Source organism: Balaenoptera physalus (genome assembly GCF_965194825.1).
Source record: "Balaenoptera physalus genome assembly, chromosome: 16".
Lineage (NCBI taxonomy): Eukaryota > Metazoa > Chordata > Mammalia > Artiodactyla > Balaenopteridae > Balaenoptera > Balaenoptera physalus.
Window position 1 is genome coordinate 65,529,427 of NC_138898.1, and position 72,089 is coordinate 65,601,515.

A 72,089-nucleotide genomic window follows, 5' to 3' on the forward strand; every position below is an offset into this window, starting at 1 on the left:
AGTGGCTGAGGAGTGTGATCTCATGGCTGTGTTCCAGAATATACCAGAGAGTGCTTTAGATGGGAAGTGTGGAATCATGCTTGTGTCTAAAGAAATAAAGGCTGTGTTGTGTTGAGATATTTTGAGCAGAATACAGAGGAAACCCTGGCCCCAAAAAAGAAGGTGGTGGCTAATAATTAGTGATCAGGGCCTAACAGAAATGATTTAGGAATATTTCTTGAGTGAACAAAATAAATTAATAAAAATTATGCAAGAATCTTTCCTGAGTGGCTATAGATAACTTACCATCCAGACTAGGACACTCTTGAAAATAGAGGGATACTGTGCATAACTAACAGGGATTAACTGATTTACGACAGGCATAAACTGAGACTGCTCCAGGCAAATTGGAACTTATGATAATCCTATGTAAATATTCAGTTTTATTTATTTTACAGTACATGTGTAGTGCCATTTCTTCTTCCTATACCTGTAGCAGACATTACTAATCAATTACAGCACTCCATCCCTCAGAATCAGTGCACGGTCTTGAAACCATCCTCAATCGAGCTCCCCCACCCTTCTCTATAAACTGACAGGTATTGCATAAAGATCAGATCCCTGCTGTGGGAGAGCACACTACCTTTTTTACTCCACTCACTTCCACTCTGTCTTTCCTCTCCCACCACTTCTCTCCTCACTGGAGTTCTCATTCTCAGGAACCTATAATTCTCTCTTTCTTAATTCTCGTAGGGAGGCAACATCCTAGATACAGTGGTCCTTTTAGACATTACTTGCAGTTATTTGAATATCTTCTTGTACTTTAAAAAAAAAAAGCTATACGATGCTTGATAAATTTGGTATCTAGGGTCAATTAGGCATGAATATTAAATACGTTTTTCAATTAATGGTTAATAAAATGAAACCCTCAGATGGATTTCTGCTTGTTGGAAGTTGTAGGGTTTGATTACGTGGTCATTTTTCCAAGGAGAGATTCCGGTTTCTACCTTGGCAAATACATAAGAGAATTTTGACATGCTTGACTAGTAGTTACTAAACTGAGTGGCATAAACCAAGAACAATAATTGATGAGCTGAAAGCTAGAAGCAGTTAAGAGACCCATCTCCCTCTATGAATATTAATGTTTAACCATTGAGAACATGGTGGGGCAAGGTCAGGGGGTGTGACAGGGAGCTTTTCAAGGGTGACAGACCTTCCATTATTTCAACCATAATGGAGATCAATTATCTGGAGACAACTGACTCAAGGTATCTATTTTATTTAGTAAAATACTAGTGCAAATTGCTGAAAACTGATCTTTAATTCCATAATCTTTTCTGTAAAGTGTTATCTGGGAAACCCTTTGTGATGTAGGCACACTAAAATCTAAACTCAGGCCTCAAAATTGGGCCTAAACTGAATCTCTATCAATTTTATAGGATTTGTACTATTCAACAGTAAACACAGTATTTGTTATTACCCAAGGTTGTTCATTGTAAATTAAATATTCATTGCAAACTAAGATACAATTACGGGTGTAGAACATTTAACTCCCTTTCTCAGACTGATGGCTTGTGAGTTGGCTCAAGGCTGCAGATATATTTTATTTGGCCCACATAATATTTTAGAAATTATGTTTTAGCACGTCTGAATTCTAAAAAAATTTTAAATCAGGAGTTTTTGCATTTATTAAAAGCACATTTTAAAACTAAAATCCTACTCTGAAAAAAGAGAATATCTAGCAATGCTGGGTATCCATTGCCATGAAGATACTGGATACTTTTCAGTTGTACCTAACCATCCTGGTTTATTATGTTTCCTTTCTGGCCCCTCAAGGTATTTTAGCTTCCAACTCCTGGTTTAGCTTAATAATTCAGTCACAAAGGAATCAACCATGAAATTGAAGATGTAGTCACCCAAGAGTACATTTTAATTTAAATTTAACATTATCCAGTGCTTCAGGCAAATGATGAACATCATCCAGCTGTTCCAACACAAACACACACAGATACATGCACAAACACACACATACACACAAAACTTCAGGACAACTTCTATTTATTCAACCAAGCAAATACTTACTGAGTGCCCACTATGTGCCAGAAACAATGTCAGGTATTTTGATAACAAGATCAACTTGATTCTTTCTCTCAAAAAGCCCAGGGATAAGCAGGACAAATTCACAAGCTAATGGAAAATTACAACACAGTGAACTGCTGGATCTGGAGATGTATTACAGAAACTCTGATATGAAGTATATTCCCCAGATTTTTAAAATCCTTGTACATAAACAGTCTAGGGGGACAAAGATAGGTTTGAATAAATTGATACGTTTATATCTGCCTTGGTCTTTTGAACTTTAAGAGGTCTTTACAAATGCTATCTGAGTTATGGTAACAGAGAGTCAGAGGAAAGCTATCAGTGACTCACTCAAGGTCAACTGCTTTACATCATGGGCAGGACTAGAACTCAAGAGCTGGGCAATTTTATTTTTTTCAGGAGATTTACAGATTCCAACCCACTGGCTTGAAAAGTGGGTCACTCCATTGCGGTAGACTTGGAAAATTAATATCTGGGAAGATAGTGCTTCAGGCAGCTGCTACATAATATCTCCTGATTTCAACTTCTCTCAGATCATTAAGGTGGCAAAAAAAAAAAAAAAAGGCTGAAAGATATTTCTGTCCTATGGGCTTCATCTAGAATACCTGGCCTAAATGATGATCATTTGTGTGGTTTGGGGTCAATCTTGAGGTTGGTCTTTAGTGCAACACTGCAAGATCATTACAGAGAAATCAAGGGCTTGGAGGAGGTTCTCGTGGCCCCGCTGATCCAATTTGTGTTTGACAAAATGCTGAATGAGACAGCTAAGCCCCAGAGTGAAAGAATCAAACTGAGAAAGATCTCACTAGACTGAAACATTGGGCACAAGCCAAAAGATAAGCATTAACAGGGATAGATATTGCTTTTAAAAAATCAATTGCTCAGGGGCTTCCCTGGTGGCGCAGTGGTTAAGAATCTGCCTGCCAATGCAGGGGACATGGGTTCGAGCCCTGGTCTGGGAAGATCCCACATGCCACAGAGCGGCTAGGCACGTGAGCCACAACTACTGAGCCTGCATGTCTGAAGCCTGGGCTCTGCAATGGGAGAGGCCGCGACAGTGAGAGGCCCGCGCACTGCGATGAACAGTGGCCCCCGCTCGCCAGAACTGGAGAAAGCCCTCGCACAGAACCGAAGACCCAACACAGCCATAAATAAATAAATAAACAAATTTATTTTTTTAAAAAATCGATTGCTCAAGAAGAGAATGGAGAGGATCAGGCTTGGCTGTGATTTCTCTGAGAAAGACCCGGGGTGTCACAGAGGCTCCTGTGAGCCAAAAAGTGATACAAGGTCATAAAAACACACTAATGGAGAAAACACTTCTAGTTAATAAATAACAAAACTCCAACTCCAATTGATTCGAGCAATATGGAGAATCTATTGGATCATATACCTAAAAGTCCAAGGGTAAACTCTGAATGTCAGTCATTTTTTAATGTGTAACAAACAACTTCCATATCTCAGTAGCTTTCAACAACAAATCTTTGTTTTTCTTTCTCATAGGTTCATGGGGCAGCTTTCTGGTAGATACAGGTTGGACATGGTTGAACCAGATTGGATTCAGGACGTCTGGTTGGTTCTGACTACTCCATGGGTCTTCAGTCTGGGGCCCTGCAGAAACCACAGTGGCAACTTGGGGAGGATCATCTCATGGCTGATGACCGGAGCTTAAAATGGGTAGTAGAAATACGAATGCTCTAGGGTCTCTGCTTGGAACTGGCAGCCATCACTCCTGCTCACACTCTGTTGGCCAAGACCAGTCATGTGACTAGCCCTACATCAGTGGGGCTGAGAAATAGAATCCACATTTTTTATTAGGAGGTGTTGTGGTTGCATGGTAAAGGATGCACACGTGTAATTCTTCTTTTAAAGATTTTTTTTTAATTAATTAACTTACTTATTTTGGGCTGTGTTGGGTCTTCGTTTCTGTGTGAGGGCTTTCTCTAGTTGCGGCGAGCGGGGGCCTCTTTTCATCACGGTGCGCGGGCCTCTCACTATCGCGGCCTCTCTTGTTGCAGAGCACAGGCTCCAGACGCGCAGGCTCAGCAATTGTGGCTCACGGGCCTAGTTGCTCCGCGGCATGTGGGATCCTCCCAGACCAGGGCTTGAACCCGTGTCCCCTGCATTGGCAGGCAGATTCTCAACCACTGCGCCACCAGGGAAGCCCCACATGTGTAATTCTAATGCAAAGAGAAAGTGATTCAATCACCCATATTTTGGCTTCAGTATTTCTGGATTCAGAAATTTATTTTATTTATTTTTATTGAAATATCATTGATTTATCATGTTGTGGTAATTTCAGGTGTACAGCAAAGTGATTCAGTTATACATAAATATATCTTTTTTTTCAGGTTCTTTTCCCTTTATAGGTTATTACAAAATATTGAGTATAGTTCCTTGTGCTATACAGTTGGTTCTTGTTGGTTATCTATTTTATATATAGTTGTATGTCTATGTTAATCCCAAAGCTCTAATTTATCCCCCGCCCAGAAGTTTAAATGCCAACAGGAATCATTTCTTTCATCCTTCTGCCTTCCACCACCTATAGCCACAGCTTACTGTCTACATTATCATGACTTGACTATTTTCCTGTCTTCATCGACCTAATTTTACTGTTCCAGAAAACTCTTACCCAGCAAGATAAAAGTTGCAAAGAACTTTATTATTCATTCAAGGAACTTCATGAAGGACCCATCAATTCTTCAATAGAAAGCATTAAACAGTTTATGCCCAAGACTCTTTGAACCCCATTATCTCGAATTTCTCATCCTGCTGTGTCTACTTATCCTAAATTATTATATCACAATCCTTACTAATTCTAACAAAGTCCCCACATTAGAGATTCACCTTAAATCGACTTCAAAATCTCAATAAATATCTCCATTTTGTCCTCGCTCCTCTGAGATGCTACTAAGATTCTATCAAGGTAGTGCTCTCTCCTCTAGTGGTAAAAATCAACTTTGTCTTATCAGCAAGTTGTGTTGGTGGTATTGGGGGAAGCCAGCATTCAATAGCTTCATTCTCAGATATCATCACAAGGCTGCACAAATGGCCACTAGCTCCTTCAGGTTTATGTTATAAAAGCTGAGCATCCCTGAAAGAAAAGACAAAGACTGTTTCTTGGTAGCTACAGAAAAAGTCCTAGTTAAGACTTGGATTGTCCCAGGTCAAATCACATGTCTAGCCATAAACCAATCAGGTTTGGGGGTTGTATACTCTGACTGGCTATGCCTGAATCTCTTGGCTACTGCTGGAAGTAAGAACAGAGTAAACTCCTTCTGAATCACATGGATTGAGAGCAGGGAAGTTGTGGTGCTTCAGACAATAAAGGAACATTTGATAACAGAGGGAGGGAGGATGAATAAGTGGACAGAAATGACAGATATTTGCTACACTGTTTTAGCCAGTAGATATTACTGGGTCCCACATAAGAAGAGAAAAGCTTTATTGCACTGCTTAATACTGACCTCTACAAACTTGTGTATATCCAGAAGAAAGAGTGATAACAGTCATGGGATAGGCACCAGCTGAATGATGACGCCTGCATAGTTTATGCAGAACAAGGAAAAGACTTGAAGGTCTGTCGTGTAGAAAAGTGAATAAACCTGACTCACACCTGATTCCATTCAAAATTGGGCTTTGTTATGGACCGAATGTATGTATCCTCCCAAAATACATATGTTGAAGCCCTAACTCCCAGTGTGGCTGTTCTCGGAATAAGGAGGTAATTAAGATTAAATGAGGTCATAAAGGTGGAGCCCTGATACAATAGGACTAGTGTCCTTATAGGAAGAGGCACCAGCGAGCTCTCTCTGTGTGTATGTACACAGAGGAAAGTCCAAGTGAGGACAAAGCACTAAGGCAGCTCTCTGCAAGCCAGGAAGAGACCTCTCACCAAAACCAAATCACAGGAACCTTGATCTTGGATTTCTCGCCTCTAGAACTGTGAGAAAATAAATTTCTGTTGTTTAAACCTTCCAGTCTAGCGGCCTGAGCTGACTAGTACAGGCTTCAAGTTAATTTGCTACATAGTATTCTTTTGTGTCAGTAAGCAATTCACAAGTCTCCACTGGATCCTGATCACAGTAAAAATCCAATGCTGAGTCCTGGGTTAGATGATACACCACCACCACAAAAGGGGCTGTTAAGAAAAATTATCTAAAATTTAGAAATAAGGTCAAAAAACATAGCCTGTGTTCTCAATATCATTACGGAGCACTGTTTAACAGTTCTGCTCACTCAAGATTTATTTAATTCTCTTAGAGAATGCATCTGTGTTGGTTTTGCTATTTTTTTCTTTGATTAGAGACCAAATACTATGAAGTTACATGTCACCTTGTAGATTTCTGTGCAGTTGAAAAGGCAGCCCTAGAGGTTACAGTTTTCTTATCCTACAGGACATTACTCAGTTTTGCATCTAACCTAGCAATCTTATTCTAACGTTTTTTTTTTCAAAATGCCTATAAATACCCAGTTCTTCAAAATGCTCTTTGAATACGTTTTTACCTTTTTACCAATTCCTTTGTTAAAGAGAAATAAAATCTTGACATGTGTTCAATTGATATTTGCATGAAAGTCATGTTTTTAACTTTTTGAAAATTATTCTTGGATAGAGCTTTCTAGACTAGGAGAGAGACATTAAGCAAATTATAGCTGTGAAGGGTATTAAGGGAAGGTAGCTACAGTGTGTGCCATGGGGCCAGGAAACAGAAGAGTTTAACCTAGTTGAAAGGATTGGGAATGGTTTCCTTGGAAAAGCGGCATTTCTTGAAGCGCGAGTGGAACTTAGGCAAGTGAAGGAAAGAAAGTTGGGGGCTGGGGGATGTGTCTGCTGCAGAGGCCCAAGGTTTTGGGTACAAAAGAGGAGGTGGGTAGAATCAAAGTGTTGAAGCCACTTGGAGCATATTTTTCACCAGAGGGGTCTGATAGACTCCCTGGACTTCCAGTGATGTCAGAATCCCCAAAAGGAGCATGAAAGGGGCGTTCAGGCCCCTGTTATCTCTGACTGGTCTTGCACATGACTTTGACTTCTATGTAAATTGTCAAATGACTTGCACAAAAGAAAAAGCTCAGAGGCCCATCCTTGGGACTCACAGCTCAGCTTCAGAGAATAAGAAAAACAGTTTCCTTCTCCCCACCCACTGTGGAACCCAGGAGGAGAGGAAGGAAGTAAACTTCCATCAGCTCAACAGAAGGGACAGCTCTCCCAAGCCTGTGTGACACAGAAGCCTAATTAAATCCACATCCATGAAAGAGAGCAGCTGCCACGTGGGCTAACTCTGATCCTATCTCTGCTTTGCAGATGAGGGGGTTTAGATAATCAGAAGCCCAAACCGCTTCTCATTTGGTTGCAAATTTCAGAAAACAGGGGAAATAAAATGCCAGGGCTTGTGATGCCAGGATATTAAGCCACTCGGCATAAAACAAGCTAACTAGAACGCTGTGGAAGGAGGTGGCTTTTCATCCAGGCTTGCTGGGTGCTGACTTCTGAGGCACAGGGTAGCCTTTGCTGGGGAGTTTTGACCTGGAGGACTGTGGGGTAGGTGCTTTGTCCAGCATGCGACCAAGCCAGACAATGGCAGCCGCCTAAAGAAGTCTCTGTTCGGATTTTTGACACTGATCAAAATCGTGCAGACTTCAGAGACACACAGACCTGGGTTTGTATCCTGGCTCTGTCACTTACTAGCCCTGTGACCTTACACTGACAGACTCAACTTCTCCACCTGCACTGGGGGAGAACAGTCCTTACCTCATGGGGCTTCTCCTATCGTGAAGTGAGTGAATGCATGCAAAATGCTTAGTCCAGGGTCTGGCATGTAGTGTCATCTATCATTATTATAACTGTAGTAATCATAATCATGATCATCATCATCATCAAGGCTTGTCTGTAATTTCTCACTACTATAAAAATTTGATTTCAAATGCTAGTCTTTTTTTCTCTCTCAAGTTTCACCTTTAGCAGTTTTAAAGAGCATGTCAGTATCTTAGGGAAAAACATGAGGATTTTTGATGTCTACCATTCAACTTTGAGGGCCAGGTGGGTTTAGACTGATGGGGGACCAACTTGTCCTGGTTTGCCTGGGTCCTTCCCGGTGTTAGCACAGAAAGTCCCATATCCTGGGAAACCCCACAGTTCTGGGTCAACCCGGACAGTCAGTCACCTTAATTATAGGACTGACTCAGAAGGCACAGTGAGTCACAGAATCAGGATGTATCCCCAGCCTGGAGGTGCTCCCAACGGAAGCCACCACATCTGGTCCTGGGGTGGGGTGAGGAGGAGCCCAGACTGAAAGAAGTTCCAGTTTATAAGCTGAAGGACATAGCTTTTTGCACCTGGAACTCAAATGAATGAGGCAGGCTAGCAGGCTCCTGCAGCAAACCACATAATGCTTTCTAAGTGGGCAGCAGCCACTTAGCAATGGCCAGTTCTTGCCTCTGGGGGAATGTGAGCCAATGTTGTGAAATACACATTATTCAAGAGATGATAGGTTTCCGAATTTGTTTGAAATGTGAAATTTCCCTATTTTCAAATGCTGGCAACTAATTCCACTAAAACAAACAAACAAAAAACTGGATGAGCCAACCAAAAGATATCAGTGGGCCAAATGAGGTCTGCCAACCCTCAGTTTACAATCTTGATCTAGACAATGCTTTTCCTCACTCCTGGCCTTTGCACACGCTGGTCCCTCTGCCTGTTACACAATTTCCTATGCTTGCCTCTTATTCACCTTAGGTATCAGAGCCTATTGGCCATGACACCACATACTCCTGGTTTTCTTGCCACTTTTCTATTTTCTATCTAGGTTCATTTTCTAGTGCTTTCATCCCATGACTTTAAAGAGTATCTCTAAGCTAAAGACTCCCAAATTTTATTACCAGCCTAGAACTCTCTCCTGAACTTCAGAACCATATATTCAACTGCTTATTCAACCTCTGCTCTTGATGACCTAATGGGCATTTAAAACGTAACATGTCCAAAACTGGACTTTTGATCATGTGCCTCTAAATCTCTCCCTTCCCGGTCTCAGTAAATGCAGACACCATCTTCCATTTCTCAGACCAAAACTGAAGCCACCCTTAGCTCTCCCTCTCTGTCATATCCCACATACATCCTTCACTAGAGCCCATCTGCTCCTCCTCCACGATACATCCAGAATCCCACCTCTTCTCAACCCTCCCCTGCTACCACCTTGGTCCAAGCAAGCATCATTTATTACCTGGATTAGAACCGTGGCCTCCACACTGGTCTCCCACCTCCTACACTCACAGTGACAATGACCAACGATCTGCCCTCCTCCCCAGTACATCTCTGACCTCAGTTCCTACTGACTACTTTGCTGTTCCTACCATGCTCCCTTTGCACTTGCTGTTTTCCTAGCCGAATGCTTTTCTCCCAGATAGTCATGTGGCTCATTTCCTTGTCCCATTCACATCTTTAATCAAATGGCACCTTCAAAACAAGGTTTTGAAAATTCAAAATTTGTAACTGTCACCCTACCTACCCCCCCAACCCCATGAGATCTTGATTCCTTTCACTTGCTTTATTTTCTCCTTAGCATTTATCATCATTGAACATTCAATTTATTTTACTTTTCTTCCTTTTTGACTATCTCACTTTCCTCACTAGCCCCTAGAGGACAAAGGTTTGTGATTATTTTATTTGTCTTTCCAGAACCTAAAACGATGCCTGACACATACTAAGAACTCAATAAATATTTGTTGAATGAATGAATCAAAGAACTAAGAAGACATTAGGTGCAAGATCCAAAGGACCAGCTGTCCTTTAGGAACAATTATGGAAATTTGAATAAATCAGGACAAATAGATTCTGCCCAACCATAATAAATAAAGTCAAAAGAAAAATAATAAGCTGAAAGAAGAATACTTCTGTACCACCAGTGATAGAAGGATCAATTTCTTTCATCGAATCAGTGCTCTTTCAAAGAAATACAAAATGGCCTAGGTCCCAGTAGAAAAATCAGCAAAGGACACAAGCAAGCAGTTCACAGGAAGAAAAAAAAAAAAAAAAAAAAATCAAATGGCTCATTAACATATGAAAAGATCCCTAACCTCTCTCATAATTAAAGAAATGCAGATTAAAATAACAATGAGACCCTAATTTTCGCCTCACAGGCTGGAAAATATAAAGATATTTATAATAGACGGTGTTATTGAGGAGAGCTTGACCAAAGTGTGCAAAGCAGGGCAGCCTCTGGGAAGGCAAGTTAGCCCCAACAATACAAACTGTAAGATACAAATCCTATGATCTACTAGGAATTTACCTTCCCCTACATTTATCCTTGCAGAAATGCATTAAGATAGCGGTCCCCAACCTTTTTGGAACTAGGGACGGGTTTCGTGGAAGACAATTTTTCCACGGATGGGGTGGGGGGGTGACGGTTCAGACGGTAAGGCCAGCGGTGGTTCAGGCGGCAATGTGAGCGATGAAGCTTCGCTCACTAGCCGCCGCTCACCACCCACTCCTGGTTCCTAACAGGCCGAGATCCGATACTGGGCCACCGCCGACTGGGTGGGGGATCCCCGCATTAAGATATATGCACAAAGAGGTTTATAGCAACATTGTTCATAAAAGAGAAAGACTGGAAACAACCTAAATATTCATCAACAGAAGTGCTGTTAAATTTTTAAAGCCGGTCAAGACTGTCCCATTTTATAGATGACAGTATACACCTATTTGAGGAAAAAAAGAGATTAAGGTAGATCTGCATTATTTATTTGGAAATAGTGAGTAAGTGAAAAATGCAATATACAGAACAGTGTGCTTAGTTTTATCCCTTTTATGTTAAAAAAAAGATATACTGACATACATATGCTTGTAATGCATAGAAAATTTATTAAAAAATACATAAGAAACCATGAACACTGGTTGTCCGTGGGAAGAGTAATGGGAGACCAAGGTGGGAGGGAGACTTTGATTTCATTGATATGGTTGTGTTCTAATGTTTTATATTTCTATTTTTAATAAAAATTAAATTAAAAAAAAAAACATTTCCCCAAAATATACACAGAGTATTTTAAGTCCTACATCCTAGGACCAGTAGTAGACTGTCTGTTAGATCACAGGCTCCGCACTCCCTCACCCCAAATGGGAATTTTGCTGCTTCTTAATATCCTAACCATATGTACGAATCAACGTGAGAGTGTTCCTCCTACATCACTCAATCTGGGCAGTGGCGCCTTCTGACCGGCCAACTGCAAAAATAATTACATTATGGTAGCATTTTCCCTCTCCCCAGGCTCTGTCCTCTGCATAGCCTTTTGGAGAAAGAAAAATTATGGAGCGCTTTTATCCTTGACTTTGAAATGAGGCTTAAAAACCTTGTAACCACCTGGATAAATGAAGTGTAAGGCAGGTAGAAACTTCAGGTCCAAGAACACCATGCGCTTTAGACTTGGGGATAAGGTGCTTTGCACAATAACAGCTTCTAATTAAGATGTGTTGAGAATAAGGGCAAGATCACGTAAAACAAAACCAAAAAAATCATCCTTCTCACTTCAGTATTGAAAATGCAAGATTACATGTTAAGATAATGCCCTTTATCTTGCTTACTTATGTTTATACTAATGCATATCGATTTGAGAATGCTTTATGTCTCATCTAGAGTTTTCCTGCAAAAGTCAGGTTTATATCCATCATCAGTGACTACAATTTCAACTCCTGGAAGCACTGGGGGGAAAATGATGATGATGATAAATAGACTTATACATAGAAGTGGTAGAAATAGTAGAATTGAAAGTAGCGGAAATAGAGAAATAGTAGTAGATGTAGCAGAAATAATAAAATAGTAGATTCGAAAGAAGTTAATGTATCAGTGACAAAGATTCTCTCATTGACTCAACTCTACTCAGGCTCCATTTAACTCCTTTTCAGTTAGGCCTGACTTTGGGCCTTCCATGTTTGTCTCTGAATTGTCAGATTTTAGCAAGAATCCTGCTAAGTTGGTTTAGTGAGAATTCTCCATCTTTCATATCTGATCACGCTCAATATCTAATTGGATTCCTCATCCTCCACCATCCCCCAGGTAATGTCTGAAATCCTGGCCTGTCTTCAGCAAGAAGCCTGTTAGGCTGGTTTAACCAGAATCCTCCTTACCCTAGATATTTCCTTTTAGTAATGTTCCATCCACTGATCTCCACTCTGCTGCTCGGTAGTAAATTTCTACTCGCCCTGCTGTATTCAGTGTTGAGTCCAAACTCTCCCCACATGGCAAGACCCCATGACAGGTGTTCCTACACCTAATCCAATGGCCCTTCTTAAATAGAGTCTGCCTTACTGTCTTCAACAAGTGTCATGAATAATTTTTTCTTTAACATTACATATAGTCAAAGTAAGAGTAAAAGTAAAATTAGTAGTAGAAGTGGTAGTTCTAGTAGTAATAGTAGTGAAGTGGTAGGAGGGGGTAGAGGAGGAAGAAGAGAAGTAGAAGGAGCAGTAATAGAAATAGGAGTAGTAAGAGTAGGGACTCTTCCTTACATGGGAAGCAGTATAAATACAATTGTCCTTGGTATCTGCAGGGGATTGGTTCCAGGAGCACCTGTGGTTACCAAAATCCACAGATGCTCAAGTCCCTTATATACAATGGCTCAATACAATGACTACTGTCGGCCCTCTCTATCTGCTGTTGGTTGAATCTGCAGACGCAAAACCTGCGGATGCAGAGGGCAGACTGTAGTGGTAAAAAGCTTAAGATTCGAAGCCACACAGACCTGAGTTCAAGTGCCTGCTCCCAAACTGATCAATAGCGTGACCTTGAAGTTTCTAAATCTGCAAAAGCTAAATATTCCTCATCTATACAATTAGCATAATAGAATTGCCCATCTCACTAGGTGTCTTGAGGATAAATACATAAGATTTTATATGTAAAGCTCTTAGAAGCCTATTACATAGCCTTGGTAAAAGCCGTTACTGTTGTTGCCATTGATATCATTGCCACTGCAATTTGAATAAAAACAAAACCGTAAAGCCAGCCTGAGATTCTGTATCAATCCACCCTCACCCACTGTTGGAGCTGGGTTCTGGGCGGCCCTTCCCTGCCCCGACTCCCACCCAGCTTCACTGATCCAGCCACACTGGCCACCACACCAAGCTCCTCCTGGACATTCAAGTCTGATGCTTCTTCTGTGTGGGAGCCACTTCATGAACCTTGCCCCTTGGCCAACTCTTCCTCATTTTCTGGATCACAGAATAATTGTCACCTCTTCAAATGCCCTGACTATGTGCTCTCATAATTCACCATACTTTTCCTCTGTTGCATTTATCATGAGTGCAGTTAATTACTTGCATGATTATTTGATTACTATCTGATTTTTCTTTTAGACCACATCTCTGGGTGGGTGGGGACCATGTGTGCCTTGCTCCCTGCTCAACTGCCACCATCTAGTGCAGTGCCAGCCACATACTCAGCACTCACGATTGGAAAATATTTGTTCAACAGATGGATATGTTTGAAGATAGATACCATTACCTTCATTCCATAGTTAAGAAAATTTACAAGGTTCGGTAACTTGCATTAGTTACTTAGGAGGTAGTAAGTAAATGGTAGAGCTGGAATTTGAACCCAGTTCTATTTGACTCCAAAGCCATGCTCCTCATCATACTTCCTATCTTTTCCTAACAGTGGCAGAGTATCACAGGGGGAGAGTATTTTAAGATACAGAGGGCCAACAGGGTTTTGTTGAAGTGGTGGGTTATTTATTTTCTTTCCCCATTGCAAAAGAGACAATGTATAATCACTCCTGCCCCTGGTGTGAGGCATTTGTGAACGAAATTGAGTAAGTATGAAGGAACATAAACTCCTGGCCTCTTTGAGATAAAGCATCAAATACTTTGAGAGGCAAAGCGGCATGGATTCAAGACTTTGATTTTGACTATTTTACTTAACATGTCTGAGCTAGTTGGGAAGATTAACCTAGAAATAAGGACCTAGCTCAAGCTGGGAGGTCAAAAACAGTAACCATCATTATTAATGTCAATTTTAAGTTAGTAATAACATTGTGTTGAATATAAGAAAATAACATGATCCTCCAGTAGCATTTGAAATTTATGACGTGATAAAAAGAAATCATAATTACTAGATGGATGGATGGATGGATGGTTGAATGGACGAATGTGTGGATGGATGGATGGACGGATGGATGGGTGGTTGAATGAATGGATGTATGGATGGAAGCATGGATGGATGGAAGGACGGATGGGTGGTTGGATGGATGGGTGGAAGGATGGAGAGAGAACTGAATTAGTCTGCTCAGAATGCCATAATAAAGTACCACAGACTGGGTGGTTTAAACAACAGAAATTTATTTTCTCACAATTCTGAAAACTAGAAATCTGAGCTCAAGGTATAAGAAAGGTTTGTTTCTTCTAAGGCCTCTCTCCTTGGCTTGTGGATGGTTGTCTTCTCCTCATGTATTTACATGATCTCCTTTCCCTCTGTGCATGTCTGTGTTCTAATCTCCTCCCCTTATAAGAACAGCAGTCATATTGGATTAGGGCCTACCCTCATGACCTCGTTTTAAGTTAGTTATCTCTTTAAAGACTCTATCTCCTACTAAGGTCACATTCAGAGGTATCAAGGGTTAGGACTTCAACACGTAAATTTTAGGGGTACAAAATCCAGTCCATCACAGAGAAGAAGAGGGATAAGGAGATAAATAGGAGTGACAGATGATGGAGAAAGAGATGTAGCAACAGAATAGACCTGTACCTGTACCAACAGAATAGACAGCTACCAGCCCTCTTAGATTAGGGGAAATACTCCTACTATGTGCTCTCACAGCATGCTGAACTTTTACTTGTTGCATTTATCATGATTGTAGTTAATTATTTGCACGGTAATTTGATTAATATCTGCCATTTCCCTTAGACCAAGAGTTTCATGAGGTCAGGAAGCTGAGTGTCTGCTCCTTGTTATCTCCCCACTATCTAGCACTATTCTTTTTTTTTAACCTTCTACTCACTTTCCAGGTATTCTTTCTTATGCCTTTGTTTTCCTTGAGGCAACTGCACATGTGGCTATTTCGATTAATTAAAATTAAATAAAATTTAAAATTCAGTTCTTTGTTTGCCCTGATCACATTTCAAGGGATCCAGAGCCACATGTGGCTAGTGGAAAATGGATCAGACAGCATACATATACAACATCTCCATCATCACAGAAGTTTCTATTGGACAGCCCAGAATAGACTATTTCAGTACATAGTGGGTTTTCTGATATTCAGGTTCTCGTTTGAGACCTTGTCAACACTAATCCCAAGAGGTACTTGGATGTAGTGCTTCTCCCAATGTTCAGAATCACCCAGCAAGTTCCATTTGAACTGAAGGAAGGCATTAATGGCATCCCACGAGGACCATCATGTCTCACTTTGTCGCACATTGCTTTGGGTGGCTTTGGATGGTCACCCAGTGTAACCTCTATGTGGTTCCTGGAATCCCCAAAGCCCAGCCCCTGCCTCCATAGTCATCCTCCTCACCATGGACCGTGGGTGGGATGTTGCATCCATGTGGGCGTAGGGGGGCCGACAGTGGGAAGAGAGAGGAAAGGGGGCCGCGTAGTGGTGCTATTGCTGAAGCCTCTCGATGTCCACCTGACCCCCCATATGTAGTAGGTGCTGAATCAGCAGTGACAAACAGCTTCTCTGAAGCCGCCATCCCTGGTTTAATTATTTGATCCAGCAGAGTGCAGTGATTTCACTGGCTTAAGTTCAGGATCTTTCTAGGCAGCCACAACTCAATTAGTGGATGTTAACTGCTCCTAAGTTACAAGACAGACTTTGAAATTCCACTGAAACTCCAATTACCATTGGGTGGAAATCTCCAATTATCAGGCTTGAGGATTCAAAAGCAAAAACAAAAGGAAGAGGAAGAATTGGGAGGAAAAGTAGAAGTGGAAATGGAGAATCCAAGACAGAATCCTTTTACTCAGAAGAAATGGCTCACAAAAGTAGTCCTTGGGGATTAAAACATAGGATTTACTGCTTCAACGAGCAGTTATTAAGGAGTATAAGATGCTCTGTGTTAAGTGCTCTAGAGAATACAGAGGAGGGAGCTCCTCTGTTTTGATCAGACAGATTTGACTTAAAATCCTAGCGCTTCTGTGTTCCAGCTGTGTGACACTTGCGAAGTCATGCAGGCACGTTATGCTTCCAAGTTTGATGGTGCCTGCCTCAGAGCACCATGTGAAGAATCAATGAGAGAGAGTAATGGATGTGGAGCACCTAGCATGCGTCTGGAAGGTCCTAATTGAAGATAAGGATGTAGATGGGCTTGCCCAGGAAGTGTGAAGAGAGAGCAGGGACAAGGACCCAACTCAAGCCCTGGGAAACGTCAGCATCCCTTGGAGAGGAAGGTGGAAGATGAGAAGGCAAAGGATACTGGAGTAGCCAGCGAGATCACAGGAAAACCAGGAAAGGGCAGAATTCCTGAGGCCAATGAAAGAGAATGTTTCAAGATGCTCCCAAGAGGTAATAAAAAAAAAGAACTGAAAATGTCCGTGGATAACCATGCTGAGGCATTAAAAATGAGGTGTTGCTAAAGTAGTGGATGTCAGGGACGTTTGTGATAGATTGCTTCAAGGGGAGAATCAGATTATTAAATGTTTACATATTTATAGATAAAAGCTGCTGATTGAGCTAGTATTTATTTAGCTTGTTTATTCAACAAATAATCACTGAGTGTCTGCTTCACTCTAAGCACTGTTCTAAATGTTAGGGATATGGTGGGGGTGGGGGGATGAGGGAATAAGACCACCATCTCATGGTGTTTATATCCTATTCTGTGTGTGTGTATATATATACATATATATGTGTGCATGTATATACATATATATATATATATACACACATACACACACATACATACATACATACATACACATACATATCCGTACCTTTGGTTGGAAATGAGATATTTGTGATGGATGATAAAATTGGACAAAATCATATTTATGCACATGCATATTGCTTATATACTAAATCATGGCAGGCTATGTACCAAACACCTATGATGTTTCATCCAAGTGGTGGAACACTGGCTGAATGGTTAAGAGCTCAAGTTTTGGGGTCAGGTAACCTGAGTTCAACTTATTTTTGCCACCTACTAGCTGCCTAGCTGAGCAAGCTACTTGACCCCACTCAAACTGTTTTCTCTTCTCTAAAACTGAGATAATAATAGTCCCTACCTCCTGGAGTTACGGTGAGAATAAAATGATATAATGCAAGTATATGCCAACCTTCATGTCTGGTACATAGTAAGTGCTCAATAAATCTCAGCCATTATTTTTAATAATAGTTGAGCTTGCCTGGATTTTATAATTTTTTCTATAATAGGTTGTCGTCCTTCTGTAACTAGAAAACATAATAGAATTTGTTTAAAATAAAAAATTTTAGTGGAGAGCAAAGAGGGGCCAGTTGCCTGGAGACTAAATACTCAAAGAAAAGGAAAGTCATATTGCATCACAATCTGACGGGGTCAAGTATTGGCACTTTGCAAAATGTATCTCATCCTTCCATATTTAAAAGTCAGTAAAAGAGAAAAAAATCAATAAAAGAATCTGGAAACTATGTACTTGAAACTATGTCTTTTCAGTTTTTCCAGTAAATGAAACACAATCAAACAAAAAGTCTTAGTGAGTCATGTGGCCCCAGGTATCCTAGCATAAGAGGTCATAGAATTATAGTTTGTTTCAAATAGCCCTTGGAGGGTAGTCATGCCAATTTCCCTCCTAATGCAGAAATCTTCTCTAAGACGTCTGATGGATGGGAATTAAGCTGCTGGTGGAGCTACTATTTATTCAGCAGCTATTATTGCCAGGCACTGAGTTATCATCTGTTCCTCAGACAGCATCCTGAGTGATCTTGTTGAAACCTGAATCAAGTCTCACCCCCTCCAATGTCTTCCCATCATATTTGGAACACAACCCAACTCCTTTCCCTGACTTACGCAAAAGGGCACCGTGGTTGCTTCTCTGACAGTATCTCCTTCCAGTCTCCTTTCATCTGCTACACTCCACCCTCGGGCTGTCTTCCAGGCTTCAGTTCATTTCCTCCTGAGGTCCGTTTGCCAGTTATTCCCTGAAACGCTTTTCCCCTGGGTCAGTGCACAGACACTCTCCCTTACCAGCCAGGTCACAGTTCAAAATGCCCCCGCCTCCAAAAAGCCCTCCATGACACCTGATCTAAAATAAGACCCTTGGGATTTCCCTGGTGGCACAGTGGTTAAGTATCTGCCTGCCAATGCAGGGGACACAGGTTCGAGCCCTGGTCCGGGAAGATCCCACGTGCCATGGAGCAACTAAGCCCGCGAGCCACAACTACTGAGCCTGTGTACCACAACTACTGAAGCCTGGGCGCCTAGAGCCCGTGCTCCACATCAAGAGAAGCCACTGCAATGAGAAGCCCGCGCACCGCAACGAAGAGTAGCCCCCGCTCTCTGCAACTAGAGGAAGCCTACACACAGCAACGAAGACCCAATGCAGGCAAAAAATAATAATAATAATAAAATAAAATTAATTTTAAAAAAACAGTGTTTAAAATAAAACCCTCCTCCCTGATCCCCCTCTACAACACTTCTCCTGTACTACGTCTTCATAGCCCTCATAGCTTCTAGGAATTACCTTGTATTTCAGGTCAGTTTCCCTAGAAGCAAACCTGGGGATTCTTGTGCAATTGACTGGCTTCCTAAGGGAAGGCTCCTGGGAGAAACTTATAAGGGAGTTTGGATTGTAGGACAGGAAGTAGAAAAGCTGAGCAAAGATGTAGTGCAGGTGACATGAAGCCTTGACCCTCTGGGAGCTCTGGAGCAGGAACTGAACCACTGAGTCTGTCTTGCCTTGAGACAAAGGGAGCTGGTCTTTCGTAGCCCCGCATCAGTCAATCAGAGACTGGGGGCTCCCCGGGGGGAGGGGGACATAGACTTTGAGGCAATCCCAATTCCACAATGGCAAGACTTTGCATGAGATTGTAAGTGTGAGCTGTCAGGCAGGCAACAGAAGCTCTGAGCAGCATAGAAGCTGCATCTGCAACATGGTACTCATTTACTATTTTAATTGATTTGTGTCTGTCTACCCTGCTAGACTCTAAGCTCCATGAGGGCAAGGCCAGCATCTGCTTTACTCACTGTGTGTTACTCCTTCAGACATAATAGGTGCTCAGTAAATACTGGCTAAATGTGCAAAGACTTAATAAGTTAAGACACTTTACTTTCTCTACCTAGCAGATCCTTACAATCACCCTGGGAGGCAAGAACTTGAAGTCTGAGTTCTTTCCAGGCTCAGATCCAAGCCTGTCCACCTGAGAGCCAATTAACCAGACAGCCTGGATAGAGATAAATCACGAAGACAAACTTCACTCTAGCTTTGACCTTGAGCCTTTTTCCCTATTCCCCACTACTTCACACACGCCCCCCACACACATGGGCTTTCTTTTGTTTTTCAAAATATTGAAAAAATCCCTAAACATGAGACCAAAGGATCACAAAGAATCAGTGTACAATCCCTGCACTGTTTTCCTTGATGCCCCATTTTGTTTCCATGCATGTGAAGAATATTTTAAAAGGAAACACTAGTTATCATTAGTACACCTGATGAGGGCTTCTGTGTAGATGCTAACAGTATGAGTTAGCATGCATTAGGGTTACAGAGTGTTTTCATATTGAAAGCTAAACGGAATAAATTATCTGGCCAATGGGAATGTTTGAGAACGCAATCTCCCTTCATTGCTAGGGACCTATCCGATATGTTAGGGCAGATGCTTTAAGACCTCACTCCTCTAAAGGTGACGTGTGCACCTGCTGCAGCAGCATCGCCTGGGAGCTTGTTAGATGTGCAAGCTCCCAGTCCTCACCCCAGACCTGCTGGATAAGAAGCTGCAAGACTATCTCCTCCATCCTCTGCTTGCGTGGGTTCCTTCACCCTCAGACCCTCCTATATTTTGCAGAGCAATTTAGCCTTGGACCTATCTTCATATCCATAAACACAAAAAATCTCTCTGTTGAAATCCATTGTCAACTATACCAGGATGTGGCCTCCACACAGCACAAAAGATTGTGTAGAAGCTTTAAAGTTTCAGACTCTCCCTCTTCTCTTCCACACCAGTCTATCTAATGAAAGAGGTTTCTTCTACCCTTCCTAGAACAGATATAGCCACCCCATCCTCGTCCTTCAGAAGGCTGACTGGCGACAGGCCATTTGGGTTCATAGGGTTCCATATATTGTTTTCTTCTGCTACACCTAATTATTTCACTGAATCTTCATTACACCCCCCCCACAGGGTAGGTGTTATTATCCCATTTCTCTGAAGAGGAAACTGAAGCCCAAGGTCACCTGGCACATAATGGCAGAGCTCAGGTCCATCCGAGTCCAAGGACAAAAGAGTTCTTACCCAACGTCAAAGAGAAATGGAAGAGGACAATGTCCACCTCATAATCAAGAGATTAAAGCCAGATATGTCAAGGAAACTGAAGATTCAAAGACACAGCAGAGGAAGGATCTTTCCCTTCTCTCTTCACCATGCCCATATTAAATATTGATTCCCGGTGTCTTTGCAAATACAGAAGTTGACTAAGACACACATCGTAAAAAATGCACAGTAAAGTTTCATTCTAATTTCAGCTTTTGTATTGGAAATGCATTTGGAGGACATTCCTCCCTGCTGCTGGGGTTGAACATCTGTTCTTCCTTGCCCTTGGTCAGTGTTGTCCCGAAGAACAGGGGTGTCCATGGAGTAGCAAGAGATCAAGGACACAGTTCCATCAGGAGCCTGACAACCCCAGCCCCAGGCATCAACAAACACAGTCCTTTCAATATTTTTAGGAAGCAAGAGGACCTGAGAAGGAGTCCTTCCTGGCTGATGATTATCTAGATCTCAGGAGAGGGGCCAGGAGGGACAGCTGGGGCAGGAGGGTTCAAAGGACCCAGCAGGAGGAGGGAAAGCCATTGACTGCAGGATCCTGAAGGGACTGTTTTTTTCAGGCCTGATTTCCATCATCTCCATCTGGGTTTAAAAAAATAATTTTTACTGGGTTTTCTTTTTTCCTTCAAAGGTTATGTGTTCGCTGCAGGAAATCTCAAAGATGTGAGCGTGCAAAAAGGAGATAAAAATTAACTGTAATCCAAGAAATGCCTGAGAATAATAAACACCCAAGTCACAGCAGTGTTAACCCCTAATGCGAAGGGATGGAGTGTAATGGGAATGGAATAATATACAGGGACCTTCAACTGTATCAGTAATGTTTTATTTCTTTGGCTAAGTATTGGATACAGGGTTATTAGTTACACTTTTTTTTGACAGTTTTTCATTATGTCTGAAATAATGCAGAATACATTTTTAAAGTCATCTGTCCTATTCATCACTGAAAATTCAGTGCCTAGCCCAGCCCCTGATACTAAATACCTAATAAATATTTCTTGAATGAATGAATGAATGAATGACTTAACAGTGTGTTGGCTCTGACCTTTAGTTTTCCTCATCTAGAAATTAGGGCTGGCAGCGTCTACTCTCAAAATTATGATGGGAGTAAAATGTACTTGGGATCCCACCGCTCAGAGGTGCCACCATTTTGATAAATATTCATCCAGGATTTTCATTTTTCCAAAACATGGGTTTTTTAACAGCATTTAAAAAAAATAAGATCATGCAATATATACTACTTTGTAATCAGATACAATCATGGCATCTTCGCTCATCCTTTAAATTCCTTGGGTTTTTTTTTTTTTTTGGCCGCACCGTGCAGCATGTGGGATCTTAATTCCCCGACCAGGGATTGAACCCGTGGCCCCTGCAGTGGAAGTGCAGAGCCCTAACCACTGGACTGCCATGGAATTCCTTTCTTTATTATTTTAATGGCTGCATATTATTCCGTCATACGAGTGAATCTCCTTTGAGTTCTATCAGAGTCAAAATCCTTAGCTGTTGAGAAGGACTGTCTGGTGGTAGCACCGTCAGAATTATTCTGGGTGGACTCCAGTAGTTAGAAGTCACTGTCTTCTACAAACAGGATTAATTATATTCCTCCAAGGTAACCCCAGTATAAACTCACTTGTGTTAGGGAACACTCAGAGGTTTGGGGACCTATTCTTTTTTAGCTTTCTAGGGAAGCACAGTGTCAGACATCCCCTCTCTTGGCTTCCAGTTATCTGTAGAATAAAATCCAAATTTCCACGTAACCCCCCATGGTCCGGCCTCCCACCAGCCACTGCTTTTTTGCCCCCGGACTCATCATCATCCAGCCACGTGGCCCTGTACAGCTCTGGATCATACCGAGCTCCTTCCTGGCCCAGGCTAATCACCACCCCCTACTCCTGGAGCCCTTCTTCCCCAGCTTCTCCTCATTCTTTGGTCTAAGCTGAATGTCACTTCCTCAGAAAGGCTTTCCTGACCCCCTAATTTGAAGAAGCTTCCCTCTTATCTCCCCTCATAACATCCTGTCCTTTCTCTTCACAACCTTTGCTCTGTTGTAATAACTAAATATTTATCTGCACGTTTATTTGTCGAATGCCTGTCCTCCTTACAGAGGACTCCAAGCCCCATGAGGACAGGGAGGAGATGCATCTGCTTTGCTCACTGAATACATGCCTCTAGCACAGCCCCTGCTGCACGTGGATGCCTAATCAATCTTGAATGAATGAATGAATGAAAAAATAAATCACTTAACTGTGTATTACTGCCCTCTAGGGTTCAGTTTCCCCTCATCTACAAAATAGGTCTGGCAATATCTCCCCCTCAAACTATGATGAGAGTAAATGCACCAGTTTCTGTAGAATGTCTCATTGGGCACAGTTAACAGTGAGAAATGGTTTTCACTAGCGTGGTCATTTTGCTCCTCAAACATCCCTGGCCTGAGTAATTAAAGAGGGGTACCTGCAGCCCTACTTTACTTAAAAGCTTTTTCTTTGCTCTTTTGAAGGCAGGTACATATGAGAACGCTGGGATATTCATTTTAATATAATCCCTTTGAACCTTAAAATGCACGTGATATAAAATGGGATGACGCATCCAATGTTACCTTTCCTTCTAGCTAACTACTGCTTACAAAGCTCGGCTGCTCTGGGTTAGTTCCGAAAACCTTTTCAAGGCTCAGGCAGTTAATTACAACTGCTTCTGGGCCCATGGAACCTGAACCACACTCAGAGATCAATAGCTTTGACCACACTGGGAGGGAATAAGTGTCACTCAGGCATGACAGGCTGAATGCCAGTCACCCCAGGAACCAATGCTTCTATAAATCAGTGCTCCCAGCCTCACGTCTCATTTGCAATAGTTTATACAAACAATAGTCAATGCAAAAACATCCTTTACTTCCCAAAGAAAATCTGGCCTCCAATCTGGAAATGGAGGGGATGCTATATAATTCATCCATTCAACCCACAAATATCTATTGACCACCCACTACATGCCAAGTTTTGTACTAGATGCTAAGCAAGGATACAGCCATGAACAAGACAGGTAAGATCTCTGGTCTCAAGCAGCTTACATGTTCTGGGCAGCAGGGCAGGCAGGAGGGGGACAGAAGACAGAAAAACAAAAGAAGAAAATGAAGAAAAAGATCATACAGAGATGAGTGTTTTTTCAGATAAATTAAGACTAAGTGAAGTAAGAGAGAATGAGAGAGTGGCTATTTGATTTTGGATGAGGAGGTGAAATTTAATCTGAGATCTCAACAGCAAGAAGAAATTAGCTACAAGAAAGTCTTAAAAAAAGAGCATTCTCAGGACTTCCCTGGTGGCGCAGTGGTTAAGAATCTGCCTGCCAATGCAGGGGACACGGGCTCGTGCCCTGTTCTGGGAAGATCCCACATGCCACGGAGCAACTAAGCCCGTGTGCCACAACTACTGAAGCCCTCGTGCCTGGAGCCCATGTTCCACAACCAGAGAAGCCACTGCAATGAGAAGCCTGTGCACCGCAACAAAGAGTAGCCCCTGCTCAACACAACTAGAGAAAGCCCACACGCAGCAACACAACCAAAAATAAATAAATAAATAAATAAATTTTTTTTTTTTTTTAAAAAAGAGCATGCTAGGAAGACAGAACAGGTAGTGCAGAGGCCCCGGGTGGGAACTTCAGATTTTTGAAACCTTGGTAAGTGAACGGAAGAGGAAATAGAAACAGGGATGTAGAGATTGAACTTGTAAGTCATGGTAAAGTCTCCATTTTATTCTAAGGGGCAAGGGAAGCCACTGGCTGGTTTTAGCAAGGGAGTAATATGATATGAATTATGTTTTTAAAAAATCATCTGGCTGCTATGTGAAGAATATATTATAGGGGCAGGTGTACAAGCAGTGAGACCATTCAGGAGGCTGTTGCAGTAATCTAAATGAGAAGTAATGGTGGCTTAGGCAAAGACGTCACAGATGATTCCTGCCCACAGTGGGCTTACTTACAGTCAGTTAAGGTAAACTTTTAAACCCGCAGAGGAGGAGCATTAATCCTATAAGAACTTTAACAATAAAGTAAAATTATCAGTTAATTTGGAAAGAAAAGTTCAAACCTCCCGCCTTTCCTGTTGGAAGAGGTGGTGTACAAATAATCTTCCTTATCTTCTTTCCATGAATCAACAGTTAAGACTCACTTGTTTATAATCTAACTGCAGATCTTACATACTGTCATAGCCTTCAAAGAACAAGGTGGGGAAGGTGAAAGACAGGTATTTTTCCTTTCAGGTGTATAAAATCCAAGAGGTTTGGGATGGGGACATTAAGGTCAGAGTTTATTTGAATGCATCCAGCCACAGAACAAGTCTGAATTAGTAACCTCTCCTTCTTCCCCACGTAACAACATAGGAACTTCTTGGGTCATGGACTGAAGCTGTGAATGAATTTACCTAGGGTCTCCTGATGATGTTTGCTTGGATGGTTAAGGAAATGTCTTGGGAAGAGAATTGGTAGCAGGAGAGTATCTGTGAAAATCACCCACAGTCATGCCTGGTCCAATAACACCGCCTAAAATTTTGCCAGGCAATTAGTCCCTTTTTTAACTTGTATTACTCCAGGGCCCTGGGGCCACAGCAACTGAGGGACTGGTCGGGGGGTAGGGGTGGGATGGGGATCTTAGCAGCCTGAATCCAATAAACCAATATGTTGGGTAAAGAGTCTAAAACATATCAAAGATCAGTAATCAACACTTGGATAAGTGAAACCGAGACTCACCCATAAAAGTATCAGAAAAGAAATATTAAATACACATGTATATTAAATAATGTTATAGACAGACAAGGGTTCCTTTTTCTCCATATCCTTGCCAACACTTGTTATTTCTTGTCTTTTTGATAATATCCATTCTGACAAGTGTGAGGTGATGTCTCATTGTGGTTCTGATTTGCATTTCCCTGATGATTAGTGATGCTGAGCTTTTTTTCACGTGCCTGTTGGCCATCTGTATATCTTCTTTGGAAAATTATCTGTTCAGGTCCTCTGCCCATTTTTTAATCAAATTGTTTGGTTTCTGATATTAGGTTGTATGAGTTTTTTATATATTTTGGATTTAACCCTTTATCGCAGTGGTCCCCAACATTTTTGGCACCAGGGACTGGTTTCATGGAAGACAATTTTTCCATGGACCCAGGGCAGGGGGGTGGTGATGGTTTCAGGATGATTCAAGCGCATTACATTTATTATGTACTTTATTTCTATTATTATTACATTGTAATATATAATAAAATAATTATACAACTCACCATAATGCGGAATCAGTGGGAGGCCTGAGATTTTTTTCCTGCAACTAGATGGTCCCATCTGGGGGTGATGGGAGACAGCGACACCCAAAGTGCATTGCTTATGTCCAGTCTACTCCATAATCTTGGTTATTGTCACTGCAGAAAACCCTTGCTTCACAAATATAGGATGTTGGAAATGCAAGCAGGCTTTTCAGTGCTTTTGTGGCAATCTCAGGATATTCCACCTTGACTTTAATCCAGAACGTATGGAGATCTGAAGTTGTCTCAAACATACTTTTAAGGCCACTGTCATTTGCGATCGCAAGCAGGTGCCTCTTCTAGCAGGGACAAAGTCGATTCACCTGGCTTATTCACAAATGGGTTCCAATCCATTCCTTCCCAGTTCGGGGGTCTTTTGCGGTTGGGAAGTAATGCTCAAACTCTTTCGAAAGCTGAGATTGGTGATCATGCACCAGCTGGGAGAAAGAAGGCCCTGGCTCAGTCTCTTTCAAAATCTCTGTTAATGTTGGAAACATGTCAAAAATCCCGATGTTCACTCCTCGCCCCCATAATTCCAGTTTGGCTTTGAATGTAGCCACTTTATTTGCTGACTTGAACACAGCTGTCGTTCTCCCCTGAAGTGACAGATTGAGTTCATTGAGCAGGCTGAATATGTCACACAGGTAAGCAAGTTTTGCAACCCATTCTGTGTCACTGAAATGTGCTGCTAGTGGTGACTGTTTTTATAAAAGAAATCTCTGGAGGGGCTCTCATAACTCAAAAACTCTGGCCAGTGATCTACTTTTAGAAAGCCGTATCACTTCTGTGTATAAGAGAAGACGTGTGTGCTCTGCGTCCATCTCCTCACAGAGCTGTGCAATCAGACGTGAGTTAAGGGCATGTACTTTAATGTGGTTGATGATTTTAATCACAACCTGCAAAACGTTGTTAAGTTCAGGTGACATTTTTCGGCTAGCCAGCATTTCTCTATGGGTGACACAGTGCATAAACTCACATTCAGAAGCGACCTCTTTGACCCGAGTGGTGAAACCACAAAGCCGTCCAGTCATGGCAGCTGCTCCGTCCGTGCATATATCGACACAAAATGACCAATTCAGTTTTCCTGATATGTAATCATTCAAAGACTTGAATAGTTCTGCAGCTGTGGTGTTGACGGGCAACAAAAGTGCATGTAACATATCCTCATGTACATCCTCCTGAAAAACATATCACATTTTTATACCGCAAGCATTGTTGCCTTGTCAACATCAGTAGACTCGTCAACCTGGATTGCATACCACGGTGACTCATTAATCCTCTCTAACAACTGTGCCTCAATATCCTCTGCTATTTCATCAATTCGTCCAGTTACGGTGCTAGCCGAAAGAGGAACACGTGCCACCTTTTGAACTGCAGCCTCTCCTAAAAGTTCACGACACATGTCCTTAGCAGCAGGCAGGATCAACTCTTCACCAATAGCAAAGGGCTTCTTAGCTTTAGCAATGCGGTTAGCCACTAAGAATGATGCTCTCAGTGCAGACACATTTGGTGAAGTGGTGGCCTTAAATAATTGCTCTGTTCTTTGTGTTCACATTTTTTTCTTTTGAAAAACTCCAAAAGCTTGTCTTTTAATGCAGGGTGCTTGGTCTCCATGTGACCAAGCAGTTTTGAAGGTTTCATGGCTTCATTGGATAGCAGGTCGCCACGTATTATACAAAGCAGGCTTGGAGAATGTGAATCACCGGTTGCAATGAACCCGTAATTTAAGCAGGACTCTTGGTGTTTTCTTTTAAATGCAGCTTTCCTTTTGTTGGCAGTCTTAGAGTATTCTGCTGTCTCATCATTCGGTCTTTCCCCCTTTTCAAAGTAGCTCTCCAGTGACATTTGTTTTTTACTCCTTTTAGCTAGGGTTAGCTTGTGGGCTTAACCAAAACTGTGACTGAGACAAGTGCACAGTGCAGGAAAGAGGCGCGGATGGAAGTGGTAAATAAAATAATGGGTGAGCCACACTCAGACTAAAAATACGTGTCAGATTCTGACTTACAGCCTGCACCAGATGCAGCTTAATTGTCACTTGCCACTCACTGGTAAGGTTTTGATATGAGTCTGCAAGCAAATGATTTATTATGGTTGCCGTCAAACCTCTCTGATAATCTGTATTTGCAGCCGCTCCCCAGCACTAGCATCGCCACCTCAGCTCCACCTCAGATCATCAGGCATTAGATTCTCATAAGGAGCGCGCAACCTAGATCCCTCGCATGCGCAGTTCACAGTAAGGTTCGCGCTCCTATGAGAATCTAATGCCGCCGCTGATCCGACAGGAGGCGGAGTTCAGGCGGTAATGGGAGCGCTGGGGAGCAGCTGTAAATATAGATGAAGCTTCGCTCGCTCACCCGTCACTCACCTCCTGCTGTGCAGCCCGGTTCCCAACAGGGTTGGGGACCCTTGCCTTATCGGATATATGGTTTTCAAACATCTTCTCCCTCATTCACTGTTGGTGGGAATGTAATATGGAAAACAGTATGAAGGTTCTCCAAAAAATTAAAAATAGAACTACCATATAATCCAGCAATTCCACTTCCAGGTATTTATCTGAAGAAAACAAAAACACTAATTCAAAAAATGATGTGCACCCTTATGTTCACTGCAGCATTATTTACAATAGGCAAGACATGAAAGCAAGTGACGTGTTCATCAACAGATGAATGGATAAAGAAGATGTGGTACATATATATCATCTTGCCATTTGTGACAGCACGAGTGGACCTAGAGGGTATTATGCCAAGTGAAATAAGTCAGGCAGAGAAAGACAAATACCACATGATTTCACTCACATGTGGAATCTAAAAAAAAAACAAATGAACAAACATAAAAGAGAAACAGACTGAAAGATACAGAGAACAAACTGGTGGTCTCCAGAGGGGAAGGGCCTGGGGGAATGGGTGAGATAGGTGAAATGGATTAGGAGGTACAAATTTCCAGTTATAAAATAAGTTATGGGGATATAATGTACAGCATTAGGAATATAGTAAGTAATACTGTAATAACTTTAAATGATGACAGTGGTAACTAGACTTAGAGTAATGATCATCTCATAATGTATATAAATATTGAATTGCTATGTTGTACACCTGAAACTAATATAACATTGTATGTCAATTATAGTGCAATTAAATATATACATAGTAGAGTGAGTGAAGACATGCTCTAAAATGAATGTAGTATCTCTGCAATGCCTGTGTTTGGTAAGCCCTTTCACATCTTTTTCAGATGTCTGAATTGAGATTCTGTTCCATTGGCACTAGGACAAAATATTCTGAGCCATCAGAATCAGAGAGAGGGACAGAGAAAGAGGCAGAGAGAGAGCTAGAGCCTTAAGAGATGACACTACTCTTGTCTCTAACCATATGAAAAGGCCATTATCATATATCACAAAACCAAGGATCTCATGTCCCAGGTCACAGAAATAAGCAACTCATGAATTTGCCTCACAGGAAATTTGTTATAAATCAATACTCAGCTATGACTGGGAACCAATTTAGATGTAAGCCCTTCAAACAGTCTTACTTTCTTCCCAATCTTAGAGCACAGCTCCTGTGTGGGAGCTAGTCTAAAACTGAAACACACACACACACACACACACACACGTGTGCGCGCGTGCGCCTTCATCTCCAAGATATGTACTCTCAGGTTAGGTTCTCAAATTTAATAAAAGGTTTCAAGTTTGAGGAACCTTTCATTTTAAATGAAACATCCTGACAAGAAAAGAAAGCTACCGTGTCTGGATGCTGGTAAACTGTGATTTCTCCCCAAATATGTGTGGTTTGCCAATGGGAGCATCACCTTTTCATGGGAAAAATACCAAACTTAGCTGCCTCTTGTTCCCACCTCCTCCTCTGCCACCATCACTCTCTCTCTCCATGTGACAGTCCCCTCCCGCCAACCAGGGACAGATCAAGGGGAAATTCAAGTTCCCCACACGTTGGGGATGCTTTTCTTGTTTGAAACCCTACAGGAAAAAAAAAAAGACTCTTACTCTGTGTTCCCTCAGGAAGATGTTTCAGTTAAAAGCCTGACTCTGAGTCTCAGAGGCAAGGAGGGGAAGCAGAGCCATTGACCTTTGGGGGATGACCAACTGTAATTTCATACACCTCGTTATAGAATGTTGTGGAGATAGAAGAGAGCAGGGCCATAGAGGAGAGCTGGATGCTGATTCAATAACCAGTTCTGCAGGGAACTATATTCACTATCCTGTGATAAACCAAAATGGAAAAGAATATGAAAAAGAATATATATATATGTATGTATAACTGAGTCACTTTGCTGTACAGCAGAAATTAACACAACATTGTAAATCAATTACACTTCAATAAAATTTAAAAAAAAATTCTGTACCGATGCATTTGAGCTTAGGCTGTTAATAACGGATACATGACTTAAAACTAATTTTACTAACTCACACAAACTCAACGTACAGAAAATATTCAATGAGAAGCATACACGTGCTCTTTACTGACTAGGATATTCTTATTCATTTCTGTGTCTATTTTTTCTCCCCTCCCACTTAGACTGTCAGCTACGAAAGGGTAGGGGCCTTGCCTGTTTTCTTCAGTGCTATAGCCACAGTACCTGGCACACAGTAAGTACTTAGTAAATTCTTGTTGAATGAAGAGATGCAGGGAAAAAACGAGAAGGAAATACACCAAGAATTAATAGTGATTACTTGGCACTTGAAGATTATGTGTAGGCAGAATAATGACACTCAAAGTTGTCCATATCCTAATCTTCGGAATCTGTGATATGTACACGGCAAAAGAGACTTTGCAATGTGATTAAAGAATCTTAAGAAGGGAAGATTATCCTGGATTATCTAGTGGGCCCAATGCAATCACAAGGATCCTTATAAGAGGGAGGCCAACTGGTCAAAGTTGGGATAAGTGATGATGGAAGAAGAGGTCAGAGAGAAAGAGAGATTTGAAGATGTTACGATGTTGACTTAAAGATGGAGGAATGGGCCGAAAGCCAAAAAAAGCAAGTAGCATCTAGAAGCTGGAAAAGGCAAGGAAATAGATTCTCCCTTAGAGAATTCAGAAGGAATGCAGCCCTGCCAACACCTTGATTTTAGAACATCTGACCTCTAGAACTGTAAGAAAAATCTGTGCTGTTTTAAGCCACGACTATTCTGGTAAGAAAGGAAGACTGACTTTTTATTTAAAATTTTTTTGTATGCTTTGTACTTTTGCCATGTATGTGTATTATCTATCTTAAATTAGTTAAATTGTAATTTAAAAAATAGTGATTACTCAGGGGAGAGAGATTATGGGATGGTTACGATTTATTCTTTATCCTTTCTATCTTTTCTGATTTTTCTAAAAAATAATATTTTTCTAATTCGAATAAAATCGAATGAAGATGGCTTGGGTAAAACCTAAGTTATCGCCAATTTTAACATAAGCTAGCAAGCTGTGGGAAAGCTCAAACTTATTAATGATGCACTCACTTGAACTCATGTTATATTAATAGAAATGAGGTTAGACATTCCTGTTTTCTCATTTATTCATTCATTCAACAAACATTTATTGTGGGGACCATACATCAGTCCTTGACCGAGGCAATAAACAAATTGTTAACGGATTATTTTCAAAATTTCAGTAAAGGGAAAATCATGACCCTCATACAGAAGTAAAGTGAAAACGTGTTAGAGAATTTAATTAAGTCATTAACGAGGGAAACAGTAGTAGGTTATGATCAGGTCAAAGGAGAATGCAAAGATTACACACATGCATAGGTCAGAAATATTAAACTGAATATGCAAATAGGGGCAAAACTGGCTTCTTCCACAGTTTGGGAACCTCCACTGTCCAGATTTGAACCTTCGTTATACAGAATTTTTGGATGTCTACTGGCAGGGATGATTTTGCATTGCTGTTGGTTATCCACAGCTTACAGAGCCATCAAAGAACTCAACGACAGTGAAAGCCTAGCACCCAATAACCAGGAAGAATACGCTCTAGGCAGTGGGTAATTTCCCACTGAAGCACCACTTTTCCTTACACTACAAAGATGATTAAGATGCAGCCTCTGACTTCTCACATGGTATCTGGGAAAACTGACATAAACAAAGGACTTGCTTTTCTCTGAACAGGAGGAGAATAAATCTTTCTGTTGCTCCTGTTCTGTTTACAAGGCCCCTGTGAAAGAAACACCTGTACAAGAATTGAATACTATCCCAAGAATTAGAAAAAGGTTACAATTTGTTTTCGAAGTGCATTTTAAACTTTTTTGCATTAACGAATTCATTAGAAATACACCAATAAACTAATTGTAAAAATAAAGTGCAAACCATAAAGAAATACATATTAAAAAAAAGAAAAGAGTTCTTGACTGTCTCCCTTCTACCAATTCCATTTTCTCACCCATTGGAAATGCTACTAATAAAAACAATAATGTTCACAAATCAGATGCATTGTGCTCTAAAGGGAGAGACCAGGATTAAAAGTTCCTTATTCAGTGGGGCCACCTTAATGAAATTTTTGGATATGTAAAGTAGGCCAGAGATTAGTTTAGAATAAGGGACAGAAGAGCACTAGAATGTTCTGCATTTAAGTCACAAGAATGTTCAGGGTTCAAGGCTGGCAAAAGTAGAGGGGAGGGGACATCTGGGGAAGCAGGGCAAGAAAGGTATAGAAAATGAAATCCTCAGCTACGACCTAGCCAGTGAGAAATTCCCAATGCCAGGAAATGTTTAATGAGTTCTTGGGTTCGTGACATCTAATATTTCATATCAAGTTATTGTCTCTTCTGTTCCGTGATGTAATCTCCTGCTGTGAGCAAAAAATCTTCTGTTAAATAAATATCTGCTAGACAGTACAGCCTGTGTCAGCAGTACTTTGAAGACCAGTATGGGTCAGAGGGGATGGAGAGAAGAGAAAAGTTGCAGGAGGTGGTAAGAAGCAGAAGGTCAGAAATTCAATAGAAACAGAACCTCAGGGCAAGAGACAACCAAGAGAGGGTAAGTCCCCTCAGTCCGGGTCCTGCCAGGAATCCTTGGAGATACGGGGCACAGATAGCAGATTTCCTGCCTTCTCTTAGATTGGAGCGCTAGACATTTGAGATGAATATCAAAAGAAAGTGTCAATGTGGCACATATATACAATGGAATATTACTCAGCCATAAAAAGAAATGAAATTGAGTTATTCGTAGTGAGGTGGATGGACCTAGAGTCTGTCATACAGAATAAAGTAAGTCAGAAAAAGAAAAACAAATACCTTATGCTAACACATATATATGGAATCTAAAAAAAAAAAAAAATGGTTCTCATGAACCTAGGGGCAGGACAGGAATAAAGAAACAGACATAGAGAAGACTTGAGGACATGGGGGAGGTGGGGAGGGGAAGCTGGGATGAAGTGAGACAGTAACATTGACATATATACACTACCAAGTGTAAAATAGATAGATAGTGGGAAGCAGCCACATAGCACAGGGAGATCAACTCCGTGCTTTGTGACCACCTAGGGGGGTGGGATAGGGAGGGTGGGAGGGAGGTGCAAGAGGCAGGGAATATGGGGATGTATGTATACGTATAGCTGATTCACTTTGTTATACAGCAGAAACTAACACAACATTGTAAAGCAATTATACTCCAATAAAAATGTTAAAAAAAAAAAAGAAAGAAAGGGTCATCTCAAAAAGCTGGAGCAAAAATGAGACCATGGAGGGCTTCCCAGAGGAAGTGACATTTGAACTGAGTCTGGAAGGAAGTGGAGGCTCTCACCACACAAAAGGGGAAGGGGGAAGAGAATCAGGTATGCAAAAGCAGAGAGGCATAAAAGGCCAAGGGATGTTTGGGGGAACTAGGGAGCTGGTTGGTATTACTAGCGCTCAGCCTATGTAGAACTGGCGGGATATGATTTTGAATAGTACCCGACCTCTCAGGCTAATGTTGATGTTCACCTTAAAAAGATATCCCCAGTACAGAAAAGAAAAGCACTGTGGTGGAAAACTGGTGGTTGGATAAGGATTTGAAGTCTGTATTCTAATACTCACTCTACCACTAACTTCAGCAATCAGCTTTCCTTCGTCTGTGAAATAGAGACAGTGAAACCTGCAAGGCTATGTTTATCCCCTCAAAACACTGTATGAATACAAAGTATTGGGATCAGGGACGACTTCCTCCTCCTCTGAGCAAGGATGTAGGACAAGCCTATGAATGGAAAAGTATTTTGCCAAAAATGCTCAGAACAGGTAAAGGACTGAGTTTAATTCCCAGTGTTGGAACTGAATCAAGGCAAAATGAACAACAACAAAAAGATACATTCTAAAAAAGCTCCAAAGGTATTGTCTAAACAATACCGGTATATAAACAAGCAAGGACTAATTTTAACAAATTTGGTCCAGTGAGTTTTTTTCCTGCCCTTTGCTGGCATAATGATGTGGAACATACACCTCTGAACCACTAGCTCTATTGTTTCCACTTCTTAATTGCTGTTGTTTCTACCTGCTTCTCTCTGATCCTCTTCTCAATCTCTGTTATCATGTATAGGAGAAAAAGCACAACACCTGGTATTTTTCACCTGGTATGTTACACAGTAGGATAATCCCCTTCTAAGCCATGCAACCTAAAGATGCTTCCAAATGTTTTTACTTCCACTAGGTCAGGTGAGGGGGTAAAATATTAAGTGTGGGCACCAGAGGCATGAGTTTAACAGAAACAGTCTTACAGAAGGTAAAATGGACAGACATGAGGCCACTACGGTGAACAGGCACTCTTTTACCCTTTGTCTCCCTTATTGTGTGATGCTCAGGGCCCAAGAGCCAGGATTGGCCCCCACACACTTCTCTAAGCCCACATGCTCCCTGAAGCCATATCGGTTCAGCCCCCAGGATTCATTCATCTGCTTTGAAAGAACCCGAGGCCTCAGATGAGGTCCTTCAGATGCAGATAATCTTTAGATACTGAAGTCCCACTTCTTTTTTTTTTGGCCACGCCCCACATCTTGCAGGATCTTAGTTCCCTAACCAGGCATTAAACCCGGCCCCGGCAGTGAAAGCACCGAGTCCTAACCACTGGACCGCCAGGGAATTCCCTGAAGTCCTACTTCTTCAGTGGGAACATCAGAGTCCTCAACAAGTGGGTTTCAGCAGTATGTCAAGTGGTTCTCTGGACACTGAGGTGGGAGTTAGACTTACTAGAAAATCTTATGATTTACCTGGCACCATATCACAAATGCTTTTGTAGGTAAGACTTAAACAATCTATATGGAACACTGTCTACTATAGCATCATCATCTTTAAATGTTAATTAAGCAACCATGATTATTAGCTAAGTGTTAAGAGAGATGCCCAACAGCAAAAACACAACTAATTCCCTAAAGGAGATATAGGATGCAAAACACATATATAAAAAGATAAATGGTAGCATGCACCACGTACCATGGAGTGGTGTGGATAACAGTGCATCTGAAGGTCGAGTTTATTAGCTTTGACGTGTTCAGGATATGCACTGCATCGTTTTGTTCACCAGTATCTCCCCGGAAACTATCACAGAACATGCACATAGTAGGGGGCTCAAACATGTTTGTTGAACAGGAGAATAAAAGTAAAGGTCTAGAGTGATGGTCAAGGAAGACTTAAAGGAGGCAGTGGTGTACGATTTGTAAAAGACAGAATGTACAGATGAGGGATTAGGAGCATTGCCTCTGGAGCTGGGCTGCCTGAACTTGAATCCTGGCCACACCATGTACATACTAGGTGGCTCTGGGCAAATTATTTGGCCTCATGGTGTCTCAGTTTCTGTATCTGTAAAATGAGGAAAATTATGGTACCTATGTCATAGGGTGGTGGGAAAGATCAGATCCATGTAAAGTACTTAGAAAATGGGAAAAGATGAGATAAGTGTAAAGTACTTAGAAAACGACTAGAATATAGTAAGTACTATACATGGGTAAGGGGTGATGTGATGATGATGATGAGGAGGAGGAGGAGGAGGAGGAGGAGGAGGAGGATGGTGATGGCGGCAATGATCATGAACATGATAAAAAAAAAACAATCAAGGCTCATGGTGAATGAGCCACAGCACAAGAGTGTTTAAGGAATGTAAACACCAGCTTGGTGATGGGCATGTGGTAAGGGAGCAGCGAGAAGTAAAATATAAGGAGAAGATGAAGATCAGCGTAGGGACCTCCCCAGAAGCCTTTATGGTACAGGCACCTGAAAGTGTTCTGCGGGAGTGCTCATTGAGGGGTGTTTTATTGATAGAAGATGCAGAAATAAATTGCATTGCTTTTGATAATGAAAACGTGAAAATGTCAACAGGAAATGGCTGAATAAGCTTTGGTATATTTATATCATGGAATCCTATGCAGTAGTTAAAAAGAATGAAGTCAATTTCTATGTAAGAATTTGGAAAGATCTCCAAGTCATACTGTTGACTGCAAAAAAGCATGTTGCCAAATAATAATAAATTGAGATACTTCTAATACACACACATATTTCGACATACATTCTATCGGCACATAAGTCGGCAAATACACAGGATGATGTCTGGAAGTTCACGTACCAAACTGTATGCATATGAAGAGTCTGGAGAGAGGAACACAATTTGGGGGATAAGGTTGTCAAAGGGATTTCACACACATCCTTCAGTCTTCTGATGAGGGAAATGTATTCATGTATTATTTATGTCAATAAAAAGTAATAGGGACTTCCCTGATGGCGCAGTTGTTGGGAATCTGCCTGCCAATACAGGCGACACGGGTTCGAGCCCTGGTCCGGGAAGATCCCACATGCTGTGGAGCAACTAAGCCTGTGCACCACAACTACTGAGCCTGCGCTCTAGAGCCCATGAGCCACAACTACTGAGCCCGCGTGCCACAACTACTGAAGCCCACGTGCCTAGAGCCCCTGCTCCGCAACAAGAGAAGCCACCGCAATGAGAAGCCCGCACACTGCAACGAAAAGTAGCCCCGGCTCTCCAACTAGAGAAAGCCCACGTGCAGCAACAAAGACCCAATGCAGCCAAAAAAATAATAAATAAATAAATTCATTAAAAAAAAGTAATAATTTTTTTAAAGAAACTTGTTGGCATGGAGGAGAGAACAGAAGCTGGAAGCATGATTGGAGGGCATTGCAGTGGTCTGGGTTTGAGGGATTGGTAGCAATGTCAGTGAAAGGAATGACAAGGGAAATTAATCAACAGAAATTAGTGGAGAGCCAGAGAAAGGGTGAAGGAGCTCTCCGAGAGAGAAGCCACAGACTTGGAGCAGAAAGAGAGCAAGAGAGTTAGTTCAGTTTTACATTCACACATAGTGACAATGAAGCTCTTAAGAACAGCTATCATCCAAAACTCTATTGCTTTCGTGTGGATTGCTTTCTCTAGCATAATAATGACCAAATTAAATCAATTAATTTGACCCATTAATTAATTACTTGGCCCACAGCTGTTTTAACAGCTTTGTAGAACAACCACAGAAAACGCCCCCAAACAGTTGATTTGATATAAAGTAGCTAGAGCTTCAGTCTTGCTTAATAAGAAATGGCCCCGTTGCGAGCAGAGGGTATTATTATTTTATCAGAGGATGGAATCTGATGCACTAAATGGTCGCTACTGATCTGGGAAAGTTATTTTTATGCCACAAAGAGGGTAGTTCGAGCCCTTGGCAACTTGGATTTAAGCATTTCTGATCAGTACAGAGCCAAAATGTATATTTCACTTACATCCAAGCAAATAGCACTTATAATGTCCTGACCTTATCAAGGCCTACATATAGTCCCTTTTCTTTTCCTTCTGACAGTTGACCTTAAAAATACAGTTATTGAATCAAGTTAATATTAATCTGGTTGGAAGCTGTCTATTGGCAATACCAAATATAGTTGTTCCCCCCTACTTCAGCTAATACACGATGCAAGAGAATTAACCTATTGAAGTTCTTAACCTTGGGCAAATGAGGGCATGGTGTTCCATGGATCAACTTCCAGCACTCTGAGGACATTCTGAAATGTTACGAAAAATTCTCTGGAATTTTGCCTTGTTAACCTGTTGGGGAACAAGAGTCCATGGTTTAAATTGGTTCTAAAAAAAACACTAGGGAACAGTATTTCCTTATATGTTCCTTATATGTTTCCTTATATAAAGGAACAGTATGTTCCTTTATATGTCATCCTAGCTAATTGAATCATTCAAAGTGGTCAGGAGATTGCTCATTTGGACAATATTAAATTGAAGTTCTTCGTAGTAAGTCAATCCTATAAGGGAATTATCACATGAACTAATAACTTTAAAAAAAACATAGTCGGTAATGAGCCCATCATTTCTCAGAAAAAATATCTAAGAAGGAAAGTTTACAGAAACTCTAAGAAGAAAAGTTTCAAGGAGAAAAAGGCTTCATCTGGTTGAGAAAATGCTGCGATGTTTTTGGAAGCAGAAAGCACTTGAACTGTCCATTGTAGAAGAGATAGGAATTTGTAGGAAAAGGATGGGAGAGCAAGTTCTAACTTAAAATAAGTGTTGACCAAAGTCATGGATATAGGAAAACAAGATGTCTTCAGTAGCTGAAACTTTCAGGGAAAAAGTAGGAGATAAGACAAGAAATGTAGCCTTGGGCCTGACCAAGAAGGCTGGACTATATTCACAGGAAACATACAAAATGAGAGCTATTTGATGCTTCTGATCAACGGTATAATATGAAAAGCAGATCTATCTAGAGTGAAGGTAGAAGAAGGACGGAGGGAGGAGGGCCATTATCCATAGATAGTCAAGATGGAGAGCATCAGCCACAAAGGTCAGCTGGAACAAATGAACAACCACCTAGGGTCATAAAGTAGCTTATAACTGCCAACGGCAACTACTCTGAGGTCAAAATTTCTGTCCAAAATGATTACTTTTTTCAAATGCTTAGTTGGCATGTACATACAAAGACACAAACCCTTAGCACCTGTTATACTAAGTCCTAGGATGATGTGTCTGAAATAATCCTTTCCCTAATAAATTGGCTTCTGAAGGAGGAAAACAATCTCAGTCCATAAAGATACTATCTCAGCAAATACCAGGGGGCAGGAAAGAATTCCCTCCTGAACTCTCTGGTCCTTGGTTGTAATCTTAACTCCCTGGCTCCCACATCAACATGGGACACCAACGAATGCTGCCATGGGCGGTATCAACACCACCAGCCCTGTCTGACTTTCCCACCCACTCCCTTCTGGCTATCAGAAGTCCCAACTGAATGCCAATCAATCAATTGGCTATCAATTGAAGGATTAATTACATCACCCACTCAGGCTGATTAATGAATACACGGCCTGAGGACCAGAGGCCATTTTGACTAGAAAACTTTATTTTCTCTAGAAACCACAACACTGAAGCATTGGAAGAAGCTCAGGTCTCTCCATCATACAATCAACAGAACACAGGCTTCTGAGATCATTATCTTGCATATAATTGTTGTAACAACTTCAACAGGGAAAAAAGGAACCACAAGATGGGAATCTGATAGTGTACAGAGATTTACACAAACTGCAGTGGACATGCATGGTCCTCCAACTGTTCTTTGGTAGAAAATAATCACTCTCCTTTCATGGTGGTTGGAATTCTGACTTTTTGCTTTGGGCAAACCCAAGAGAGAAAAATGCCAACCCACAAGGACTAGAAGAGAAGAAATGGGCCAAACATTAAGATCTCATCTTAATTGTATCAATTAACAGCTAAGCAGGCGTTACCTAATCTTTGAGCAGAAATCTCATTTTGGACCCAGTGTGGTAGGCAATGATTTTGTGAAATCCTGTTACAACCTGAGACTTTCACATAATATTTCCTCCTGGAAAGAATATTACTTTTGAACAAGGTGTTCCAGAGTCCAAGTGTCATCTCTAAAATTAATTTGTTCCTATGTAGTGAGGAAACATTTTTCATTGTCTGAAGGCTCTTTGCTTAAATTTCATTTTGTTTGATAATTATGCCAGGTAGGAGAGTCCCTCGTTACTTAAGAATCATGGTCGATGAGATTCATAAAGATGATGGTAAGTAGACAGATAGATTATATATGATTAAAAGATGATAGATAGGTAGATAGACAAAGAGCTTTTCATCAATGTCATAAATAAGATAAAAGAAAGCTTGCGTTCAGCTAAATAATGACCCCCTCCAAAGATTCCCATGCCCTAATCCCCAGAACCTGTGAATATGTTAAAGCTAACACATGGCAAGAGGGACTTTGCAGATATGATTAAATTAAGGACATTGAGATGGGGAGATTATCCTGGATTACCTGGCTAAGCCCAATGTAACTACACTGGGTCTTACAAGAGGGAGGCAGGCGGTCAGAGACCGAGGAGGAGATGTGATGATGGAATTAGAGGTTGGAGCAATGCACTTAGAAGATGGAGGAAGGGGCCATGAGCCAAGGAATGCAGGGGAACTCTTGAAGCTGGAAAAGGGAAGAAAATGGGTTCTCCTCTAAAACCTCCAAAAGGAATGTAGCCCTGCCAACACCCTGGTTTTAGGACTTCTGATCTCCAGAAGTATAAGATGATAAATTTATGTTGTTTTGAGCCAATAGTTTATGATAATTTGTTACAGCACTAATAGGAAACTAACACAACATGACAACTGGAGTCCCTAAGGACTCTCAATTTCTGCCCAAGGGAAACAGTACAGAGTTGGAAATGGTCCCCCACTTTTCTGCTGCAGGCTCCCAGACACATCTGAAGGATCTGAGCTGCAGACAGTGAAGACCTAATACTGCTGTCCAGAGCGACCCCTGGAATTTAACAACTGTAGCATCAATGTCTTATGGAATCCTTCATCCAGCTTCAGTCTCCTCATATTTCATATTTTATTCCATTATGATCAGAAGAATGAAAACATGGCCTGGGCCAGAGGGTAAGTGGTCCCAAAGCAGAGAGGGGAATGATTTGCACAAGATGAGTCAAGCCTGAGGTTGTATGGAAAGCAGATCTGACAGAGGAAGGCACCACAGGGAGAGAGGAATGCTGCCTTCATCAGGGTCTCCTGAGAGCACTAAACATGACAAGGGCCTCCCTGCAGGTCATTTCTTTGGGAAGTGATTGTAGGGAGCTGGAGTTAGACCAGGGAAGAGGAACAATGGGAAAGGGAAAAGAATGTGAAGATGCACGATGGGGTGGCCCCTGCTGAGGGGGCTCAGTCTGTGGATGCGGATCAAATGCATCTGGACCTCTCTGCCTGGGGGCGCTCATCTGCTCAGCCCCATTGTTCAAGGTGGTCCCTTAAACATACACACACACACACACACACACACACACACACAACTCCAGCGTCCCAACTGAACGCCAATCAGTTCCTACAGGCCACCATGGCGTCAGAGAAGCCAGAGATATGCCCTGCGGATCCAGGTGGGGACTGACCAGTTAAAAATTGTTGAAATCTGCTCTCATCTAATTGCTACAGCAGCATTTGTAGTAAGAGGTTGGGCTGACAGGGTTTGCGGTGGTCCACGAGAGGGACCCAATACAGTGACAAAATCCAGATGATGTATTGAAAAGGAAGATCCATTTGGAGGTAAAAAGAAGAAGAAGGATAAGGAGGAGGAGGAGGAGGAAGAAGAGGAGGAGGAGGAGGAGAAAAAGAAAAAGTAGAAGGAGAAGGAAGAGGAGGAGGAGAAGGAGAAAAAGGAAAACCAGCCCATATCGTGCGGTCACTACCATGTGTCATCAAAGGTGACCACAGCTCCTGGTCAGCAGTTTCAAAATCCCCAATTCCTGCCACAAGGCTGGAAACCATATAGTAGGTCCTCAGCAAAAGTCTGTTAAATTATTTCCCACTGCCCTCTCCCCCTGTCATAGTTTCCAAGGCCAGCTGTAATAAATTACCGCAAACTCAGTGGCTGAAAAAAACCAGAAATTTATTGCCTCACAGTTCTAGAGGCTAGAAGTCTAAAATCAATTTCACTGAGCCAAAATTAAGGCATTGGCAGGGCCATGCTCTCTCTGGAGGCTCTAGGCGAGAGTCCTTCTTTATTTCTTCTACCTTCTGGTGGCTCCCGGCCTTCCTTGGTTTGTGGTAGCATGACTATAATCTTTGCCTCCGTCTCACATGGCCTTTCTCCCTGTGTGTCTTTCTGTGTCCTCTCCTCTTCTTATAAGGATACAAGTCATTAGATTTAGGCTTACCTTAAATCCAGGATGACTTCATCTCAAGATCCTTAACTAATTGCATCCTTTAAATGTCCTATTTCCAAATAAAGTCACAATCTAAGATTCCAGGTAGACATGCATTCTGGGGAGATGCTGTTCAACCCACTGCACTGCCTTAATCCCCAACATCACAGGCATCTGGGGCCAGTTTTAGGTCTCCAAGTGAAGGCTGGGATCAGGGAAACCAGGGATGATCCAGGAAGAAGCATCTAAACTAGGTGGAGGCAAAAGAGGGAAAACAAGCAAGAGGAGGGTTTCAAGAAGCATGGAAGAGATGGAAAATAAAAAGTGACCCTGAACTCTAAGCCTGAGTGAACAAGAAAGTAAAGAAGGGAACATGTGTATTTCAACGGACAACTATGCACTGTCAAGAGTGCACCTTCCAAGTTGTCTAATTCTATAGACACTCCTTTCCGACTTTGTAAGTTGTAGATAACTGATAGCCATAAAAATAATTCTGGTATAGACATGCAAATAAATTATGTCCAGTAGAGAGACTCCTACTCCAACTCCCCACTCCTTCATCCCCATGAAAAAGCCAATTTTGTATCCATTTGCAAATACATTTTAACTTTCCTTTACTTCCCATAAATTTGTGCTTTGAACTGTTTGCTGCCTGTTTTCCTCATCTAACTGAGTTAAATAAAATCTTTAACGTGTGTTTCAGTTTGCTAAGGCTGCCACAACAAATTACCACAAACTGAGTGGCTTAAGACAACAGAAATTTATTCTCTCACAGTTCTGGAGGATGAAAATCTGACAGCAAGGCATCTGCAGGGCCATGCTCCCTCTGAAAGCTCCAGGAAAAGATCCTTCCTTGCTTCTCCTTAGCTCCTTGCAGTTTCTGGCAATCGTCGGTTTGTAGATATCATTCTACTTCTCTGTCTCTGTCTACACACAGCATTCTCCCTGTGAGTCTGTCTTGAAATTTCCCTCTTATAGGGATTTAGGATCTACCCTAATTCAGTATGACATCATCTTAATTTGATCACATCTGAAAAGACCTTATCCCCAAATAAGGTTGCCTTCACAGATGTGAAAGGGGGGATACTATTCAACCTAGTGTGTTTATTTTGTATCACTATGGAAATCATGATTTTACCTTTTTTGGAAAATTATCCCATAATAGGGCTGTTGCCAATGAAAGTCAGTGGGAGATAATGGATTGAGATAGAAGAGGTGAAAGAGAAGGAGTTGAATATGTCGACTTGGCCTGAATGAGGGGCTGGAGGTCAGAGGTGAAGGAAAGACTAGATGGAGAGAAGGACTAGGAAACACAATGGCAAAAGCTCTGTTCCATCTAAAGTGCTCATTTTACAGATGAGAAAACCGAGGCCCAGAGAGGGGAAATTCTCCCAAGGACACAGAACGGGCAATGGGCAGAAGCAGAATGCAACCCAGACTTTTTGACTTCCAGCCGAGGATCCACCCGCTGGTTGGAAAAGCTTTCAAAAATTTCGGCATTTGGACAGAGACCTTCACACCATTTATTTTCCCTGGACAGCTTTCCACATATCACATCTTTAACATTCCCATGTATGCACACACATTCATATACATACAAGAGAAAGTTCCACCCTCATAATGGCTCAAAACCTAAGTGTGAAATCTCTTATTAGAAAAGCGGAAGCTGAATCAAAATTCAACCATAGATAATTAGCTTACATGCCTCTCTGATTATACCACTGTGTGATATTTTGGCTGCAAGGAAATGTCTAAACTATAGACAACTCTATAGCTATTAGTACAATGAAATAGATTTTGAGACAACCATTTCAGTACTTGACAATGGCACAGGTACAGAGGATCTCTGAATTCTTAGAATTTACAAAAGCAGAAGAAATTGTGAAAATGGAAAGCATCACAGCTCCAAACTTGAGTTTTTAAAATTATGGTACTAACACTATGAGCCTGGAAATATCATAATCAAGCATCATTTTCTTGTCTAACCCTACAGTGACATTCCAGCTCCCAAGAGTTTATAATCACCAAATAATAAAATGTAGCTTAATTCCCACTTTCTTTTACTCTGTACTCTTGAATGTATTAGTCACATAGCCATATTTCTCTACCAGCAAAAAAAGAGACTTGAGAAAATTTAATCATTTGTTTCATGAACTTTCTCAAAACTTTAGTACTTCAGAGAGGTATCTCTCCTATTCTGCAGGAAAATACAAATTTGTACCAGGGAGGAGAAGAGATCAAGATGGCAGAGTAGGAGGACACTGATCTCAACGCCCCCCACGAACACATCAAAAATACATCTACATGTAGAGCAATTCTCACCGAAAACAAATGAGACTGTCAGAAAGACTCTTCTACAACCAAGGCTGTAAAGAAAGATCCACACAGAGTCACACAGGGAGGGAAGAGAAGTGATAAGTTTGGGACCTATGCCCAATATGCAGTTTGAACCACTCACTCCCCAGGGAGGACCTCCAAGCTTGTGATATTCCCATCCTCTTCTGAGTCCCCTAGGTCACGTTATAGAGGTCCCAGAAGAAGAAATAGAGAAGGGGGACAAAAATGTATTCGATGAAATTATGGCTGAAAACTTTCCAAGCCTGAAGAAGGAAACAGATATCCAGGTATAGGAATCAGAGAGAGTCCAAACAAGATGAACCCAAAGAGACTCACACCAAGACATCTCATAATTAAAATGGCAAACTTTAAACATAAAGAGAGAATTCTAAAGGCAGCAAGAGAAAAACAAAGAGTCATATACAAGGGAACCAGCTATCAGCAGACTTTTCTGCAGAAAATTTGCAAGCAAGAAGGCAGTGGCATGATATATTAAAAGTGCTGAAAGGGAAAAACCTAGGATACTCTACCCAGAGAATTATCATTCAGAATTGAAGGAAAGATAAAGAATAACAAATTTAAGAGGGTAGAAATTATTTCAAGCATCTTCTCTGACCACAACAGTATAAAACTAGAAATCAATCACAGAAAGGAAAACAGGAAAAAAAAAAAAAGATGACATGGAGACTAAACAACATGCTACTAAAAAATCAGTGGGTCAGCAATGAAATCAAAGAGGAAATCGGGAAATACCTTAGGACAAATAGCAATGAAAACAACCTCACAAAATCTGTGGGATGCAGCAAAAGCAATTCTAAGAGGGAAGTTCATAGCAACACAGGCCTTCCTCAAGAAACAAGAAAAATTCAAATAAACAACCTAACCTACCACCTAAAAGAATTAGAAAAAGAAGAACAAACAAAACCCAAAGTCAGCAGAAGGAAGAAAATAATAAATATCAGAGAGGAAATAAATAAAATGGAGATCAAAAAAACAGTAGACAGGATCACTAAAACCAAGAGCTGGTTTTTTGAATGGATAAATAAAATGGACAAACCTCTAGCCAGGCTCACCAAGAATAAAAGAGAGAGGACACAAATAAGCAAAATAAGAAATGAAAGAGGAGAAATAACAACTGATACTGCAGAAATACAAAAAAATCATGCGAATATACTATGAACACGTATACACTAACAAATATATATATGTATATATATATATACATATATACACATATATGTGTGGGTATACTATATATATATATTGCTGAATCACTTTGCTGTACACCTGAACTAAATCAATATTGTAAATCAACTATACTTCAAAAACAACAAACAAATATCCAGAATATCAGATCTGGAAAGAACATGAATATCATCTAGTTCAGTAGTTCTCATCTGGGGGTGTTGGTTGACAGCTGTGGGGACGATGCTACTGGTGTCTAGTTGGGCCAGGGATGCTATTAACCACCTTAAAACTTACAGATCAGAATCCCACAAAAAGAATCATTCAGCCCAAAATGTTAATAGTGCCAAGTCTGAGAAACCCTGATCTAGCTCAGAGGTCTGAAAACATTTTCTGGAAAGGACCAGATAGTAAATATTTTAGGCTTTGCTATTTACAGCAAACGCAACCCTAGACAACATGTAAATGGATATGATTATGTTCCAACATGACTCCATTTACAAAATTAGGCAACTTTCGGATTTGGTCCACAATGGATTTCTAAGTTTCTTTTCTAAACACAATTAAATGTTTCATTCAAATGAAATATTACATGGAATCCAAGGTGTAAAACAGAACAAAGAGATGCTTCTCAGTTGAGGCAAGTGTGCATTCAAGGTAGTTCTCAAAGAAACTCCAGTAGTCGTGTGAACAAGCCTACTAAGGGCAGTTTGGAACACTCTAATCTTACCCAAATGCCCTTTTCAGAATGAGTTAGTCATCCTTTGCTCAAAACCGTTCAGTCATACCCTACTCTTCCTGGGATAAAGTCCCTTTCCCAGCAGATATGACCTCACATAGCCATGTAGCCCAATGGCTCTAGACTCTGATTTAGAGGCTCCCAGGTTTAACTACAGCACTTACTGGCTGTGTGACTATGGGAAAGTTACTTCAGCTCTCTGAGACTCAGTTTCCTCATTTACACAGAAAGAATTATCAACAAAACCTAACCCACATGATTGTTTTGAGGAGTAAATGAGGTAATGGACACATAGCCCTTCCACAATGCCTAGTACATAATAGCAGTCAATAAACTGACATCATTATTATATGAATTTATTATTTTTACTGGGCACTTGTATCACTAGAAACAATTTGTAAGCCAAAGTGAGCTGGTTGCGATACTGGGCTTAAACTAATTGGAGGTGGTTTGTGAATAGAAAGCTGCCCCAAGGAAGACCTCTCTCGGGTTTCTACATAGTTATTTTTTGTCCTTATTCTGCACAAATACCACTCATAGGAGAAGGTCAGCTCAAGCTGCTTGTGTCAAAGCCTTCTGGACTCCAGGTGGATAAGAACACTGACAAGTTTATCAGTGTTGCTCTCTGGAATGAAAATTCCCTGTCCCTCAGCCCATGGGAAGCAGAGATGGATCCAAAGAGCAGAGGTAAAAGGTTCCTCTGTGGTATTGTAGTTCCTTCCATTGGGCAGAAAAAAAGTGGCAACAGTTTGTGATAGACACTGTTAGTTGCTTCCCCAATAGCTATGCCCCCCTTCTTTGCTGCTAACAGAAATGTCAAGACTCATGGGCTATGTGCTCCAGAGGAGGCTCTTCACCAGCCCAGGGGCTATATCTTTATCAGCTCAAGCCACTCATGGCAGTTCCACTTGCCTGTGATTGGCTGAGAGGTGTGCTTGGGATGCAGCTCTGGTCAAAAAGGTGTAAGGAGGACAACATCTACAAGACCATTCTCACTTCTGACATCAACTACAAGTTTGTTGGTCTCCAAGGCCATGCTCAGGTACAATAATTCACTAGAAGGACTCACAGAACTCAGCAAAGCCTTCATATTAACTATTATGGGTTTTTTTTTTATAGCAAAAGGACATTAAAATCAGCCAAGTTTCATGGGCAGCATTCAAGAGATACCCAGCATGGAGATTCCAGTTGTCCTCTTCCAGTGGAATCATGCAGATAGCACTTACTTCTCCCAGCAGCTATAATGATATGCATGATATGATGCCAGCCAGGAACACTCATCCAAACCTTGGTGTCCAGAGTTTTTACTGGGACTCAGTCACAAAGATGTGATTGACCATCCCCATGGCTGACCTTAGTCTCCAGCCGTTCCAAAGGTCAAACTGATACACCATGGCCCAAGGCTTCCCACCATAAATCACATTGTCAGCAGAGACTATCTGGCCTGGCCCAAAGCCCCCAGGTAAACAGATATTCTTATCAAGCAGGACTACCCAAGGGCTTAGAGTTACCTCCCAGGAGCTGGGGCCAAAGCCCAAACCTTGGGGCAAGTTTAATCCTTTACTGCACAGACTCACAGAGGAGGACTTGTGGAATTTTTCTCTCCTATCTTTAAAAGAGGTACAAGATAGAGATTCTCTCTTTTTCCACATTTAATTGCTCTTGTGAGCAGTTGTGAGGCCTGGAACTGCAGCAACTATCCTGCAACCGCGAGGTGACCCGCTTGGGGATAAAAGTCACAAGCGTAGCGTGACTGAGGAGAAAGATGGGAAGGCTAATGTTCTTGCTAATGTCTTGAGACAAACTTTTCCTTATGAGAGATAATACACATCCTTAATATTTAAGCTATTTTCAGTTAGACTTTCTTGTTACTTGCAGCTGAAAGCATCCTAATTCATACACCTGGTCATTAGACGATTATAGTCTGGCTGAGAGCAAGCAAACATGATGCAAAACAAATGGGATTTTCTGAGGCAACCCGTACTAGACTACAAAGCACAACTGGATAATAGTAGTAGAGTCACCAGTTAATTTCATCAGAGTGTGTATATTTCTGCAGTTTCAGTGTGGGTGGAGTGGAAAAGTCCCAAGGTAGGAGTATGGAGAGATGGGTTAGAGGTTTGATCCTATCAATACTTTACTGTGGGACCTTGAACAGGTCACTCAAGTACTCTGAGCTTCCATTTCTTCATCTGAAATAGAAATCAAATAAAAATTCACCTAATTCCCTGTGCTTTGGGGAATTATATGACAACTCTTGTTAACTGGGACTGAAACCCAGTTAAAATGGTTTAAGCAAAAGAGAGAAAGAAAATTCATTTTGGGGGGGAGATAGTACCACATATGCAGATGGAAATGCTGAGCTAGACGTTGACTTAGGCAGCTAGGGGGGCACGTATGCAGGGTGCTTAGCCCAGTCTTGGGTGGAGGAATATTTCCCAACTCAAATCTTAGAGAACGGGAGTTAATCAGACAATGAGTAGAGGGAAGAGTGTTCTGGGCTGAAGGAACAACTTAGAGGTGAGAAACCACATAAAACACAGCCATGAATGTTTGTGCGTGTGTGTGCACATGCAAGTGTGCATACTGTGTGTGTGTTTATGTTAGAGTGTGGGCCACTGGATAAGCAGCTCTAAGTTACCAGTGAGTAAGGATCAGGTGGGACACGAGGCTGGACAGGTTAGCAGGAAGTTTCCATGACAAGCTAAGATTTGTGAATTGACTTTGTAGCTTCTTTTTACACTGTGCAGGAAGGGAGAAAAATTCCCCCTCAAGCCGACTTTAAGCCAATCCGGCACATAAATGATCAAAAGCAGCTGTCACTCATTCTTTCCTATGCTTACAGCTCTCACAATTTTCCGTTGCTTTTATTCTACTTTTCTTTTACTGTTTCCTCCATTCATCAGGTGAGTGCCTTTTTTATACATTTTACTGGATTTTCCTTTCAAGCTACACAATGCATGCTTGTGGCAACAAGTCAAAAATCAGAGGTTTACCAAAAAAAAGGCAACTGTTTCTCCCTTCTCACTCAATCCCTGTGACCCTTCCACCAAAGAAACAAGGCTAAATTTAGGGTGTGAGCTTCTAAATTTTTCTCTACATTCATACAACCATATGTAAACATAGTCACATACATAAAGTTATTTTTAAAATAACTGGATCACACTATTCTCAATATAGTATACAACTTCTCAGGTTAAGGCATAGAGATGTAATTAATTCTTATAAAATCTGTATAATATTCTGTAAAATGAGCAATCCAATCCATTAATTCAACCATCTCTATCAGTGGACGACATTGAATTTCCTTCTGCCTTTTTTAGCCAGTTATTAATACTGCAATAAACATGCTAACACATTGATCTTCATGTACTGCTACATTTATTTCTATAGGATAAATTCTGCAAAGTTGGATTTGTGAGTGAAGGGGTATTCATATAGCTAATCTTAATAGATACTGCCAGGTTAATTTCATAAAAGATCATAGCATTATATTTGTATTGCAGCATTATATCCATTTTTCAAATGAGGAGTCAACCAGAAGACACCATTTTTTCATCCATCAGATTGGCAAGTACTGGCCAGGGTAAGGGAGCAAGGGTTAATGCGCTTGAGGGTCTTGGAAGAAATGATGAACTACCTGAATGGTGGAGCTTCCTTGGGTCTTCCCTGTGGCCTGATGCTTAAGAACTGGACTAAAGAACCTAGTTTGAAACAAGTCACCCGGCTACTCAAGGCCACTTCTTATGCATGATGAATCACAGAGAAAGTGGTCCTGAAACTATTTTAGCTCAAGCTCATTCCCTGTTCCCTGCCCTTCTCCTATTCCTTGAATAAGCCATAAACCCTCCCATCTTCAGACCTTTGCTCAAGCATTCCCTTTCTAGGTTGCCATTCTTCTCCCAACTTATACGCTCGTGTCAAACCCTCACTCTTAGTTCAAGGTGAATCTCAACTTCCACATTTTCCAAGGAGCCTCCAAATGTCTCCAATGCAATTAATCTCCTCCTCTACCATTTGCATGAACAACAAAATCAACTACTAATGTCATCACTGATGATGTGCCAGGCATCATGCTATGTACTTTATATGCATTTACTTATTGACTCCCAGTAACTTTTATTAGGTAGTTCATGGTAATATCTACATTTTGAAGGTGAGGAAACTAATGTTCAGAAAGGTGGAGTCACCAGCCCAAGGACACATAGCCAGTAACTGTTGGAACTGGGTATTATACTCAACTCTATCTGACTTCAAAGTTCAGACTTCAGTCATCATCCAATGTCACATAATAAAAGAAGAATTTCACTGAGCAAACTTCTACTTCAATGGCAGACTGCTTGGGTCACTGCTTTGTAAACACTGCCTGCTATAGATGAATTTGTTTTCCACATCTTCTAAGCAATCTTGCCTCACCAATGAATCTTATGAATGGAGCGAAGTTGTCATGTCCTACAGTAAATGGCATGCAGTGTGATGTTACCAGAATTCAAGCTTTCTGCTGCTAATTTTTCACTGGGTTGCAAGCTTTAATTTAACTGTCAGACCCTGGGTCTTTGGCCAGACCCTAATGGAGGACTGTGGCAGTGATGGTAATTATTTCCAGACTCTGGTACCTTCTTAGTTTACCTTCTGGTCACAAATACTCAGCAGCTTCAAGCTAATTTCCTTTCTTATTTTCCTCATTAGCTTGCAAACTCTTACTGCCAATGAAAACAACCAAACCATCTGATAAAAAATGTCAACATGGAGTGTTCAAAATATTAAAACTGTCAAATAAAAATTGTGCTTTTACAAGGCAGTCAAACTATGCCATGCATATGGAAACCACTTTCTGAAGACAGATTATATAGGTCAAAAGTTGTTGGATTTTGTAAAGTAGCAGGATACAAAATTAATGCACAGAAATCTCTTGCATTCCTATAGAGTAATGATGAAAAATCTGAAACAGAAATTAAGGAAACACTCCCATTTACCACTGCAACGAAAAGAATAAAATACCTAGGAAAAAACTACCTAGGGAGACAAAAGACCTGTATGCAGAAAACTATAAGACACTGATGAAAGAAATTAAAGATGATACAAACAGATGGAGAGATATACATGTTCTTGGATTGGAAGAATCAACATTGTGAACACGACTATACTACCCAAAGCAATTGACAGATTCAATGCAATCCCTATCAAACTACCAATGGCATTTTTCACAGAACTACAACAAAAAATTTCACAATTTGTATGGAAACACAAAAGACGCCGAATAGCCAAAGCAATCTTGAGAAAAAAAACGGAGCTGGAGGAATCAGGCTCCCTGACTTCAAACTATACTACAAAGCTACAGTAATCAAGACAGTATGGTACTGGCACAAAAACACAAATATAGATCAGTGGAACAGGATAAAAAGCCTAGAGATAAACCCATGCACATATGGTCACCTTATCTTTGATAAAGGAGGCAAGAATATACAATGGAGAAAAGACAGCCTCTTCAATCAGTGGTGCTGGGAAAACTGGACAGCTACATGTAAAAGAATGAAATTAGAACGCTCCCTAACACCATACACAAAAATAAACTCAAAATGCATTAAAGACCTAAATGTAAGGCCAGACACTATAAAACTCTTAGAGGAAAACATAGGCAGAACACTCTATGACATAAATCACAGCAAGATCCTTTTTGACCCACCTCCTAGAGAAATGGAAATAAAAACAAAAATAAACAAATGGGACCTAATGAGCCTTAAAAGCTTTTGCACAGCAAAGGAAACCATAAACAAGATGAAAAGACAACCCTCAGAACGGGAGAAAAAATTTGCAAACGAAGCAACTGACAAAGGATTAATCTCCAAAATATACAAGCAGCTCATGCAGCTCAATATCAGAAAAACAAACAACCCAATCCAAAAATGGGCAGAAGACCTAAATAGACATTTCTCCCAAGAAGATATACAGATTGCCAACAAACACATGAAAGGATGCTCAACATCACTAATCATTAGAGAAATGCAAATCAAAACTACAATGAGGTATCACCTCACACCAGTCAGAATGGCCATCATCAAAAAATCTACAAACAATAAATGCTGTAGAGGGTGTGGAGAAAAGGCAACCCTCTTGCACTGCTGGTGGGAATGTAAATTGAAACAGCCACTATGGAGAACAGTATGGAGGTTCCTTAAAAAACTAAAAGTAGAAATACCATATGACCCAGCAATCCCACTACTGGGCATATACCCTGAGAAAACCATCATTCAAAAAGAATCATGTACCACAATGTTCACTGCAGCTCTATTTACAATAGCCAGGACATGGAAGCAACCTAAGTGCCCAACAACAGATGAATGGATAAAGAAGATGTGGCACAGATATACAATGGAATATTACTCAGCCATAAAAAGAAACGAAATTGAGTTATTTGTAGTGAGGTGGATGGACCTAGAGTCTGTCATTCAGAGTGAAGTAAGTCAGAAAGAGAAAAACAAATGCCATATGCTAACACATATATATGGAATCTAAAAAAAAAAGGTTCTGAAGAACCTAGGGGCAGGACAAGAATAAAGATGCAGATGTAGAGAATGGACTTGAGGACATGGTGGGGGGGAAGGGTAAGCTGGGACGAAGTGAGAGAGTGGCATGGACATATACTCTACCAAATGTAAAATAGATAGCTAGTGGGAAGCAGCCGCATAGCACAGGGAGATCAGCTCGGTGCTTTGTGTCCACCTAGAGGGGTGGGATAGGGAGGGTGAGAGGGAGACACAAAAGGGAGGAGATATGGGGATATATGTATACGTATAGCTGATTCACTTTGTTATACAGCAGAAACTAACACAAGGTGTAAAGCAATTATACTCCAATAAAGATGTTAAAAAAGAAAAGAGGTTCAAACTTCCGGTTATAAGCTAAATAAGTCATGGGGACGTAATGTACATCATAAGGAATACAGTCAATAATATAGTGATAACTTTGTATGGTGACAGATGGTTAACAGACATCCTGGTGATCATTTCATGATGTATGTAAATGTCAAATCACTATGTTGTACACCTGAAACCAATATAATATTGTATGTCAATATACTTCAATAAAAAAGAAAGAAGGAAAAAAAAAGTTGTTGGGATATTTTTTTAAAACCCACAAAAACAAACCCATCATGACAGGTTCTTCCAGATAATGTTTTGATGTCTGGAAAATCAACTTCCAATATACTCCAGACAAATCTGATTAAAATGCTAGTGTCAAATGTCCTTGCTTCAAATGAAGACCACAGGTTTTCTACTCACAGTGAAATTAATAGGAGAATTACCTGAAAGAAGATGCAAGAATTTGACTTTCTATTTATATCTCATTCTTCCCACCATTTAACAATGCAGACAGGCAATGGGGCTTGTCAACCAACACTTATTATCAGGGGTTCTATTCATTCACAAATCTCAGAGGCTGAACACCCTGATTCAAATTGCTAGGTAGCAACTCAAGTTGTGGATGGGAATAAAAGCACCAAAGATAATTGAAAGGTAGAGAAGAGAGGTGATTGACCTTGGGTGGGACTGAGTTGCAAAAAGAGACAAAGACTGAACCAAAAATGGGTAATTTTAAATGGGATTTTGAGGAGGAAATATCCTCCCAAATGAAACACTTTCCAAATAGACACTGGCATGTTTGCAATGCTGAGTTAAAGAAAAGGAGACATTTAGAGGGGCCTTTATCTTCCACTTAGCCCAACTCAAAAGGCTCAAGCCAAGAGAACTTGGATGTGTGTCTTAGGGAAGCCCAGCCCCTTGTGATAAAGGGAGAGAAGAGTTGGTATAAGATGCAACAAGATGAAGCAGAGTCATGTCCGGGAAAGTATTCATGCACACACACACACACAAAGAGAAAAACAGACACACCATATATATTGTTTTTGTGTGTGTTATGAGAAAGACATAAAAAAAGAAAGAGACAAAGGAAGATAGAAACGCAGACAGAAGCAGAGATAACAAGAAAGACAGACAGACGAATAGAAATTAGGATAGAAACAGACAAAAGCTGAGGTAAAGACAGAGAGACACAAATGACAAATGCTGGAGAGGGTGTGGAAAAAGGGAACCTTCTTACACTGTTGGTGGGAATGTAAATTAGTGCAGCCACTATGGAAAACAGTATGGAGGTTCCTTAAAAAACTAAACATAGAGTTGCACCATATGATCCAGCAATCCCACTCCTGGGCCTATATCCAGACAAAACTGTGATTCAAAAAGATACATGCACCCCAGTGTTCATAGAGGTACTATTTACAATAACCAAGACATGGAAGCAACCTAAATATCCATTGACAGATGAATGGGTAAAGAAGATATGGTACATATATACAATGAAATACTACTCAGCCATAAAAAAGAATGAAATTCTGCCATTTGCAGCAACATGGATGGACTTGGAGGGCATTATGCTAAGTGAAATAAGTCAGACAGAGAAAGACAAATACCATATCACTTATATTGGAACGTAAAAACTTAGATGAATTTATTTACAAAACGGAAACAGACTCACAGACATAGAAGACAAACGTATGGTTACCAAAGGGGGAAAGGGGTAGAGGAGGGATAAATTAGGAGCTGGGATTAGCAGATACAAACTACTATATATAAAATAGATAAACAGCAAGGTCCTACTGTATAGCACAGGGAACTGTATACAATATCCTGTAATAAACCATAATGGAAAAGAATATGAAAGAGAATATGTATATACATATACATATAACTGAATCACTTTGCTGTACACCAGAAACTAACACAACATTGTAAATCAACTATACTTCAATTTAAAAAAAACGAGAGACAGACAAGAGACAGAAATAAAGACAGAGAAAGGCAGAGGCCAGAGACATAAGCAGAGGAAGAAGGAAACAATATATTTGTGAAAGACAATTGCATATATGCATAGTAAGGACATCATATTATTTTGCATATTTTTTGAGTTTGAGTATAGCTTAGCAGCCCGAAATAAAGAAATCAAGAGGTCATGCGAGATCATTAAATGTTCAGTGAAATGGGCAAGAGAGGTTTCCAAACTGCCGAAGAGCAATTCCTAGAAAGGAGGTCAGAATTCCTTGTCACTACAATGAGATTGAAACCTTTTTGCATTTTAAAATTGCTGGGGTCTACAGAGTTTGAAAACCAACATTGTGTTGGCACTTATTTTTTCTGAAAAACATGCATGTAGTAACAGCTAAGAGCTAGTGGGTGCTTACTATGAGTCAGGCACTTCTGTAAGTACCTATATGGATTAACCCACTTAATCTTCATTACAACTGAATGAGGTAGGTCCCATTATTATCATCCATTTTGCCTATGAGGAAACTGAGTCTCAGAAGGATTAAATAACTTGTCCAATGTTACACAGCTGGCAGACTTGGGGCCAGGATATAATCAAGGCAGACCTGGCCTCAGAGCCTACACTCAATTACTACATCACACTGATCTTCCCCGCTATGCTATACTGTGCATTTATGTATTTCTATATATTCCACAAAATAGTGCCATGAAAATTTCCAAATAAAATATGCTATGATCAAAAAATATCTTTTAGGCAAATTGCCCGGTTAGTGCTGGGTTAAACCAAGTTAAACTTTCTTTATGGTGGAACTTCTCGCTTACCCTATGTTAATATGCATTGTAATTCTCCAAGAGGGTAATTTGCAGCATCTTCCAAACATGTTTAATTTCGAAAGTTTTTTTTTTCACAGATTCACCTAACATAGAATTGGTGGGAAATACAGACTTAGATGCTTTTTTAGGTCTCCTCCAACTTCAAGACTCCTGGACTAACTTTGTGGTTCTTTACTTAGTAACTAGGAATAAAGATAATTTTTAAAAATAAGAAAAGGATTAAAAAAATCCTTTTAAAATCAGAAAATATCAGCCATATTCTTTTACTTCACTCAACAACTATTTACTGAATAACTACTTTGTACCAAGAACCTGTTCACCATACTGGCTAATACATGAAGCTCGCTTTTGGGTGTGGGAAGAGTGGAACAGAAACAGTTAATAAACAATACCAAATAAACAATATAATCAGAGGAAGATAAGTACTATGAAAAATATAACAATTCAGAGTAAGGGGGAGAGAGAGAAACAAGAGTTGCTCTTTTAACTAGGCATGTTAGGGAAGGTGACACTTTGAGGAGATGACATTTGGGCAGAGTTCCAAATGAAGTTAGGGAGCAAAACATGTGACTATTGGATAGAGTGTCCAAGGCAGGGGGAAGAGCAGGTGCAAAGGTCCCAAGGTGGACATTTATATGTTCAGGGATCTGCAAGGAAGCCAATATGGCTGGAGGGCTGTGACAGGGGGCCAGTGGTGAGAAAAGTTTAGGAAGGAGCCAGGAGCCGGATGGTCAGGTGGAACCCTGTAGCCCAAAGGGAGAACTTGGGTCTTTTGCTGTAACCATATGGTCAGTGAAGGGGCATCAAAGGAAAGAAAAGAAGACCTTGCTCCACCATGCAATGAAGTCTTGAGAGCCAGTTGCTTCTAGGAAGAAGAGTAGATAGTGTTGACCTCAAAATAGTGTCTCAGAAAGAGAGTAGCAAATGAGTCTAATCATTAAGACATCAGAAAAGAAAAAGTTGTCAAGTGGGTACTCTGGGCTGAGCTGTAACATGGTGCCATGGAAAGGTGAGGCAGAGCAGGGTAGGGGCAGCACTGGACCCGAGTCCTATGGACTTAAGTTCATGTCCCTTGTCATCCATGACATGAAATGCGACAGCCATGTGTGTGCATGCGTATGCAGATATAGTTTTTTGGAACTGGCTTTAGAAACGCTTTCGTTTATTTAATTATAAAAATTTTCAAACACAAAGAAAGGCATGGGTCTCCCCCATGCTCTCACTTCCCATTCACTTCTCCACCTTAGCTCCCCCACCCTTCTCCCTACATGGAGACTTCTCTTCCAATATTACCAGTGATCTCCACATTGTCAAACCCAATGCCCATATGTGGGTCTTCATTTCACTCAGTCTCTCAACTGTGCTTGTCGAGGTCTGTGTGGGCAGCTGGAGCTGGGCTCTGTCTGTTTCCAGCATATTTGGTTATCCCCCTCTCTCCCTAACCATGCTTTTACATCTATCTGTTAGTCTTCTTCTACTTGATTCCAAAGGGCAGAGTTACTCAGGATTCAGTCCTGGGCCCCCTTCAAGTTCCTTCCCTTCCCTTCATTTTCCAAGCTAGATTCCCAGTTAATCCAAAAGATCTCAGAGTTGCACTCACCCAAGCAATCTGACCATTATGTCTGCCCATTTACTGGCTGGAATGTGAGAGGAGAGTGAGTCTCTGTTGCCTGAGGAAGGAAGGAGTGTGTGGTCTTAGGCAGATGTCAGTGAACAGCAGGATGACAGGAATAACAAAGGATATTAACCACTGTGTTGCTTATCACAGTGTGACCATAAAGTTTTTGAATATTTATTGACAAACTGCTTGCAAGGATCCTGCAATGCGGGCAGTTGCATTGAAAAATAAGAGAAGTATGCCTGGCTTCAGGCTTCAAAGCATCTAGGATTATTAATAATTTCTCAACCAGCCTCAGCGTCCCCAGCAAGAAAACACCAACAATGTTTCAATCCAAAAAATATTAATTAGGAGTAACCTTTAAGTAGAGGCAGGCTCCCTGGCCTTGGTTTTATTTTATACTCCAAATTCAAGGCACTGGACATGTAATAAACCCACAGTTTCAATATCATTCAAAACCAATAGGTTTTTTTCTTTAATTATTGCAGGTTAAGGCTCTCTTCATTTATATGCATTATTTGAGAATTTTATCTGGAACACATGAATATCAAAGAAGACCTTTGAGCTTTTTCAAAACTCATTCCTTTCCACTGTTAAAAACAATGACAAGCTCTTGTACAGAAAATTTCCTAGTTGTTTTGTTAACTCTGTCTATTTAAATGTTAAAGATAGATAAATGGGTAGATAGGAAGATAGACGGAAGGATGGATAGATAGATAGATAGATAGATAGATAGAGAGACACAAACAACTGTGTCAGAGCACAAGAAAAAACACATAAAACCATTACTTCATTTAACCTTCATAGCACTTCCATGTGGAATATACAGTTTTTATTGCCATTTTACACAAGCAACTGAAGCTGAGGTATGTTGAGTAACTTGCCCCGGGTTACTCAGCTTGAGAATGTAGGGGCCATTGATAATGATCACGATGAAAATGATGATGGTGATGAGAATGGTAGCAACACATTAACAATCATCTTTTTTTAATCTCCTATGTGCTAGGCATCATACTTGGCATTTTATATGTATTATGTCTCTTAAAATCTTTAATTATCCATATTTCGAGTATGGAAACTGAGACTCAGAGCAATCAAGTAGCATGACCAAAGTCATAAAGTTATCAGTGCTGGCATCATAATCAGAACCCAGGCCCATCTAATATCAGTGACCAAGATCTTCCCATTGCACCATGCTTTGTCTCTACAGGTTTGGGCTTTTACAATTTTATTTCATATTTGTGTCAAAAGCTATGAACTTTGTCTGTGCAGACTTCAGAAGTCTGTTGGAAAGTTTATGAATCGATTTTTGTGTTGTTCTTCTTTGTGAGGATTGCTTATGGAAGTCACAGATACAGAGCATCAGAAAGGCTCAGCTCAGAAATATCTCCAGGGTATTATATTTTGAGATTTGAGTAAATAAGAGCCTCTTTTAAAATGTGAATACCACCTGAAAATGTTAAGCCTAATAGGCTTAGAAATAGAAAGTCACACTTTAGTTTTAACAGTTAGATATCCAATTTATACTTGAGTAGCATACTGAATGGGTATTGTAACTGTGGTAGAAGGGATCCTTTTCTTCTTTTTCTTTAGTCTGGGACATTGCAAAGGAGAGGAAGGAAGAAAATAGCTGGGTAGGATTTTTTTTTTTTAAATAAGCCTTTTCGTTTTAGCACAGTTTTGGATTTACAGAAAAATTGTGAAGATAGCACGAATCCCCTTATACCCCCATCCAGGTCCTCCTATTATTAACATCTTACATTAATATGATGCATTTTTCACAGTTAGCGAACCAATATTGATACATTATCATTAACTAGAGCCCATAGTTTATTCTTATTTCTTTAGTTTTTACCTAATGTCTTGTCTCTGTTCCAGGATCCCATCCAGGGCACCACATGACATATAGTCATCATGTTCTCCTTAAGCAATCTGGGCTGTGACAGTTCCTCAGATTCACCTTGTTTTTGATGACCTTGAGAGTCTGAGGAGTGCTGGTCAAGTATTTTGTAGGATATCCCTCCACTGAGATTTGTCTGATATGTATCTCATGATTAGACTGGGATTATGGGTTTATAGGAAGATGAACACAGAGGTAAAGTACCATAATACCAAGGGTACATGCTCTCAAAATGACATCACTGTTGATGTTGACTTTGATCACCTGGCTGAGTAGTGTTTTCCAGGTTTCTCCACTATTCAGCCACTCTTATTCCCCCTTTCCATACTGGACTCTTTGGAAGGAAGTCAATATATGGAGCCCACACTTACAGAGTGGGGTCTGAGGCTCCCCCCTCCTTGAAAAGGGAATACCTACATAAATTCTTTGGAATTGTTCTACTTGGGAAATTTGCCTATTGTCCTCATTTATTTAACTATTTACTTACATCAGCATGGACTGGTGGCTATTTATTTTCTGCTCTGAGTTATCATCCAATACTACTTTATTATTTTTTGCTCCAGTTGTTCCAGCTTTGGCCATTGGGAGTTCTTTCAATTGACTCCTCATGTCTTTAACATATCCCTGTCATTGTGGATTTGTCTTATGTTTGTTGTTGTTATTTTGGGGTTTTTTTTTGGGGGGGGGGTCTTTTTTTTTTCTTTCTTTTGGTTTTGGTTTTTGTTTTGTTTTGTTTTTTAGCACTTTCTTACTCTCTAGCACCACAAGCTGCTCCAGGCTTATCTTGTATATTTTTTGCCCAGTCTTGAAATCAGCCATTTCTCCAAGGAGCACTGGTACATTTTATTGGCGCTTAGAATTTATTGGGGAATGCATGAGAAACTAAGATATGGGCTCTAGGACTGCTTGTTGCTACCGAAGTGTTGCTTCTAGGTCCTCTCAACTAACAGAGAAAGAATTTTCATGTATGTATACTAACTGTATATATACATGCATTTATCTATAAGTATTTCTATATGTAACCATCTGCATCTATATTAAGTTAAATATGAGTTCATACTAATGCCTGGGTATATTTTTTAAAATACCAATGCCCCAAACCCAGTCTAAATCAACTGAATTGGAATCAGTTAAATTTGACTCGAGGAAGATGAAGAAAGGTGTCTTGTCCAGGCCCAGGTAATTTTTTTGAAAGCACCCCCAGGTGACTGAAAGATGCCACAAGCCTTGAGAATCACTGATAGAAACAAAACAGCAGATCTGGAGGCAAGGATGTAAAGGTAGATTTTGTTTTTTCTGGGAAACTACATATTAAAATTACTAAAAACGGAAGAATTCGAGGATTTTCCTAACACCTTCTATCTTTATATTCTCAGTGTTTTTTAAAACTTTTCAATTTAGTTCAATATTCATTTATCAAACCCAGCCACAGCAACACTGATATTTTATATATGAGCGGAAATGGAGCTGTCCTAATCTTGGAAAAAAACAAGATGGGAGAAAAGACCCACGTGTATGAAACCCACATACACAGACCACAGGCATCATTTTATTCATAAACCCAAGGAGACTGAGAATCATCTGAGCACAAATAATTAGTGGAGCACCTTTGATGTACAAAATGCTATGCTAGGCACCTTTATTTGGACAATGTCATAATAGCAATATCCACTGTTAAAAGTAATATTAAATTGAGAATAATCTGCAGAGTATAATTTTTTTAAATGTCTGGTCTTTGTCCCTGGTTCCTGGCACAGAGCTTCAAAAACCCTTGAAATTTCTTGAGTGATGGACATGTCATTGTATGCTAATGAGATGATTTATGTCAGAGCCCCTAGAGAGCTTCAGGATTAGGGCTGGTCACCAGAAAAACCAACCACATGATTACAGGGTTGGAACTTTCAGCTGCCCAACCTGGGGAGGGGAAGAGGTCTGGAATTTGAGTCCAATCACACTGTCAATGATTTAATCACTCATTCCTACGTAATTAAACCTTGGTAAAAAACTGAACACCAAGGATTGAGGGAGTTTCCTGGTTGGTGACCATATCAAAGTACTGGAGAAGGGGCACCCTCTGACTGCATAAGACAGAAGCTCCTGGACTAAGAACCTTTTGAGACCTTGCCACCCTATGTATCTCCTCATCTGGCTGTTCATTTGTATCGGTTATATTAAAATGGTAATTGTAAGTACAGCACTTTCCTGAGTTCTGTGAGTGGTTCTAGAAAATTATTAAAGGCAGCAAGTTGTGGGAAGCCCCCAAACTGTAGTTGGCTGTGCAGAAGTGAAGGTAGCCTGGGGACCTCACTTGAGGCTGGTGTCTGAAGTAAGGGGGGGTCTTGTTGGGGACCTTACCCTTTACCTTGTACGACTGGATGTTAACTCTGGGTAGTAAATGTCAGAATTGAATTGAATTACAGGAGCATAAATTGGTGTTGGAGAATTGCCTGCAGGACACAAATTGAAGCAAATAACCTAACTGTATATCGTGTTGTTGCCATATTCACCCACAGAATTATTTTAAGTGACAGCACAGACGATGTTGACTTTACATACCAAGTGGCAGATATCCAAACAGCAAAAGAGTTAAACTGTCTCCAGCAGTCTTAGCACTAATAAAAGTACTGTTATTCTTACCTTGAAATTATTATATGCACACATAAATATATGATACAGGACTTGCCTGGTGGTCCAGTGGTCAAGACTCCGCGCTTCCACTGCAGGGGGCGTGGGTTCAATCCCTGGTCGGGGAACTATAAGATCCCTCCTGCTGTGCTGCGTGGCCAAAAAATAATAAAATAAAAGTTTCGTTAAAATATATATATGTGATATAATAAATATATATAATGTTAATGCCACTTTGTACCTAGATTTTCAGCATCAGGGAAAATAAATACAACTATAAAATCTAAATGATTAAGTTTAAAAAGCCACTAATTTTTATTTGAATTGAGAATATCAGTATGAACTCCAGATTTTTTTTTTCTTTCTAAAAATACATATATATTTCCTAGCTCTGAACACTAAAAAGGCCAAGAGACATTGACAGTCCATTAGTAATTATCACCCTTAGGCCCAGATTGTGGTTTCTAAATACTATTTCCTTAGAAAAGGAATTAGGGCTACTTGGGGAAATGGTTAACTCCAGGTATAAGATAGGTAATAAGCAAGGGGAGCCTGGGACAACATTTTGTGTCTGAAAGCAGGGAAACTATCAATAAGTGTTGGTGTCAAAAATGACATAGTAGTTACTCTGATGGGGCTTCCACTGTCCAAAGCGGAACAATTTGAGCATTAAAAAAAAAGTCACCACAAAGGATTAAAGCACACTAAATATGTAAAAATTCATGAGTTTATAATGATATTAACCTAAAAAGTAACCAGTCAACTTTGGCAGTTGCTAGGGCACCAGTCCATTATTCTAAATTAATAATTAAAAATACAGAAACCAAGCATTCATCCTGCTTTTTATAAATAGACTATACTCATGTTGACCCTTGAACAACACGGGGCGGTTAATCTGCATATAATTTACAGTTGGCCCTCCATATCTGCAGTTCTTCTGCATCTGTGGATTCAACCAACCATGGACCTGACCATGTAGCACTGCAGTATTTACTATTGGAAAATATCGAGGTATAAATGGACCCTTGCAGTTCAAACCCACGTTGTTCAAGGGTCAACTGTATTTCAGAGTCACCAGATTGTTTCTTATAAGAGAATTCCTATTAATAAATACAGAAGAAATTACATAATTTTTAAATTGCCATTTTTCAATCACTAAAAGTGGGACAACCAATGCCTCCAGATGTGATGCAATAGGAAGCAAACAGAGGTATCCAAGAGGTATTTTTTTTCCAGAAAAAACAAGCATGAAAATAATAAAGCTTCTAACCCTAACTACCAGTTTATAGGAAATAAAGGAAAAGGAGGAAGTTGTTAAAGAGCCACAAGATTACAATCAGCCAAATCTGGGATATAAGAAAATTCTGTAAGGCAGTGACTCACTTTTTTATTCACAAATAAATGGCATGAACAAAAAACAAGGGGGGGAGATTAATTATCACAGTTGCATTCTTATATAAACTGTTATAGTTAAAATGTAAGGGTTGTTTGGATACCAATCTCAAAAAACATAACTATAAAAAGACATTTTAAGACAAATGTAGAATTATGAATATAAACCAAGTAGTAGGTAATATATAAGAAATTATTTTCATTAATAGTTTCATAAACTATTTTTCATAGTTATGAGCACCTCCATAAATATCATCCAAAGTCTAAAATTTTGCATAAGACATTATAGCCGATAATATTCAATTCATTATTTAAAGTGCTCTGATTTATCTCAATATGAAAATCACTTCAGGTGTATAAAAAACAGTTAAAACATTTTTATCTAAAGAATCAGTTTATTTGAGAAGTCTATTCTAGTCTTTTCTATTTTAAACTGAATAAAGCCAAAATTTTCTTGTGAGAGTGGGTTTGTTTCTATTTCAAGTTTAGGTTGTGTTGTGTGTGTGTGTGCGCACACGCATGTGTGTTTATATCAGAAATTTCTAAGTAGCCTTTGTTTTTATTTACAGAAGCACACAAACTTTCATTCACTAACATGTATCACATATACACTGTGATGAACTCTTCAACTTTGAGGTCCTTAAATATCCCAAATCAGACTGTACAGAACAAAGCAAACGTATACCTAAGTCATAAACCAATTCTGAGAGTAAATAAGCAAAATATTCTAAAACGAAGCTGAACAAACATTCAAAGCATGACCCCCCCCAAAAAAACAAATGTAGAATTTTGAATATAAACCAAGTAGTAGAGAATATGTAAGAAATGACTGTTAAACTTGTAAGGTATGATAATAATATTATAGTTCTGCTTTTAAAAGATTCTTTATGTTACTAATGCATACTAAATTTTTTACAGCTGAAATGCTATAATACATTATTTGCTTCAAACTATTACAGAAAAAAGAAAATTGGGAAGAGTAGCTGAACCAAGAGTGGCAAATGTTAATAATGGTTGAAGCTGGGTGATTAGTACCTGGAGGTTCATTATATAGTGGCTCTAGTTTTGTGTATGTGCAAAATTTTCTATAAAAAGATTTTTAAAAAGAAAAAAATAACAGTTATTCACAGACACATTCAGCTAACCCTTACTGGGCCCCACCCCTGAGCCAGGTCCTGTGCTAGAATGAGGGATACAAAGATGAGTTGCCCATGGCTTCTAACTTCAAGGACTTTTCACTGGAGTACAGGAGTCCAAGGAATGAAGAGGTAATTACCATACAGAGGCATGTTCCCACTGGGAGGACTTTGCCAAGCTGTGCATTTCTTCTGATGACCTACTTATCGCTGTCCTTCCACTCTCAAAGAATTTCAGCCATGAGGCACCTGCCATTCTTGGAAATGCTGTCCGAAATCCAAAGGTAGGCCAGCCCTGGAGGCCAAGTATGGACCAAGGCAGTGAGTGGTGGGCAGGCCAGCAATTCCCAGTGTGAGTCATCATAGTCCTGGGCTGTCACTCAGAGAAGGAGCAGCTTCTCCAAATGACATCTGGAGAACATCAAGCCTTTATGGCAGCTGGTGGGTGGGTGTACTGAGCTGGTACTTGACCTTAGGTGGATCAGATAAGCCATCAACACTTCTCAACTGATCACACTGGAAAATGATTCACTGTAAATCAGCCAAGTGAAAGGCTCTGATGCTGTCCTTGGTGGAAAACTCCCATTCGTTAGTGCACTTGCTATGTTCATCAATAGAAGCTACCATTTCCTAAACACTTAGTATGTGCCCTGCTTTGTGCTTTTTTTTTTTAAGTCGTTTTTACATTTTGTCAGTATGCATGTATTTTCCTTGGATGATTCTTTTTATTTATTTATTTATTTATTTATTTATTTATTTATTTATTTATTTATTTGTCTGTGTTGGGTCTTTGTTGCTGCACACAGGCTTTTCTCTAGTTGCTGCGAGAGGGGGCTACTCTTCGTTGGGGTGCCCATGCTTCTCATTGGGGTGACTTCTCTTGTTGCGGAGCACAGGCTCTAGGCACACAGGCTTCAGTAGTTGCAGCTCACAGGCTCAGTAGTTGTGGCTTGCAGGCTCTAGAGCACAGGCTCAGTAGTTGTAGCTCACAGGCTTAGTTGCTCCGTGGCATGTGGGATCTTCCCGGACCAGGGCTCGAACCCGTGTCCCCTGCATTGGCAGGTGGATTCTTAACCACTGAGCCACCAGGGGAGTCCCTGTGCTGTGTGCTTTGTATATGCGATCCCATGTAATGCTCATTACAAACTTGCCACTATTTTGACACATAAGAAAATGGAGACTCAGAGAAGTGAATTGCCCATGGTCAAACAGCATTTAGAGTTTGGTTTTTTTTTGTTTTGAATCAATCAAAAAAAAAAAAAAACCCAATATGTAAGCCAAACAAAGCACACATCTGTGGGCAAATTCAACCATAGTTCCCAGTTTGAGACCTATGCTCTACTCCATGCTTCTACCAAATGTACCTCTTACTAAAACCTTTTTTTAATTCCCCAGCTAAAAAGGTAAAGGAGTTTTAGAGCCCTGAGTTCTAGAGCATGTAACATAAGCCAGCTTCCACTCTCTTCTTCACATGATATGGAATGACCAGCTTACATAAAACTTGGAAGTACACATTTCTGGGGCAATGGGTATTCTCTTTCCCCTCTTCTAAGGACACTAATCCTTGTCAAGGGTCAGGGCTCCACCCTTATGAACTCAATTAGGTTTATTTACTTCCTTCAAGGCCCCATCTCCAAATGCCATCACGTTGGGGGTTAAGACTTTAACATGTGAATTTGGGAAGGACACAAACACTCAGGTTATAATACTCTATGAATGTGAGTTGTCACCGCTGAAACTGGCAGGTATGCAAACCCACTGGCATCAATGCGAAATACTGGGACATGTAAAATGTCCACACAGTATGCAAATTCTGCATCTGGACACAGATATGGACACAGAGAAGCCAAACCATCACCCCTGTTTCAGGCCCAGGAAGTAAATTAAATATTTGCCTCTGGGATGGAAAACTCTGCTTCTCAATTTGTTTGTGAAAACTGCCTCTCATGTATAAGAGATCAAGCTAGAAATGCATATCGAACCTGATGCAGCCTGAGTTGGACCAGCAAGGAAGGGAATATGGTGAATTATAAATCCTCCAAGAGAAAAGAAAAGTCTGCACAACTCTCTTAAGCAAAACCATGCCAACAAAAGAAGAACCTTCATCATCCGAGAGCCTAAAGGATGTGCTGCCCAGAGGCTGTTCTACCAACAGGAATAGATCATCCCATTCAGTTCAACAACCACTTTACCAAACAGATTTCTGAACTGGCCAGTTATCTGACTAAACCAGGACTGGCTCGCCACTCAGCTGTAGTAGGTGATCAGATGGTACCTACAAAGGAATGGAAGTTTTAGGGTCAGTGTAGACCTGGGTTTGAATTCCACCTGCATCACTTACAAATTACCTATGAAATCTATTTTGGCAATGGACGTGACCCACATGAATCTACTTTCCAGATCTGTAAAATGGAGATAATAATATATTTCTCCTAGGGTCTATTGGAGAAAATGTGTTGAGTGGTTACTACACATGCTAGGTGCTGCGCTAAACTTATATAACCTTCACAACAACCAGTGAAGTGGGTATTATTTTTACCCCATATTACAGACAAAGAAACTGAGTCATGGGGAAGTTAAATCACTCTCCTGACCAAGTGCACACAGATGAGAGAGTATGTGACATTTAGCTGCTTCCAGGCAGCAGGGACGCTCTTAAGAAACACTTCCTCTTCACACTATGTTGTTCTCACTAACATTGATAAACTTTGGGTTTAGGCAATTGAGACCCCTTTAAAATGTAAATATTTTAACTAGGACAAATAGCACATCAAACCATATCAGCCATGAAATCCAATTAACTTAGCATCTTGTTTTCCAAACTTCCCCCAAGATAAAAGATCACTTGAGACTCTTGCTGTCTTTCCTCTCTTCCCAGGACCCTGCCCTGGAGATTCTGAAGCAGTGGATTGCGCTAGGGCACTGGGAATTTTTCTTCTTAACCAGCACTTCAGGTGATTCTGATGCTTGAGGAAGCTAGGGAAACTGGCATGTTCACCTGAACCCCCAGAGAGAAGAGACCTGTGGGAATTATAGGGCCATTCAAATGGCACCATAGAGTCTTACAGCAAGTAGGGATGAATCCCATCCCTTCATTTTACTGATGGGGAAACTGAGTCCCGGCAAGGGGAAGTGACTTGCCCAAGGTCATACAGTCTAGGTATGGCAGCTTTGGAATTTGAACCAACATTTCCGAACCCAGTGAGGCACTTTTCTTTATTCTAACATCTTCAGGACCAGCAAGTTATTGGCTGGGGTGAGAGGTAGAAGCAATTGAGAACACCAGGAGATATCCAAGTAGGATAAGTTTGGATGGAACACTTGTGTGAATGGCTCTGAGCAGCCCAGGAGGAAACAAGAGAGGCAGAAAAGGGGGAAATAAAATAATTGCTTCTGGTGTGTTTTGTGAGACCTGGTTGTCTCATATTCATTCATATTTATAGTTTCTCTCCCTCTCTCTCTTCTCCTTCCCTCTCTCCTCCACTTTAATCTTTCATCTTTTTCTTTCTTTCTCTTTTTGTTCTCTTGTACCTTCTCCACCTTTTTTTCAGATAGATTCCCAGCAAACTATAAAGATGTCTTTTGTCTACAGAAAGCTCCTATTTCTTATTCAATGCCTGAAAAGGGTCAGAGTTTTCCTTCTCTCAACGACACCTCTGTTCAGTGCAAAATCTTCTCCTTCCCAGCGGTGGTTCCCCTCATTCTTCACTTAGTCCAGATTCGTTCTCTTAATCTTCTTCCAGAAAACATTTGAGAACAGCCAGGCCCTAGCTGGAGCAAATCTGAACCACTTGATAGGCAGCCTGTGTGTAAGGCTTGAGAAACCCCAGTCCATGTCTGTCAAACAGACCTCCCCAGGGGTTCCCTTGATCTGCAGCATGGCTTGCAATCAATGAAGGAAGTATATGTTGGGGGAGGATTAAGTTAAAGTGAAAGGCCTTAGATTCTTTGACCTGTTCAGGGCATATGGGGAAAATTATTTTTGGATTTTAGGAAGAAGAGCAGAAAAACCAATGGATTCTACCAGCCTGGGGGAGGAGCAGTCAGCAGGATTCCCACCTGGTGAATTGGATGGCAGCCAATGGAACAGGATAGAGCCAAGTGTCCTTCTTTTTTTTTTTTTTTTCTTTTTTTTTTTAACATCTTTATTGGAGTATAATTGCTTTACAATGGTGTGTTAGTTTCTGCTTTATAACAAAGTGAATCAGTTATACATATACATATGTTCCCATATCTCTTCCCTCTTGCGTCTCCCTCCCTCACACCCTCCCTATCCCACCCCCCTAGGTGGTCACAAAGCACCGAGCTGATCTCCCTGTGCTATGCGGCTGCTTCCCACTAGCTATCTATTTTACATTTGGTAGTGTATATATGTCTATGCCACTCTCTCACTTTGTCCCAGTTTACCCTTCCCCCTCCCCATATCCTCAAGTCCATTCTCTAGTAGGTCTTCGTCTTGTCCTTCTTTGGAAGCCACAGCTCTGTTGACCCTGAAGGCAAATATCTAATCAACTGGCACCCCACAGGGAGCCCTCTAATCCCCGGACTGGAGGTTTCCCAAGTCTGACTAGACTGTGATCTCAGTTCCCACTGGGATGCTCAAATCTGAAGATGTAAATAATAGGACCAGAGAGAAATTGAAAATTCTATCTTTTTAATCTACTTCCCAGAACAGCCTTCTGCAAATACTATTTTATTCCTAATGAGCAAAACAAAGAAAAGACAGAGGATTTTCTTTTTCCATTGGAGGAAGATGGAAGAATATACACTAAGCTCTAGTGTCCAAAATCCTTTCAAATCTTGGCTCTGTCATTTACCAGCTGTGTGGTCTGGAGGAAGTTACTTAGCCTCCCTGAGCCAAAATGTCTTCATCTGTAAGATGGGAATGATGCTAATAAGACCTATTTCAGAGGAATGTTGAGAGGTTTAAATGAGGTGATAAGTGTGAAACATTAGAACAGTGGCTAGAACTTAATATGTGGGTTTTAGCCATTAGTATAGATATGGTTGAATTATTAAAATTTGTTCCATTACTTTGTAGTCAGGAAAAAAAAAATTCCAAAGATCCAAACCATGGACTGAATAGTAAAGAGTCTTAGCTAGCCATTTGCCAACTCCAAAGCCATGGCCATACAATGCATCCAAATTAAATTCCTAAGAACAAAAACCAAGCATTTCTAATGCCATTTCTATATAACTTTGATTTTTAAGGTTTTTTAAGGTTTTTTTTTTATATGTAGTGGCAGATTTACCTTCTTAATAATATTCACTGTAGTTGAATATTAAAATGAGTTTTATTCTACACAAATGTTTACGTGGTTTATGTTTATGCTGGCTTCAGAGGTAAGCCAGCCCAGGATAGACCCTTCCTGGAGATAAACCAAGAAATGATACATGACATTCATCTAATCACCAATTATTTAAGTAATGGAGTCAGATTGACCCAGGTTAGAATTCTGTTTCTGTTTCTTATTACTTAGCAAACAATTTTGGATAATTACCTAAACTTTCTGAGTCCTGGTCTCTTTCTCTACAATGGAGACAATGATAATAATCGTATCTTTCATAGTTTTTAATGGGGATTAACTAAGAGGACTATAAGTGCTCAAAAAATGCCCCTTTTCTTTCCCTTTTCCTGTAACCTCCCAGGCTCTCTCTGGACTATTTCATATTCTTCTTGTTGATGAGATCCAGAGGGGCAGGGACCATGTCTCTTTTTTCCATCATTGTATCTGCAGCCACAGTGTGTGGCACATGATAGAACTCAATAAATATCTGTGGAATGAATGATCAAATGAGCATCAGCTTCCCAAAGAACATGAGGAAACCTGGGTTTTCACCTGTTGCTTCTTCCCACCTTCCTCTTGACTCCATTTCCCTGACTTCCTAAAGTTACAGCCATCTGAACAATATCCTGACAGTAGATATTTTAGGATGAAGATGCTGGGTACTGAGTCCTTTCTCTCTCTCCACCTGCCTTTATTCCTGTGCTACTAATAGCTTTGTGGATTTTTTTCACCCATAGGATGAATGGCAGCTGTTGGCTTGGAACATCTTCTGAAGTGACCCTCGTGGTATGAAGTTATTTTAAACCTGTAGTATCTCATCTATCTAGCAGGCAAAGATGAGCTCCACGGGCCCTCCCAGAACTATATAATAGGCTGTCTGTTCAAGGAGCACTAGGTAATGAGTCTCTCTTCCTTCCAAAAATGTGTCAGACAAGCTCAAAGAGAAAAGGTGACATTGCCCAGGTGGAATGGGAGAGGTCAATTCATACTTGGCATTGGAAGCCTATGTAAGTGGATCCAAAGACTGCGGCAAAATTAGAAGGGAAGCAATTTGTCCTTATCAACTACCCTATTCCACCTTGCCTATAGCTTCAGCCTTTATTGATCCCCAAGTATCCAGGGTTCCCCAACACTGAAATCTCCTTTTGTTGCCTTATGTCTTACTCCCACAGTGCCCCAGCTTTCATTTTGCTAATATGATTTTTTAAATCCACATTTACATGTCAGTTAATGAACTAAGGACCTAACTACCTTGAATAACAAATTGCTCTTTCTTTGATATTTCCCAATTGGTGTTCCACAGAATTTGTGCTTATTATTCCTCATCATTCTATCCCCAGAAACTAGCATAGTGCCACGTATCTAGTAGGTTCTCAATGAATATGTATTTATAAAATAATAGAATATCCTGTAAATAAAAGGGCTTAAATTAGTTTTGACTTAAATTAGGTTCACCTGCAACAGAAACTCAAAATATCAGAGGTTTAAACTAAGTCATATTTATTTCTCTCTCATATTAAATGTCTAGAGGTTGACAGTTCAAGGTTGATGTGGCAATTCTGCTTCATAAGAAAGCAGAGCCAAAAAAGAAACTATGGAGAGGCTGGTACTTTTAGAAGTTGTAAGTACTACATAATTACATACTATAAGCAAAGTACAGGCCCTTTAGTCAGACAGGATCCAATCTATGCCCCCAAATTTACTACATGTATGAACTTGGGAAAGGGATTGTATTTTCTGGGTCTGTGTTTTCAGCTGGAAGAGGAGGAGGAAGAAGAAGAAGGAGAAAGGAGGAGGAGGAGAAGAAGGAGAAGGAGAAGAAGAAGAAGAAAGGGAAGGAGAAGGAGAAGAAGAAGAAGGGAGAGGAGGAGAAGGAGAAGGAAAGAGGGAGAGGGAGGGGGAGGAGGAGGAGAAGAAGAGGAACAACAACTCCTGGTGAACATCGAAACGCCATTGGTGAAGAAAAAGATCCGAGTCCCACAACTTCCCAGGGAAAACTATGATCTCTCTGGCTGGCCATCTCTCTGATTTGTGTCTGCCCCTCAACCACACTCCTTCTCTCCCACCACTGCCTCTTTTCTACCATGGTTCAGAATACCTAACAAAGAGTGAATCACTATCCCTAGAGCTGGGAAAACCAACCAAATAAAACAAGGGTTTGGGGAGGGGTTCTCCTTAATCTTTTCATCACTTCTACAAACACATCCTCATAAGGTTGTACAGACTTCACATGCCAAGTATAAGACTTGGCACATAGTAGGTGACCAATATATTTGAGTTTTCTTCTCTTTCATTCCTCAATAGCAGTGGTATTTATTAGATTTTTTTTTAACTC